Source organism: Rhipicephalus microplus, chromosome 1, assembly GCF_043290135.1.
Source record: "Rhipicephalus microplus isolate Deutch F79 chromosome 1, USDA_Rmic, whole genome shotgun sequence".
NCBI lineage: Eukaryota > Metazoa > Arthropoda > Arachnida > Ixodida > Ixodidae > Rhipicephalus > Rhipicephalus microplus.
In genome coordinates, this window is record NC_134700.1 from 283,253,482 (window position 1) to 283,325,570 (window position 72,089).

Consider the following 72,089-nt stretch of genomic DNA (forward strand, 5'->3'; position numbering starts at 1 on the left):
TGACCGGAATGAGTTCCCCTGTCGTACTCGGCTCGGCACATCTCCCCCCGGGATGCCCGCTGAACCCTTTGTGTCCTTTTTACAGGCACGTAAATGAAATCACGTGGCTCGGAACCGCAATTAGCAAAGTGATGCACGCGCCCCCGCAATCACCGCTCGGTACTTCAGTTGGCGCAATCTAGCTCTCTCTCTCTCTCTTTCACTGTTCTGCGAACGAATAAACAGAGAAGGAACCCCCCTTTTGTTTTCTAGAGAAATGAAAAAAAAAAGATGGCTGTGCTTCCCTCGTAATTGATAATAAAAGCAGCACTCCGAGAAAAAAGGGATTCGTCGCTGTAGAGAAGCGTGTCACGACGTGGTTTCCCGTAATAAAGGACGGCCGGCTAATAGGGCCAGTAAAAAAAAGAAGTTCCTACTACTCGCACAATCAAGTTTCCTGCACGAACTTCTAGAGCATGCGTGCGCGCCATCCTCGCCTAGTCGATGGACGACGAAGAAGAAAGCTTCGCGCCTTTTCATTCAGAACAGTGCTTCTTCTATAGAGCGATTTTTCACGAAATGCTGCAGGTATCAAAACTCAAGGCGAAAAATTTGTTAACACCAGCTTTCGGAAAACACGGGCTGGAGCTGTCTAAAATAGTACTACTCTCCTAATACAGGGGCTTCTGCATTAGGTCATTGCAACAGGGACATATAGGGAATGGTGTACAACTATATAAAAGAATCAAACCGGCTACCATACCAATGTCGCAAAACATACTGTTTACTTATTTTCGCCATTAGTCTTTTTAGTATATTTTAAATATATATATTTTTAATCATTCAGTTTTTTGTTTCATTTTTAAACAACTCATAATAGCCTGTTAGCAAAAAATAAGCTGTTCGTTCATCTAAACAAAAAAGTTCTTGAAGCATTACCCGCATTTTTCGTTTCAAAATCCCACAGCCGCGCGATTCATGGACAATCCTTTATGGTGGGTTCAGTCATTCTTCTCGAGTCCAACCAACCAACCATCTTCTGATAGCATGACGTTTGTGCAGCAGAGCACATTTCGGGACAATTGATAGCATGGTTTTTGCGTTAGTGAATGTCAAACCTTGTAGCGCTTACAAAACTTATCGCGAAATCAAGAGCTAGACTGATTACTTAATATTTGTCTAATCTTAGTGGTAATCGCTTCGTGGTTTCTGTGGTAGACCGTCATATGCTCCACTGCCATTTTTCGCAAGAAAGTTTGTTGCTTCAGTCAAACGTGCATTGAATTCAAGCTGTTCGTCCAGTCTAATTTCCGTGGTCTAACCATGACATATATTTATAGTCAACTGAATGAGTTGCTAGACGGGTCTTACCTTCCTCAGCGCCCCAGACGAGAACATAGGGAGCGCGCTCTTCTGGTAACAGAGGAGAGCACCCGAGTGCGAGCGTCTCTCGAAGTTTAGGGACCTGGTGTTTTGTTTTATGCCCACGCATTTTTCTGTTCGCAGAGACGAAAACTATACCGCTACCAAGGTAACAGCAGTATTGAGGTCATTCGAACCTACTATAGCATAAGGTAAACAGTCGCGAAACAACTTGAAGCTGACGCTTCAAGCGAAACCTTTGCTTTAGCTATGAATTTCTCGATCAAAAGTAATTTATGCTAAATTCCAGCAGTTAAAAGAGTAATGACATATTTGTGGAAGGCGAGTTTAGTCTACTACCTAAATATTTTGTATACAACAAGTGCGAAGCTCAGCAAATGCGATTAAGAATACTTACTTTGAAATTAGTGAATTTCTCATGGCGTACTCACCGGCATCGACACTCCATGGCTTGACGTCAGGTATACCAAACCTTCTGAAATAGCCGCTTGTGCGTCACTGAAATATTAGAAATGGGCAGTTTGGCGCCGCCAATAGAGCCACAGTGCAGAATTGACGGGGAAACCCCGTGATATTTTACCCGAGCACGTGATCAGACCAAGTAGTGACGCCAAGGCTCCGAAACTAGCTGTTAAAAACATACTGAAACTGCTGCGCCACTGAAACTAGTTTTTCAACATGTATTCACACTCAGCAGAACTTTTTTTTTCTAGGCCCTCGAGTACCAGGTTTTTCGTTTTACACAATTAAACTTCTAACTGAAAATCTTTGTGTCCGTACCCCTTCAAGAACAGTGTTACTGCGAATGATCAGGGCACCGTTAAAAGTTTCCAACAGATGACGAAGTGCCTGTTTGCAGTATCTGCGCAGCATTTTTGTGCCCAACATTAAACGCAAAATGACCCAATTTTCACCAAAGATATGATAGCTGTTTTCCCAAATGGGGGCGGTGACCACTGAGAACATGCCGGTGGAATTAGTCGAGAAGTTTTACGACGAAGTAAAAGCAGCGGGAAAGAGACGGGTAAAAAACAAAGCTAGGACGTCAAGAAGGTGATGGTGAAAACGCAGTCCCGACACGTCACAACCAATTAGCGCCAGAGCAACATGACGCTAATTAGTGACAAACACATTTCCTTTCTGGTGGTACACTTTGACCGAACAACGTAACTATGGTATACGTTCATGAGATTCCACCGAAATCGTTTGATACACCCTTAAGGGAGTGCTTTGCAAAAGACGAAAGCGTCGTGCATGTTATGCGTATGTGTGGCATGTCTTTGAAAGTAAAGAGATGCATAAAACATGCCCCGCCGCGGTGTTCTAGTGGCTAAGGTACTCGGCTGCTGACCCGCAGGGCGCGGGTTCGTATCCCGGCTGCGGCGGCTGCATTTCCGATGGAGGCGGAAATGTTGTAGGCCCGTGTGCTCAGATTTGGGTGCACGTTAAGGAACCCCAGGTGGTCTAAATTTCCGGAGCCCTCCACTACGGCGTCTCTCATAATCATATAGTTGTTTTGGGACGTTAAACCCCACATATCAATCAATCAATCAATCAATCAATCAATCAATCAATCAATCAATCAATCAATCAATCAATCAATTAATTAATCAATCAATCAATCAATCAATCAATCAATGCATAAAACACGTGAACATATGGCACTAGCAACGATATTCAATTACAGTTGTCGATAGACATTCATAAAAACACATTATGAGCAGCCACGTTACAATCCAAGCCAGCGCGAACGTTCGCGTGATGTCGTTGTCTCTGGCTGGGAACGTTCGCAATACGCGGCGTTTCAAGTGCGTCAGGCGGGCACAGAAGCGCCGCCGTGCTCACTCCGACGTAGAGGCGGGACGCAAGCAGTAGCAGAACTTTCGGAACGGCATGGTGGGCACGCAGTGCGAGGTGTTTCCGTACAGAGAGATGCGCAGAACTTCTCCCATGACGGTGACGGCATTGCCGAAAACGCGCGCCGTCGCCTCGAACACCGCCTGGCCAGGAGTCGTCACGAGGCTGACGGTGTACTCCCGGACGTCTCTTCTCCGACCGAAAGGAAATAACTGCTCGAACCACAGCGGCTTGTAGCTGACCTGCGTGCAGACATCTTCGGTGAGGTTGTTCATTGTATCATCTCGCACCTTCGTATAATATTAACGTCATGTTTAACTCGGTATTTCCGGCTATGCTACTAGCGGTAGGTTCTGGTGTTTTACTTAATTTACATGTAACTTGTCGCCATTAAGGCGATGGCTATTTCTTTCTTTTAACTTGCCGTCTAAATTGCATGATGAATTCACTCATGCAGAAGGTTGCATCGGCAGTACCTGTGCCAGATATTTATGCCTAGTACGAAGAAGCTGTCTGAGAAATGGTACGGAAGCGGTTTAGTTATATTCTATCGAGACATGAAAAAAAAATTCCTCTTTCATATGAATTGGTATAACACGAATGTATAACGTGTCAGTACAGAAGTATTTAAATGTATATTGTACATTCATACACATAAAAAAACTTGCACAGTGTCTATTGGTTTTCGGTAGCTATAGGACCATGTAACGTGGATGCACCCATGTTGACGCTTGGTGGCACACCTCCACCCCGACGACTTACGTCCATGATAATTTATTAAACAAACCTTCGTGTTAGCAGTTGTAGTTATTGGTGAGAGCGTAATTATAGAAGGTGGTGCGATGGCCAGAATAGCGTCGCTGACTGAACGCAGAACTTGGGCTATGGCTCCTGCAACTATTGAACACCACGGCCGGACTAGAGGAAAATGCTCCCAGCATCGTGCGTCCCCACTCCCGACAGCGATTTTTTTCTCGGAATGAGCGTAATGAGAAATGCGGAGGCGCGCGTCACAGAGCTACACTTCATTAGAGGTTTACAGTTAAGTGGACTTAATAAGGGGAATAAAATGCGCATGCACAGTGCGCTAAAAGCCCTGTACCGTGTACTGTGTATACGCACGCCATTTTGAGATTTAGCGTTACCGTATTTGCGTAGTCTACGTCATGTACGTAAAACATGGCGGTGGTTTCGGACGCCAGCTTCGAACTGAATTTAGCGTTGGTGGAAACGGATCTACTTGTTTCGTACCTAACGACTGTGAAAAATGGCTTCCTTATCTGTCGGGTAGCTTTGATGACCCGAGTATTACGGTTAACCTAGCCTAGTTTTTTTTTTGGATATATTCTAATTTCGAACGTCCCTTGGCTTAAGGAGAAGATCGGTGTAATCGAATCTGCAACATAAAAATTTGTGCTCTTGGTGCATCGTTCATATTTATTTACCTTTATTATACTGAAAAAAGTAGCAATATTGCTGCGTGTGTTGCGCGTCGTGGCGACCGCCGTCTCGGGTAGCGGGGCCGATCGCCGTCGCTCCGTCGAGCCAAGGACTAGGGGAGAGCTTTTAGCAAACTTAACGGATTTATTTACATCTTTACAGTGAGTTGTCGAGATGACAGAAGAGAAGAGAAGAACGTTGGGCGAGGCACTCCACGCCCTTTTTGTTGACCCCCTTTCCCTAGGTCCCTAGGTTGGGGATCACTATATAAACAATGCGGACCAATGGTGATGTGGCAGTTCCTCTCAATGAAGTACCGCCCATCATGTCTGTTCATAGACGCGCAACACAGGCTTGCACATACACACACACCCTTGCCACTAGTCGCAGCGCTGCCGTAGAACAGGGAGGGGGAGAGCGGAAGACGCACGGGCGGCTCGACTCCTTTGGTGTCGGCCTCGGGCTGCGTTCCCACGAGGAGATCTTAGCGCGGCCTTTTGAGAGGTGCCAGGTTCGTGGAATTCTCTGGGGAGAGCCCTTTGACCAGCGCCGTCGTCGTCTGCCGGTTAACGCGCTAACGATGCGTGGCTGGCCCAGGCGGGAGATAGAGCGGCGGCTCCAAAACCCTCTTTGGCGACATTCCACCCCGTTGGCGCCGCTGTCAATCGGTAGGCGCCGTCTCGTGGGGCCGGCCTCTGTTGCTTCCTCCGTCCAGCCGTGGCGAGACTGTCCTTTTGGCACTAATCCGGCGTGGCAAATGACCCGCTGGGTCAAGGCATAGCTTGATCGCTACAGCTCCTCCGCCGACGGGAAGATCTCGGACGTCGGGTAGTATCAGCTGCTCGACGGGAGAGATCACAGTAACCGCAGTCTCCCAACACCATTGAAACCACAAAGACCAACCGCTAGAACCAGCAAGCGCCGGCAATGAGTTTTCGGCAACCAGGCCGGTCTTTCAAATGTGCCACAATGCACCTACGCTTTTTTTTAAGTGGCAACCACACTAATACTCTTGCTCATAGCTAAAAATTTCGATTACTCCAAATACCCCTTAAAATCATTACGGAAAAACGCCCCTCAACTGAACACAAAAGAAAGCAAAAGCAAAAGAAAAGCTAAAAAGCTCTGCTTAATGTGTCAACATTGGCGTTTGCGGAACCCTTCTTATACTTCACAGTGAAGTTAAGCTCCTGAAGCGCAAGGCTCCAACGTAGTAGTCGTGGATTCTTTCCCGACATTTGCGATAGCCATGTCAGTGGGCAGTGGTCAGTGACGAAGACAAAAGAAGTTCCGTAGAGGTAGCAGGCTAATTTTTGGGTAGCCCACACAATGCAGGCACATTCTTTTTCCGAAGCACTGTAGGCCTCCTCACGAACAGAGTTTCCTGCTGGCGTACAACACAGGGTGCTCGTTCCCGTTCTCATCCTCCTGGCACAGTATTACTCCTAAGCCTCTGTTGCTGGCATAGCACTGCACAATAAAGGGACGATCATAGTTCGGTGCATGCAGTACGGGTGAGCTAACAAGAGCCGCTTTGAGCCCCTGGAAGGCGCCCTCCATTTCCGCACTCCAAACTACCTTTTCTGGAGCATTCTTGCGCAGTGCATCCGTTAACGGAGCGGCTACCTCCGAGTACTGAGGGATGTAGCGCTGATAATACCCTGTCAGCCCTAAAAAGGAGCGGATAGCCGTCTTGCTTTCTGGTTGCGGGAACTCGCTAACCGCCTCTACTTTCAACTCATCAGGTCGCCTCCTGCCCTGCCCTACCACGTGCCCTAGGTACCGTACTTCGGCGCGAGCTAGCTGGCACTTAGCAGGCTTCACTGTCAGTCCAGCGTGCGTCAAACGTCTAAGGACATCGCTAAGATGGTACAGGTGATCTTCCCATGTATTGGAATAAATAGCGATGTCGTCTAAGTAGGGAACAGCGTAGCCTTCAGCCCCCTGCAGAACTCGGTTCATTAGCCTTGAAAAGCAAAAAGAGGCGTTCTTAAGGCCAAAGCTCAGAACTAGGGGCCTAAATGTGCCCGTCGGCGCCACAAAGGCCGCATACTCACTAGCTCGTTTAGTCATTGGAACTTGCCAATAGCCTCTTACTAAGTCCAAAGTCGAGACGTATTTAGCGGGGCTCACTTTTTCCACCAGCTCCTCTACGTTGGGTGTAGGATAGGTTTCGTCCTTCGTGATCGCGTTAAGTTTGCGGTAATCCACGCAAGGCCGTGGGTCCTTTCCCGGAACCTCAACGAGAATCATAGGGGACGTGCAGGTGCTTTCGCAAGGTTCGATAAGCTTAAGCTCGAGCATTCGATCTACTTCTTTTTTCAAGATCTCCTGCTGTCGCGGGGCTAGCCTATACGGCCTCGACTTCACAGTGGTGTCAGAAGTTAGCTCAATGTCATGAGTGATAACCTCAGTTCGCCCTGGCCTTTCCGAGAAAACAGTGATGTGTTCTGACAACAAGTTGCGTAAGTCGACTTTCTGCATCTCAGTCAAGCCCTCGGCCGGTGCTACGGCTTTCATGACATCGGTAACCTCCATTGATCTTTCAACCCCCACCAAGCCTGGAATTTCAGGGGCTAGCTCCTCCGTGCTGTTAAGAGCCAAGTTCACTTTCTGCACTTCTCCCACATAACTCTTCATTAAATTGTGGTGGTAAATGACAACCTCTCGGCGTCTTCCTTTACGTTCCAGTGCGTAATTTGTGTCCGAGAGCTTCTTCACAACCCGAAAGGGCCCCTCTCATTGAATCTCCAGCTTATTTGCTCGCGAGGGGCACAAGACCATTACCTGATCGCCTTCCTGATAAGCTCTCAGTTTCGCGTTTCGATCGTAGTAGCTCTTGGCTCTATTTTGCGCCTCTCTCATGTTCGCCTCAGCAATGTCGCGAGCACACCACAGCCTTTCCAGTAATTCCAGAATGTACTCGACCACCGTAGGGTCGGTACTCTTCGACTCCCAGGTTTCGCGCAAAAGTCGCAGTGGAGACCTGAGCGTCCGTCTGTAAACCAGCTCCGCGGGGCTGAAACCCGTCGCTTCATGAGTGACCGATCTCAGCGCAAACAGCATTGCCGGAAGACAAGCCTCCCACTGACACTTCCTTTCAAAGATAAGGGCTCGCAGAACTCGTTTCATCACGGAATGACACCGCTCTACACTATTGGACTGCGGGTGGTACACGGAACTGTGGATTATTTTCATTCCACACTTTTCCAGGAATCCCGTAGTGAGAACGCTGGTGAATACTGAGGCCTGGTCGCACTGTATCTCCTGAGGAAAGCCCACTCTCGAAAAAATAGACAGTAGTGCGTTGACTACCTCTACGGAGCTTTGCTCCTTCATTGGGATCGCCTCAGGAAATTTGGTTGCTGGACAAATGGCGGTAAGCAAATACCGGTAGCCTGACTTTGTCACTGGGAGTGGTCCCACAACGTCTATTACCAGCCGGCGAAATGGCTCCGAAATGAGCGGAACAAGCTTAAGTGGTGCCTTTCCCTTCTCGTGCGGTTTTCCCACTCTCTGGCAGGTGTCACACGCTCTTACGTGCTTCTCAACTTCTTTGAAGCATCCTGGCCAATAAAACTCCGTTAGGAGCCTATCTTTGGTCTTCCGAGCTCCTAAATGCCCCGACCAACCAACTCCGTGACAGAGATCCACAATGTCAGACCGATACTTAGCCGGCACTACAATCTGGTCGAACGTGCGACCTTTTGCAGTCCGGTAGTGGCGGTACAAAATGCCATTTTTGACAGGAAAACTGACATTCTTCCTCGCCACCCCTTCCCTGACGATGTTCCGAATCTCCTTAAGGCTGGGATCGCTTTTTTGCTGCTCGATGAGCTCGTTTCTTGTCACTTTCCCCAGTACATTGCTTAGTGCTTTTGATACCGGCAACGCGAGCAGCCCCTCCTCCGATTCCCTTTCCGCTGTATCAGTGCTAGTCTGCTTCTCTGGCCCCTCTCTTTCTTTTTCAGTAGGCGACGGGATAGCAGGCTCAACTGCGCTGACTCTAGCTGGTGTTGCGGGACTTCCGGTAAAACTCGGTTCTTGCCGCTCTAGTTCGGCTGCTAACGCTCGTGCTCTAGCTCGTGTCAAGGCTTGTACTGTTCCCTCGTGAAAACTTTTCCCTTGTTTTCTCAGCAGACGGTCGGTCCGATTCGAGAACAAATAGGGGTACTGCGGGGGCAGCTTGTCTGACACCGCCGCTTCCGTCTCCACTTCTCCGAACGGCCCTGTCAGAATTACTCGAGCTACCGGAAGACAAATGCTTCCATCTTCCAAAACTGGTTTAATCCATGCGCACTTGCCGTTGTAGTCTGCTTGTGCCACATAGTCCGGGCGGGTGCACCAGATCCATGGTTGCCCCACTGTCTCGTAAGACGCGGCACGGCTTTCTGTTCACTGTTAGGTTAAAAAGGTACGGACTAAGAAGCTCCTCGCTAGTGGCTGAGTCAGAAGTGTACGAAAGGGCTGGCCTGGGCCTACGACAGCCTACGGCAATATGCCCTTCCTCCATACATTTGTAGCAAGTAGGTGGTTTCCGAGCCTCAAAAGGACTCTTTTTGGAAGAATCCCCCGAAACCTTTCCCTTTCCCTCCTGTTTGTTTTGTGATCCTTGACCACTTGCAGCGAAGTCTTGTCTTTTTCTGTGCAGTCGTACCTGCGCCAGCTCCCTGCTTCGCCGTCCAAGGTTTCCCTTTATCTCCCGCTTTTGTTGGAGGAACCTCGTCTCTTTCTCCCCGGCGTGACGCGTACTCGTCAGCAAAGTCGGCCGCTGCCTGTATTGTTTTTACGCCGGTTCTATCTTGGATCCAGAGCTTCATTGGCTCGGAAAGTTTTGGAAAAAACTGTTCGAGAGCCACTACTTCAAGAGCCATTTCGAAGTTCCCAAAAGCGTTGGCTCCTTTCATCCATTCTATTAAGTTGACCTTCAACTCGTAGGCAAACTCAGAATACGTGCTGCCTTGCTTCTTTGTCAGATTGCGAAACCGCTGGCGGAACGCGTCTGGCGAAAGTCGGAACCTCTTTAGAAGGCTATCCTTCACTTTGTCATAGTTGTCCGCATCCTCCACCGGAAGCCGCGCGATTACATCCGCTGCTTCACATGGCAGCAAACTTAACAAATTTCGAGCCCATGTGCTACGACCAAGCTTCGATTTTTCACAGGTTCTCTCAAAGTTCACAAGAAAGAGGCCCACATCTTGCCCTATTTTGAAGGGTTGCATTTGTTTAGATAAATCACAAAGATTTTGTCTGTCTTCTACCTCCACTCCTTGGACCCCTGCCATCTTCCTCATTTCCACTTCGAGTCGCAACTGTTCTATTTCCAGTTCTTTTTGCCTTAGCTGACGCTCCTGTTCCTCACGCCTTTCTTGGCGTTCCTGTTCCTGTCGTCTATCTTGACGCTCCTGTTCCTCACGCTTTTGAATCTCGCTCCACGTTTCTTTAATATCTTCACTGCTCAGATTCAAGCCATCGATAGCGCTAACCATTGCGTCTTTCTTCATCCCCGCATTTACTTCTGCTCCCAGCTCCTCCCCCAGAATCAGGAGCTGATTCTTCAACAAACGCTTCCAATTCATGACAGAGAACTAGTGTGGTGCAGCTCACTCTCTACCCAGAAGTTCCGTAAACAACTGCTTCTGTGGTAGCCTCTACCAGCGAAAAGATTGCACTTCTATCTTATCAGCCTGGCAACCAAAAAACCAAAGCCAGCACTCACCAGTCCACAGCTGCCAGTCTCCATGATCTCGGCGTGTTGTTCATTCTCCGTCCTCCAGGCTCACATCCCACCGCTTGCTATCCAGTTGTAGCGGTTCGGAAGGAAGGTCGCTGCTGATGGCATCCCACCGCTGCCAACCAGTTGTTGCGCGTCGTGGCGACCGCCGTCTCGGGTAGCGGGGCCGATCGCCGTCGCTCCGTCGAGCCAAGGACTAGGGGAGAGCTTTGAGCAAACTTAACGGATTTATTTACATCTTTACAGTGAGTTGTCGAGATGACAGAAGAGAAGAGAAGAATGTTGGGCGAGGCACTCCACGCCCTTTTTGTTGACCCCCGTTCCCTAGGTTCCTAGGTTGGGGATCACTATATAAAACAATGCGGACCAATGGTGATGTGGCAGTTCCTCTCAATGAAGTACCGCCCATCATGTCTGTTCATAGAGGCGCAACACAGGCTTGCACATACACACACACCCTTGCCACTAGTCGCAGCGCTGCCGTAGAACAGGGAGGGGGAGAGCGGAAGACGCACGGGCGGCTCGACTCCTTTGGTGTCGGCCTCGGGCTGCGTTCCCACGAGGAGATCTTAGCGCGGCCTTTTGAGAGGTGCCAGGTTCGTGGAATTCTCTGGGGAGAGCCCTTTGACCAGCGCCGTCGTCGTCTGCCGGTTAACGCGCTAACGATGCGTGGCTGGCCCAGGCGGGAGATAGAGCGGCGGCTCCAAAACCCTCTTTGGCGACATTCCACCCCGTTGGCGCCGCTGTCAATCAGTAGGCGCCGTTTCGTGGGGCCGGCCTCTGTTGCTTCCTCCGTCCAGCCGTGTCGAGACTGTCCTTTTGGCACTAATCCGGCGTGGCAAATGACCCGCTGGGTCAAGGCATAGCTTGATCGCTACAGTGCTAGGATACAAGCGAAAATTCTCAGTTTCTTTTTCTTTTTACTCTTTTTAACGTATTCACATTCCGTAAGGTGACGCTACTGTTCCAGCTTATGCGCTTAAACGCTATTCCGCTAAACTATAATGCGCTGACTACAAAAAATGTTGCGGAAAGTGCGTTACAGTTTAGCGGGATAGCGTAAAATGCAGCGAGGGATATTGATATACAGAATCGATGGATGCTCTAGGTAACCGAAGCTGAGCTCGGAGAAAATGCTAGTGTAATGATGAATGTAGTGGGTCATGCAAATCTCGGCACACACACTGTCAGTGCTAAGCACGAGACGCTCGGCCCGGACTGTCGCTGATTTTGCTAGCTAGGCCTACGCTCCTACCTGGTCTCGGATAACAGTTTTGACTGTCTCCGTTCTATATTATAATTGGTGGAGGTGCTGGGTCTCCTTGCAATCCTGGAATTGCGAAGCCGGACTCTACCTGCTGTCATGACCACTGCATCTGCCACAAGCCCTCCTCCTATGGCTTCCCAGGCCATCGTGTGCTCCGGCGCGGTCCGTCAGCGGGATCCTCCCATATTCAGCGGCACTGACGACCACGACGTCGACGACTAGCTGGCTACTTACGAACTCGTGAGTGTATTGAACAAATGGGACGAAGCCACGAGACGGGCTACTGTCGGCATTTATCTCAGTGGCATTGCCCACTTATGGCTTCGGAACCATGAGAACGACGTTCCCACCTGGACAGCATTCAAAGCAAAGTTCAGCGAAGTCTTTGGTCGTCCTTCTGTCCGCAAACTTCGTGCGGAGCAGCGCCTTCAGTCGAGATCTCAACTGCCTGGTGAGAACTTTACAAGTTACATAGAAGACGTCATTGACTTGTGCAAACACGTCGATGTGAACATGACAGAGGTGGACCGCATCAAGCATATTTTTAAGGGTATTGACGAGGACGCTTTCCAGATGCTCATTTCAAAAAGCCCTGCTACTGTCGCCCAAGTTACCGAGCTCTGCCAAAGCTATGATGAGCTCCGCCGGCAACGTCTCGTCACCCGCCGTGCTGTCCCACATCAGGAATCGATGTCCGGCTTAACTCCCTCGCAAGACCCCGTCCTCCTCTCGCAGATCAAAGATTTCGTGCGCGAAGAAGTTGCCCGCCAACTCTCGCTCATCTCTGGCCTACCGGAGCGCAGTGCACCGCTTAGCCCTACTCTACGGACTATTATACGAGATCAAGTGTCTGAGGTCCTTCCTCCGCAGCTGGTGCCACCAGTCAATGCACCATTGACGTACGCCGAAGCAGCAGCACGACCACGACCACAGACGTTCCAAGCGCCGCCTCCACAGCCTGCTCCTGTTTATGCCGCCCAGCCGCCACGACCTCCAGTTCGCCGAGTCCCTAATCCATGGCGCACTGCCGACAACCGACCGATCTGCTTTTCGTGTGGTCTACCTGGGCACGTCGCACGTCTGTGCCGCCGCCGCCCACTCCACTCACGTGAAAACCTACGTCCATATGAGAACGATTACACGTACACTCAATACACCCCAGACCCCGAATTGTACGCTCCTCGTCCAAGCCACCGACCAGCTCCTGATCGCCGATCTCCTTCTCCACGTCGACGCTCGCCCTCCCCGATGCGCCGACGCCCCCCTATAATCGACGCGGAAAACTAAATGACGCAGTTCCCGAGGCAAGAACTGCGTCCTCGTCGCAAAGCACAAGCCCTCTTCGTTCGCCGCCGAATGTAATTAATGCCGTTCTTGAAGGTGTACCCGTACTTGCCCTTATTGATACTGGTGCCGCAATTTCTGTCATCGCCGAAAAAGTTTGCCGTTCAATTCGAAAAGTGACAACGCCTTACTTGGGTTCATGTCTTCATACTGCCACTGCACAGCCTGTGCAGCCTGTGGCCGCGTGTACTGCCAGACTTGTAATTCAAGGAGTGCCCTACACAGTGCAGTTCGTAGTACTCCCGCACTGTTCTCATGACATCATTTTAGGTTGGGACTTTCTCTCCCATCACCAAGCCGTCATTGATTGCGCCCGTGCCGAAGTCGCCTTTTGTCCCCTTGGTGATGCGCTACCAGTGCACGATCGCCCTTCCGACGCGAAGTTGGTCATTAGTGACGACACCCAAATCCCTCCACGCGCTACTGTCTTCGCACCTGTGTCGTGTTCCACCGTCGTCGACGCTACCGCATTTTTCACGCCTTCCGCTGCTTTCGTTCATCGCCACCTATCACCGCTCCCAACCGCTCTCGTTACTCTTCAAGGTGGTGCGACCAACGTGCCTGTGGAGAATCCGTTTCCATTCACGATTACGCTACTTCGAGGCGAATGTATTGGTTCGATAGAATCATTCGAAACCATCGCTACACTTGACGTTCCTGATGAATCATCGGAAGTCAGCGCCCTCTCCTGTAGTTCCGTGAATGACCCTTCCACTACCGACATTCTCAACCGTGTCATCGACGAAGGCCTAAACCCACAACAGAGGTGTGAGCTTTTGAGCCTCCTTGACAAGTTTCGACCATCTTTTGACAGTCACAGCGCTACTTTAGGTCGCACATCTACCGTATGCCACCAGATCGACACAGGTAATCACCCACCACTACGGCAGCGACCATACCGTGTTTCGCCGACTGAACGCCGTATCATCGATGAACAAGTAGGTGACATGCTAAAGCGAGGCGTCGTTCAACTGTCAAACAGTCCTTGGGCCTCGCCGGTTGTTTTAGTTAAAAAGAAGGATGGCAAGATACGCTTTTGCGTAGATTATCGTCGCCTAAACAAAATAACACGAAAGGATGTTAATCCTTTGCCTCGAATTGATGACGCCCTCGACTCTTTACAAGGCGCAGAGTTCTTTTCTTCCCTTGATCTACGCTCTGGGTACTGGCAAGTGCCCATGAATCCGGATGATAGGCCAAAAACTGCATTTGTTACACCAGACGGCTTATACGAATTTAACGTGATGCCATTCGGGCTATGCAATGCGCCGGCAACATTTGAGCGCATGATGGACACTATCCTACGAGGCCTCAAATGGAACACGTGTTTGTGCTACTTAGACGATGTAGTGGTATTCTCGCCCGATTTTCCCACGCACCTTCGTCGCTTGGAACAGGTTCTACGCTGCCTCTCTGCAGCAGGCCTCCAACTAAACTTGAAGAAGTGTCACTTTGGAGCGCGCAAGCTGACCATTCTCGGACACGTCGTGTCGAAGAACGGCGTTCTTCCTGACCCCGCTAAGCTACGTGCTGTTCGCGAGTTCCCGAGGCCCGCGTCTCTCAAGCAGCTACGTAGTTTCATTGGGCTTTGCTCATACTTCCGCCGCTTCGTCCGAGATTTCGCCTCGATCATGGCGCCTCTGACAGACCTACTTCAGGGAGACCGCAATCTATCTGCGTGGTCTCCAGCTTGCGACAGTGCCTTCGCGAAGCTCCGTGAACTGCTTACAACACCACCCATACTGCGTCATTTCGATTCAAGCGCTCCCACAGAAATCCACACAGATGCTAGCGGTGTCGGTCTTGGCGCTGTACTCGCCCAGCGAAAGCCTGGTTACCAAGAATATGTTGTTGCGTACGCGAGCCGCACTCTTACAAGAACAGAAGCAAATTATTCGGTAACTGAGAAAGAATGCCTAGCGATTATCTGGGCCATTACAAAATTTCGGCCTTATCTGTACGGCCGCCCTTTCGATGTTGTTACCGACCACCACGCGCTCTGCTGGTGGTGGTGGTGGTAGAAAACGTTTATTTCAGAAAAAGTCTACTAGAGAGTGCCGACGTGGCCCATCGGCGTGCTAGAGTGGCAAGACCCTATTCCGGGACGCCAGTGGAGCTGGAAGCTGCCCGCGCGCGCTCCACCAAGGAGCGTTGTGCAGCCAAGGTAGAGCAGCCGAGCAGGTGCTCCTCCCAAGCCTCTCTAGTTGGGATAGGAAAAGGGGATGAGAAAGGGACGGGATTAACTGGGCACGATGCTACGACGTCATATGTGTCGGCGAGGACATGACAGGTCGAGCAGGTGCCATTGATTTCCGGCAAAAAGTGCCTGGCGACCGCCCGACTGATAAAGGTGTTCGTCTGCAGGCGGCGTAGCAGTCGTTCGTCCGCTTTCTCCAAACCGCGTGCGGGGTCCGGGTAGAGGCGGCGCGAAGCCCGGTAATAAGCCAAAATTTCGCGAAAGCGCGTGAGGTTGGTATTGCCAGATTCCGTCTCGGGACATGGAGGGGCAACGGCCCGGACAGGAGAAGCGCGGGCAGCGGCATTTGCCGCCTCGTTGCCGGGCAGGCCCGAGTGGCCTGGGGTCCAGACTATACGAATGGGATGAGGGTTAAAGCGCCAAGAGGCTGCCTGTAGTAGGCTAGCCGCCAGCGGGGCAATGGAACCCTGAAGGTACTGAGAACAGGCCGAGCGCGAGTCCGTCAGGATGGTGCGTGAAGCAGGGTGAGAGGCGGCCAAAGCTATGGCAACCTCTTCAGCGTGCGTTACTGTGTCTGCTCGAAAGGAGAGGCCATCTACGTGTTTGCCCTCTGTAATCACTGCAGCCGTGAAGTGACCCGAGGGGGAGGGACCCGAGACGTCCACGTAGAAAACACCAGGACGATCGGAGTGTCGCGTATGAAGGGCCGCGGCGCGTGCTAGTCTACGGCCAGGATGGAGGTCGGGGTTCATATTACGGGGTAGAGGTTCCACCCATAGCTTTTGACGCCAGAGCTCTGGTACCGGCTCCAGAGGGTCTTGGTCAGATATCGCGTTAAGGCCAAGTCTGTGTAGAAGACGGCGCCCTGAAGGCGTCTGCGACAGTCTATTGATTTGGTTAACGCGATGAGCTTCGCGCATCTCTGCAAAGGTGTTGTGTACCCCCAGAGCCGTGAATCGGCTGTTGGAAGTTGCAATAGGTAGGTCCAGAGCGCGTTTGTATACTGAACGAAGAAGGACGTCCAGCTGGTGCTCGTGTCGACGACGCAGGCGAAGGTAAGGCAAGGCGTAGAGGACGCGACTGGTCACAAACGCGTGGGCCAATCGGAGGGACTGAGACCCGCGGAGGCCGCCGCGCTTGGTGGACACTCGCCGTATCATGCAGCTCACCTGTTCGCTGGTGCGTCTGAGGCCTGCTATTGTGCCCTTTGGATCCAAAGACGATGTGAGGTGAAGGCCAAGAACCCGAATATTTTGCACTGACGGGACGGGCCCGGACGGAAGAAAAATTTGAGGCGGCGGTAGCGGAGAGACTGAAAGAAGAGCCGATTTAGCTGGAGAGCACTCCAGGCCGCATGAACCTGCGTAGGTGTCCACCAGAAGGGCAGCCTTTTGCAGGCATTCTTCGATTTGCGCTAAGGAGCCGGTGTTGGTCCAGATTGTGATATCGTCCGCATATAGTGCGTGTTGTATTCCCTCGACCTCGCTTAGAAGAGAGGGGAGGTTCATCATCGCCAGGTTAAAAAGCAGAGGAGACAGGACTGCCCCTTGAGGTGTACTCCGCGTGCCTAATAAGTAAGGGCCGTGTTCGGTAGAATTAAGGCGAATGAAGGCGGTGCGATGTGATAGAAAGGCGCGAATGTAGTTGAAAGTCTTCTGCCCGCAGTTTGTGGTAGACAGGTTAGTGAGTATAGTGCTGTGTTTGACGTTGTCGAACGCCCCGCGGAGATCGAGAGCGAGCACGGCTTTATCGTTATGGCGCATAGTAGTCGGCTCTATGATATCGTGTTGAAGCTGGAGCAGGACGTCCTGCGCCGACAGATGTGGGCGAAAGCCAAACATCGTGTCGGCAAAGGTCCTCCTGGCCTCCAAGTAGGTGGAAAGGCGTTCGCGAACCATGGTTTCCATGAGTTTGCCTGCGCAAGACGTAAGTGAGATGGGTCTCAGTGCCTCAATACTAATGGACTTTGCCGATTTGGGAATGAATGTCACGACCGATGTGGTCCATTCCGTTGGAAGCGGAGAACCGTCCCATATCGAATTTATAAGGTGGAGTAGCGAGAGGTGTGCTTGGTCGGGAAGATTTGCCAGGAGCGATACTGTGATTCCGTCGCGTCCAGGGGCCGTGCCCCGTCGCATTTTCGTGAGTGCAAATCGTAAATCAGAAAGTGTGTATGGGGCGTCGAGGTCGGTGTTCGGGGCGCCGGAATACGTATATGCTGGGCCTGCGGGATCAATTGTGCGGCAGATGTAGCGGTCACAAAGTTCTCGCGCGAGTTCATCCGTAGTGCCCTGAAAGGCATGCAGAACACGGTGGAGCTGGCGTTGCGTTTCTCCCCTGGTGGTGGAGGGATCGAGAAGGCTTCTAAAGAGTCGCCACGCACTCTTAGAGCTCATCTGCTTTGCAGACTTTGAACAGGTGTCTGCCCAGTTAGCATCGGAAAGTTGTGCGGAGTATGCGGCCGCCTCTGCAGTGAGCGCCTCAATGCGAGCGCGAAGTTTCCGATTAAGTTTGTTGCGTTTCCAGCGCCTTATGAGCCCGCGGCGAGCGTGCCAAAGATGTAGGAGGTGTGGATCGATTGCAGGAGTCAAATTAGAGGTTGCAAGGGTGCGAGTGTTCACTTGTTTCATATGAAGAGCGTATGATGCCCACGCTGCATATTCGGTCGAGGAGAGGCCGGCGGGGAATGGTTGCATTCTGAACCGAGTCCAATCGGTGAGACGGGCTTGGCCCCAGTGTTGGCGCATTTTCTGCCGCGGTGTGAACGAAATGCGGAGTAAAAAGTGATCGCTGCCTAGGGTTTCGCCTAAATTCTCCCATGTAGCATCGCGGATGTGACGGGTGAGGGAGAGGTCGGGGCATGTGTCTCGCGTGACCGAGTTGCCGGAACGTGTGGGTTGTGCCGGATCGGTAAGAAGCGTCAGGCTCAGCGAGGAAATGAGCTCCTTGAGCTCTCTGCCCCGGGCCTTCTCGTAGTGGTAACCCCAGTGAGGGCTGGGGGCATTAAAGTCCCCGACAATCACCAGTGGTTGTCGGGCCGCTATACGCAGCGCCCGGTGGAAGAGATGCGCAAACGAAGCCCTTGCAAGGCGAGGGGGACAGTACACGTTTAATATATGTATTGATGGTTGGCCCCTCCGCTGAGATAGCACTGATATCATGCAGTAGTCGTAAGGAAGATCCAGATCGAGGTCAATCTGTACTGCCGTGTAAGCTTTATGCACGAGGAGGCATGTGGTGGTGCCGCCTACATAGGAGCAGTATCCAGAAAGGGATGGAGCAGGGCCAGATTCTTGGAGCGCCAAGACGGCCGGCTGAGAGCCAAGTGAGCTGAGGAAAAGGGAAAGATGTGAACGCTTTCGCCTGTTCCCGAAGCCTCCAGGGTTCCACTGTATGATCTCGAATTTAGACGCAATGTTTGAACGGGACGTACGATTGGTAGCCATCGTGACTGTCCTAGGTTTTATATTTGGTCCTCCATGTCCCGCTCGGAATCCTCAGAGGCAGGGAGGGGCACGGAGGCCGGATTGTCCGACGGCGGGGTGGTGGTAGCCACCTTACGACGACGCCGTGGAGCTGTACCCTCACTGCTCAGCTGTACCATCAACGCGATGCCTTGGGTTGAAACTGGGTGATTGCCCAGGCTTGAATAGCCTGGGTAACCTCTACTACTATGCGTTGGACCGAGAAGCTGGTGAGGAGGTGATTAATCGAAGCTTCGACGCGCGTGAGGCGTTCCTCTACGCGCGGGGTGCGCTCTTCGCTAGGGAGAGTTTGGTTAGCGGGCAAGATAACCTGAGGTGCCCCAGGAGCCTCAAGAGCTTCTGGAGTAGATGTGGCACCGGCTCCGAGTGCTGGAGTACAAATGGTTGCTTGAACCGGCGGTTTAATGGGAGTGGGCTTAGCGCCAGGACTAAGCTTGGATGTAGCTGGCGTAGCCGCCTGGACAGAGGAGGCAATACCGGATGGCCTTGCAGTGCACTGTTGTTGGGGTTGAAGTCGCTTATTTAAGAGTTCGAGTTGTTTAGTTAAAAGAGAATTTTGCTTTTGAAGTGCCGCAACTTGCTGGCGAAGGGCCGCAAGTTCGGGAGAAGGAGGATCGACAGAAGGGGGTGAGAGAGGCTTAGAAGCAGCTTTCCCTGCCCAACTGCTCACCTGAGGTACCATCGCTGGTGCTTCGAGCGGTGGGAATGCCTGAGTGTCGGCGTGGAGTGGTGGAGCCGACTGATGCAGGTTGGTGCCGCTGTCTGGCTGTGACGAACATGAGGTGGTCCCTCGAGCAGATGTTGAGGGCTGCTTGCGTTTCCGATATTTTCGATATTTTGCCGTGCAGCCACTGGTCCCAGTCTCATGGGCGCCGTGGCAGAGGAGGCACTTGGGGTGGCAGTCGTGGGCATTGAGACCTGCAGGTGCGGGGGTTCCACATTTGGCACACTGCGTTGGAGCGGGGTGAGGACACTGAGGTGGTCGATGGCCAATGGTACCGCACTTGGTGCAAACCGGGACCGTTTTCTTGTAGGCGCGGATGTACGTCGCCACGCAGTGGTAGAAGAGGAAGCGGGGTAACTTCGTGCCCTCGAAAGTCACCACCGCCGCCGCGGAATCTCCGAGTTTGCGGACCGCAAGGATAGTACCTCGAGGCCAATACAGTTCAGACTTTATCTTTTCCGGGCTTTCAGCAGGGTTTACGTTGATGACGCCCCTGCATGTATCCCCTGGTGCCTTGGCGTGGCCTCGAACGGGCAGCTGCTGATCCCCCACTTGCAGCTGGAAGTCCCCGAGGAGTCGCTGTGCCATAGGCAAAATGGTGGTGCTACAGACCAAGATGTTCTGTTCCCAGATTGGCCACACTTGAATTTGCGTGGTAGTCCGGTCGCCGAGGTAGCTGCGGATGGCGTCGCCCGCGCGATCGGCCGGTACAAATGTGCGTAGCTCGCAGGGAACGCGAGGTTTAACTACTACGATGTAGTCGTCGCGAGAGAGGCGAGGAGTTTGACGCGGACGCCACTTGCGTTGCTTCGCTGGCTGCGAGGACGGAGCAGAGGTAGGCACACCACCGGAGGGATGGCGCGCCGGCGTTCCTTGCAAGGCTGGGGAATGGTGGCCCGCTGTGGCGTCTCGTTGTTGTTGAGACGCAGGCTTCGATTTCGCTTGCTTGCGTTGCCACAGTCTCACCATGTCGTCGAGGTATTCATCTTCTGATGGCATGGTGTTTTCGGAGGATGAAATCTCCATAGACAGCATTTGGCTTGAGGTAGGATCATAGCCCGTAACCACGTTAGCGGCCGCCATCGCCGGGCTGAGAGCCCTTAGCGAGGCGGCGTTGTAGCCGGGAGTGAAGGACGTCCCTCAAGTTGTCAAAACTGGACCCACCTGGACGAAGGTGTTGTCTAGGCGAAGCGGAGAACTTGGCGGTGACGATAAATCCAAGTTTCAGGGGTACCAAGGTGGATGTCCGCAGAAATAGCATAAAATCTACGGAGGCGATGTGGAGTGCGTCCGTCACCATCGAGCGCTTGCAGCGCCCCCGCTCTGCTGGTTATCCTCCCTCAAAGATCCCTCAGGACGCTTGGCACGATGGGCTTTACGGCTCCAAGAGTACGACATCCGCGTCATTTATCGCTCAGGCCAGAAGCACGCCGATGCCGACGCTCTTTCGCGTTCGCCTGTTTCTACTGATATTGCGAGTGTCTCCATCCAAGACAACTTCCTTCCACTATCAGGACCCATCAACATGGCGGCGGAGCAGCGCAAAGATTCGTGGATTGCGTCTCTGATGGATTACCTATCTGAAACACTCGCCCACCCGCCATCTCGAGCGCTACACCGACAAGCCTCTCACTTCGCCATCCGTGATGGAATACTTTATCGCCGCAACTACCACCCTGACGGTCGCAAATGGCTACTCGTCATACCCAGGCATCTCCGCGCCAGCATATGTGCTGCTTTCCATGCCGATCCGCAGTGTGCGCACGCCGGTTTGTTTAAAACCTACGCCAGGCTACGTTTTCGGTTTTATTGGCGCGGCATGTACACATTCGTTCAAAAGTACATTCGATCTTGCACAGAGTGCCAACGCCGCAAGCACAATCCTAGCCGTCCTACTGCACCAATGCAGCCGTTACCGTGCCCAGTGCGACCATTCGACCGGGTTGGAATAGACCTTTATGGTCCTCTACCATATACATCAGCTGGGAATCGCTGGATTATTGTAGCGATCGACCATCTCACGAGATATGCAGAAACGGCCGCTCTACCAGCCGCAACGGCACGTGACGTTGCGTCTTTCCTGCTGCAACGTTTTGTTCTGCGTCACGGCGCTCCACGTGAACTTTTGAGCGACCGAGGCCGCGTCTTTCTCGCGGATGTTATTCGAGAACTTCTTGCAGAATGCCATGTAATTCACCGCTGTACTACCGCATATCGCCCACAAACAAATGGCTTGGCCGAGCGTTTCAATCGTACTCTTGGCGACATGCTTTCTATGTATGTCGCCTCCGACCACACCAACTGGGATCTTATCCTTCCTTACGTAACGTACGCTTACAACACGGCACCTCAAGCGACGACAGGCTTTTCTCCATTCTTTTTACTTTATGGTCGAGAACCATCGTCTCCAATTGACACCATTCTCCCCTACCGACCCGACTCATCCGAAGGCACACCAGTTTCCGAAGCCGCCCGGTATGCGGAAGAATGTCGGCAATTAGCTCGCACCCTTACAACACAAGAACAAGGGCTACAGAAATTTCGTCACGACGATGGACGGTCCAACTACCAATTTTCGCCCAACTCTTGTTTGGCTGTGGGTGCCCCCCAGTGCTGCTCCTGGTACCTCTACAAAGTTTGTCAGCAGGTACCATGGACCTTATCGCGTCATAGAACAAACTTCCGCTGTTAACTACCTCATCGAACCCCTCACTGCCACTGTGGACCTGCGTCGCCGAGGCCGCGAAATCGTACATGTGAATCGCCTCAAACCATATCACGAACCACTTGTCCTCACGACACCTTAGAACACTCACTTGGCACCATCTTCAGCGAGGGGGAAATATGTAATGATGAATGTAGTGGGTCATGCAAATCTCGGCACACACACTGTCAGTGCTAAGCACGAGACGCTCGGCCCGGACTGTCGCTGATTTTGCTAGCTAGGCCTACGCTCCTACCTGGTCTCGGATAACAGTTTTGACTGTCTCCGTTCTATATTATACTAGGAAGTTAAAAAACTCGGAAGTTATCATATGCAACATAAATTTAAACCCTTGTCAAAGACGCTATTACATCAGAACTGCAAAAAAAATGGCGAAGTATCTGCATGTTACACCGCAAATGTCGTCGAAAGACGATAGTCTTGCGTCTGGAGATAGTGAACAAAACGTTAATCTGATGTTCTGCGCAAGAAAATCAGTGAATAGTATTCTGGAGGTGCTGCGTTAGAGTGCCTTGAGCGTGCAGCGGACGCGAACGAGCGCATCAAGTCACGTCGCATGTGAGACATCAGCGCTCTCAGGCAATTATCTGGGAAAACGAAGTGCGCGAAGCATAGGAATTATTTGCCTTTTCGTCGAAGCATTGCATGGTCAGCGCAACGTGGTAAACGCTATGGTCCTTAGAATTACTTACGTATGCCGTTTCTAGTAAGAGACACACATACAGAATACTGAGGTGTTGTTATGGTGTCTCAGATATGCGCAAAAATTGCTTTTTAAATGACAATCACACAAGTATCAACACTGTATTTTGAGCAATATTGGAGGGCGCTGCGGATGGGGTCACCCGTTTGGAGTATCGTTTGGCCACTTTGATACCATTTAGGGTACCGTTAAGGGTGGACAAACAGAGAAATGTACAGACAGACGGACCAAAATGTTTGCGTTGAAGGTCCCCAAGAAAGACTATCGTCTTTAAAATAAAGACTATCGTCTTTAAAAGTAAGAAAGCAGGGCAGGCACACTTACGCTATCCCTTGGGTCTTCGATTGTGTGAGCGTATGCGCTATCAACACGCTTGAGGCGTAGTCGAGCGCAAAGTGGTGCGTACGGTTTGAGTATCAGGTTGATATAGCGGACAACTGCCTCAGCCACCTGTAATGAATGGGTGAATTGACATAAAATCACATCGGATGCGTCAGTTAAGTTTGATCCTATGCACATGCACGTCACAGATATTTTCGGCGGCAACAAACCATCGTGCGTGTGTCGATATCATAGCTGCGTGCACACGACTCGCTCTCACTCAATCACTCACTCGCTCACACACTCGCTCACACATCACCCACACACTCGCTCACACATCACTCACACACTCACTCACACACTCACTCACACACTCGCTCACACACTCGCTCACTCACACACTCACTCACACACACACTCACTCACACACACACTCGCTCACACACTCGATCACTCGCTCACACACTCGCTCGCTCACACACTCAATCACAGACACTCGCTCACTCAATCACAGACACTCGCTCACTCAATCACAGACACTCGCTCACTCGCTCACACACTCACTTGCTCACTCACAGACACTCGCTCACGCACGCTCGCTCACGCACGCTCGCTCACGCACACTCGCTCACACACTCGCTCACAGACACTCACTCACGCACACTCACTCACGCTCACTCACTCACGCTCACTCACTCACTCACGCTCATTCACACACTCACTCATTCACACACTCACTCATTCACACACTCACTCATTCACACACTCACACACTCACTCACTCACACACTCACTCACTCACACACTCACTCACACACTCACTCACACACTCACTCACACACTCACTCACACACTCACTCACCTGAGGCACTGGCCGCATTGACGTCGAAATGGCTGTTCGGCTCAGACACGAGCACCATTGTTTCTCCATGCCGGTGTCGTCACACGTTCGGTTCAAGGGAACCGGAGTGAACAGCGATGCCATCCGAACGCCGTCGTACTTGCGCCGTGTTTCCCGCTGTGGGCGATGAAATCAGCGGAAGAGGAAGTACTTTATAGCCATACTGCGCAATCACATCGAGCCCACAGGCAATTGAAGACGTGCTAAGGATAGCGTAACATTCTTATTTAAATCATTGTCGCAGACTGTTCTTTGTGTGGTGCACCGATACTCGAGACGTTGACTAATAGTGGCGCGGCAGCTCAGTAGAAGGAAGCAGTAATTCAAGCAATGACGTTCACCTATTATTTTATTAAACCACTTCGTGTTTTCTGAACCGTGCTACATCCTAAAGCATAAAAGCTGCAGATTTAATTCAAACCTACGTCGCACTGCGTGTGCAATACCACTGTTATCGAGTGACTTACTGCAGCAGAGTGATTTTTTTACGAACAAATGTTCTTGTACATACCTGAGTGTTATTTGCCAACGAACATATTTCACCGGCCTGGTAACATGGTACGCTGTGGTTTAAGTACTGAAGTGTCCTTTTGGTGTCCCTTTGGCAGCAAGGAATTAATTTTCAGTCGAGCCAGCTTCTGGCGTTGAGCAAGTGTAAGCGACTCAAGCAACCGAAACCTTTGAGAAGCCCAATTAGTTCGAGAATATCAGAATTGAATTAGCCTTGCGGATATTCTCTGTGTCTTCTCATTGCTTACTTAACCCTGACTGAAGCGGATCACTTACGACTCTGGCATATTCTGACGTGACTGTAATGTTTGATTATGTCTGCCTTTGGTAACCTCGAACCAGAGTAATCTCCTTTTCCACACCTTTTATAACTAAAAGAAGACTTGTTGCTGAACTAGTTTGTGTTTGCGGATCATGAGAGTGTCATGCGAACACCCAAATAAGAAGCATACAACAGTTGCTACTAGAACGTTCAATGAAATGTCTGCCAGAAACAGGATATGTCACTTCCAACACGCAGGTGAACTGTAGCCTGCCGTATGTGACTTGTATATGCCTGCGCTTTAGGTGCCGTATACAGGATGTTTCAAGAAATGTGTCCAATATTCTCTAAAAATCACAAAAAAGAGGTATGTGCGTGCTATTTGCAGCGTTGCCTTTCCTGTGGCAGAAGGTATCTTTAGATGCGTAAAAACAACAATTACGGTGGTAACTATAGAAATTAACACAATTAACTTTTTAGCCAGTGGTGATTGCCGTTCGAGTCAAATGGGCAAATTCAAGCTCTTCCTACGAATAGTCACTTTGACATTTTGGAAAAGCAGCCTTTGGTAACGACGGCGGAGCAATGCAATGTGCCTAATTTAGCTGCAGGAACCAAAACTGACGCACCAAACAGCGCATCTACCATCCACTTCGACAACGCCCTCAGTGACGACATTGTTTCCCTCACCCTTATCAACCGGTAATTTAGATACTTCGCTTCGAGGCCGCTTATCGACGCTCGCTTATTCTTCTCCCCAAATGTGAGGGAAACAGTGTCGTCAATGGGGATGTTGTCGAAGTGAATGGCAGACGTGCTGTTAGGCGCGTCGGTTTCAGTTTTGCCAGCTAAACTGGGCAGATTGCATCGCTCCGCGGTGATTACTATAGTGGCCTCTTTTCCAAAATTTCAAATTGGCTATGGAACATTCGTGGGCACGGCTTGAATTCACTCATTTGACTCGACCGGCTATTACCACTGGTTGAAAAGGTGTTATTTTCCATATTTACTGTTATGTTATTGTTTGTACCCATCTGAAGATGCCTTCTGCAACAGTAAAAGGAACGCCGCAGGTAGCACGCAGATACCTCCCTTGTGTAATTTTTAAAGAATATTGGACCCATTTCTTGAAACACCCTGTATATTGTCTTGTTGCCCTTCCATTGAGGCTATTAGTAGCGCCTGCGTTGAATGCCTCCGCGTCTGTGTGTTTGGGTGTTCGCTCTGCACTATAACGATGACCTTTTGTAATGCGTATGTGTAGCGTGAATGCGTGTACCAGAAATGGCTGGGTGCTGGGTGCGTCCAGGAGCTTGAAATCTTCCAGCACTCCTCGCAGCGTCGCGTGAACGTCCAGAGGCGTGGTCAGGCGGTGAGCGTTCTCCTGCAGCCCTCGCAAGAGGTCCGGGTGGCGGAGGGTGAGACTGCGAGGCAGGTACCACAGGTAGCCAGGCAGGCGGCCCTCGAGCAGACCGGCGAACGTGCGTCGTATGCTGCCCCAGCGCATGCCGTGGTCACTCAGGAACACGACGATGGTATCTCTCAGGTGGTCGCCCTCGTACAGCGACTGCTCGCGCCAACATGAGCTCGAAGTGAGGCATTCGGAATAGCAAACAAAAATGTGATTGGCTCGTCTGATGTAGGAATAGGCATAACACACGACAGAAAAACGAGTCTTTACAGAAGCAGTTCAATGTTTATTACACATAGATATATAGTGGTTGTCGGTGTTCAGTGACTACAGCACCCTTAGATTTTGATGCATCCACATTGATACCCGGTGGCACATCTTCACCACGACAATCAACGAATCACGACCGTTACACACTTTTCGGAGAGACTGTACGCACCGGAGCATCGCGCAAATCGCACTTGAAGTACACCGCACGGAAACTGTGCAAGCGGAACCAAACGAGGTTTCACTCAATCATTTATGAACTAGCGGTCTGCTGCGGTGAAGGAGAGTGATTTGCGGCTCAGCGACCATCCTGTGGATGTGTGCTTGGCATGCAGCGTTGTGTTGGCGAGCAGCGTCCGGCTGATATGTCGCTTCGGTAAATGTATACGGTCATTTCGGTCCTGCATAGGTGTCTGTATGGCAACCAGTTGGGTCGCAACGTGCTCAACTTCACAAACGCCAGAAGAGTTCTCAGCTTGTGCCGTGAGTGCGCGAAGGCCTCCCACGTCCCCATGGCATGTTTATCGCTGCGCCGAAAACACTTGCGCGTCATTCATCGGTCCACGCCGTACTTCAGTGGTGCTTAAGGCAACAGTTCTCATAGTCGGTACCATCGCACTCGCATCAGTAAATGGCGGAGAACACTATTGTTGCATTTTGAAGTTGCACTATACTGCACACGCAAGCACGACGCGAAAAATTTAGCGCGCAACTTGCCCCAATACAATGCAAAAGGCAAAACACGTGCGTTGTCACCAAGCCACACCAGCGCGTAGAGCCACAGCCTCCTAGATTTCCATTGCCTGTCGGATTATCGGGGGTCACTTGGGAAGCAGCCGTCGTCGGAACTGCGGTGGGGACGTCACTTAAGTAAGGTTGTTTTCAAATAACTTTTACGTTTTCGGAGCTTATTTGCAACGAAAATAACGTAAGAAAGTTTTGAAAAGGCGTAAACGAAAATATAATTAACCGTGCGTAAGTGACGCTGCCATAGATGACGGGCGTTTTGCTCGCATTCAGCAGGCGACCCCTTCAATAGAAGGCGTAGCCTCCGAAGTTAGCAAACGCCAAAGTTGCTGGTTTCAAAGGCCAAGTACAATGACCTTTAACCCTACGTAGGTGGCGTCGCCATAGATGACGGGCGTTTCGCGCTCATCCGGCAGGCAAGAAAAACAAAGGAGGCTATGGTAGAGCACGTCGCAATCACAGACTGCGTTTGTGGCCTGTAAAACCAACCCCAGAAACCTTTTCGGAGCTGACTGCGGAAGCAGTGGTGCACTATGTTTCAACAAAAACCATGAATGCCACATAGGCGGCATCGGGAGGCTCTGATGCCACAGCCTAACGTCCGTACCAGCATCTAAGTGCCAATGGAGAATACCGCAGCATTCTCTATCGCCGTTAGTTGATGTGACAATGAAGTACTTCTCTACTATTGTGCGGCGGCACCACCCCGACAAACTAAGAACACTGGTACACAGCGAAGAAGTGCGACACATTTAATACGCGTCCGAAGAGCGCCTTGGAAACGCACCGATAGCTTAGTCGGCTAAGCACTCGCTTCCTATTATCAATATTCGAGAGGTCGTAGGCTTGATTGTCGGGCCGCGGAATTCCGCATAATTTATTTACATGCTGCTCAAGCTAAATTTCAACAACGTCCTATCCCTGACGGAAATAGATTAGTGAAGTCTTGGTTGGACCGTTGCATCAAACACTTTTGTGATAAAATGTACGCACTCAACGGCGTCAAAAGTATTCCATTTTTGACTGGTCGCTTCGGAGTGCTCTCGAAAGAAGGTGAGACGTTGCGTTTTTACCTTCTCTCCACCTATCTCTTTCTCTCTCTCTCTCTCTCACTCTCCCAGGAGAGCACTCTAGAGTGCTTCGAAACGACCAGCCAATGATGACATGAGGAATGTTGGTGGAACAACTAGAGCCAGCATTTCGTCAGAGAGACTGGTTTCCGTCTGCAGAGCCAGAGCAAGGGAAGTCCTCGTAAACGGCGCTCATTGCGTAAGCAACAAGTTGTGTATACGCAGAATGGTGGTTATGAAACGCTGTGGTTAGATTGGCTATTACTGCAAATGGGTTTGGGATTAGGCTTATGATAATTCATAGTCAACAAACAGTGCAAGAGAGGACAACGGACAGACAAACAGTTCACGTTTCACTCTCGAGTCTGTGGTCAATCTTCAACTGACATGTGTGCGTACGCCCCGACTATGGCTAACTGCCATTTTGTAGAAAGTGCAGCTATTTAGATCGCAGTGGTACGGAACAGTACATGTGCCGTGGGGGTTCACGGACGGAACGCATACATTAACCAGCAGCGACAATGTCAGCTAGCGTCTTCGTTTTTTGAGAAGAAATATTCGCCTTCTGAACAAAAGAATAGGTGCGTTTGACTAGCAGCACTTGCCTCAAAGAACTTGAGAAAGATCTCGTCGCCACCCCAGTGTGTAGAAGCATAGTCGTGCGTCAGAGCGTTGATCCAGGTGAAGGCGAAGTACGGCTCGTTCCTGAACGTGATGGCGAAGTCGCGCGTGTAGTTTAGCACCACTTGAGCTAGTTGATATGGGCCCACACAAGTGTAGCAGTTCAGGGGCTGCAAATGAAATTGTTACTACATATGTAAAAAAAAAAACGCCATGCTCGTGATAAGAGCATGCATAGAAAAGTTTTGAATGAATGCTACAACCTAAATACTGCAACGACTTAGGCAAACTTGCTTCCGCGGTTGTGCCGCGTCACCTTTAGCTCTATGCTACGATTGGGCGTCGAGCAGCTCTTTCCTAACTTGTCATTCGCTCAAACGCAGGAACACCGTCAGCTATACCACTTAATGAGCTTACTAAACGCATGACGAACCGACATGGTGAACGACGCACTCATTTCGCCACCGGAGTATTCACCTAGCCGCAGATTTCACATGTACCGTGAAAACAATATGAACAGGCCACGCACTCCCAAGAAAATAGGAGAACACATTTGTACTGCATTTTAGTGCTATCACTCATTCATAGTAGTGCATTGCTCAATAGTTCATAGTTACGCCCCGTAGGTGGCTCGGATAAAGTGACACCACAGCTCAAAGACAACTAAAGCTCTCGCATTGCGGATGGCATCACATTTCTTACTGTTTTTCACCGCTTATAACCACATTCTTATGGCGTGCGGTATGCTACAGGTGTGAATGCGTCTATCCATGCAGCCTTACTGCTTATAAATGAGAAGCAGCTCACCTTGTGATAACCCATCTCCTTTTCAAATTGAAGTAGAAAGGGCCGCATGTAGTAATCTGTAGGCTGTTGTCCGAAACCGGGCTTCAGGTAATTGAACGTCGATATTTCAGTGTTGTCTTCGGCGTACAAGGTGCGGTAGCCCGCGTTGGCGAATAACTGCGTACCGAAGAGTGTCGTGCACGACATGTTTTAGAGGTAAAGCTCGTTAGGGTGTGGGTTGTTCTCTCCTCCGTCAACAGTGCATAGCATGTAGCCAGCTCCAGTTTATGAATTGCTCACTAGATGGCGTTGTGTGTCTACTAGTAAAATTGTATATAAGGTCACTAGATGGCTATAGGGTATTCTTATAGTTGATGATTAAAGTGGGACAGACAGACAGACACTTCGCCCCACTCATCATCATTAACTCAGTGGATATGCTGTATTTTTTATCATCTTGCGCATCGGAGGCCTTGGACAGTCAGTTTACAAACGTAGCACAAAGAAGACGTGACACAAGTAACACGACACAAAACGGGCACTAACACAGGACACCTCACACAATCCGTCCTGTGTCTTCATCACTGTGTCCAGGTTTCGTTACACTACATTCGACTATGAACCTGTATCAGTTCGGCCAATACAACACGTTCCTATCCCTTTGGACGACCAGGCAAAACATAGTTTAAGATGAAACAATTAAAGTTTGCAGCCAAACAAACGCGATTGCGTTGGAAAACCCGCTTCGTCATTTTAAATAAATTACCTTTCAATGAATTCGAGCCGAATTGTTATTTATCGTCGTCCCAATTTATGAATAATTATCCAGTATTCTTCATAAATTAATGTCTTGGAAGTTTTGTAGGCTAAAGAATATATGAAGCTTGAGTGCCTAATCAGATGAGCATTCAAACCGGCACTGCATTTTAAGCACATTTGAAAGACATTGCATGGCGTACATCAGCTCTTTACAAAACTTAGAGTTATCCGTAAAGAAAAAGAGAATACGCGCAATGGTTTCACAGCGAAACTGCACGCATGCTAACAATCGAATGCAGCAAACATCAGCCTGAATGAAACCCCATTAGGCTGTGCTAAATAGGAAGAAACTTGCGACACGAATAAAAACAAGCTTTGGCGCCTAATTTGCATGAAAATATCGGCGGCATGCGTATAGAGTAAAATGGATTTACTCGTGTTGCGCTAAGGCAAAATTCACTCTAAACTGCGCACCAAGGCTCCTCACGCAAAAAGTCGCGCGTGACTCATCATAAAGGCAGGGTACAAACACAAGCGCAAACTGACACAGTTTTGATCATGGACCGAAACACTGAATAAACGTGAAACAGGGACACCAAGACCACATGTGCATACGTCAAGAATGCTCAATGAGAACAACACATGCGTAGCCAGAAAGCCCCTCTCTCCTCTGTACAGGCCAATAGAAGGATCAATAACACACGCAGCGACTTGCTTTAATACAGTAATAGCCTCAAGCCGCGCATTTATTTTTTTACTTCAACCAATAATCTTCATCTTACTCAGTCGTCTAACAACGTTGCGCTTGTCCCTGTACCCATAGAGTTTTCTAAAAATAACCGAATGGGGACTCTGGCGCTGCGATCATTCAGTGACCATGGAAATGATAGGTAGTACACGGATTTGCCTAGTCTTCGTACTTGCGGTCGGCGAATCGCACTTGTGGCTTCATTTATTGCTATGTTTCGGTTTCGTTTGGAAGAAAACAACGAACCCCCTTGAACTTTGTGACCCGATTTGGAACGGTGAGCCTAAAAGAATAAGGTGGTGAAGCGCAAACACTGAACATTTGCTGATTTTCGTTTCGTGAGAAAAATAACTTCAAGCTACGCGGACACACACGGAGCCAGAAGTATGAAGATTAGACAAATCCGTCGACTGCCAATCATTCCCATGCTGCGTTGCAGTTCCCATAGACACGAGTGTCAGAGTTCCCGCTAGTGTATATTTAGAAAACTCTATGCCTGTACTCTTCCTTCGTGAACAATTTTTTTTTTCGCGCAAAATTTCCTTCTTAAGCTTGGAACATCGTCTTTTTTCAACAGGCCTATAGGCTCCTTGTAAAATTTGTTGTACATCTCCGTATAGGTGGCCTTGTAACTAAACGCACCGTCCAGAGAAACGTGCAGTTGTCCCAGATCTTATAGTCGCTTTGCCTGCAGCTTTTGTTCACTTCGTGTATGTGCTGCCCGATGAGTAGGGGCACGATGTTCTCCAGCGTGTTCTCGCCAAGTGCGTTCATTCCGTTCAACCACACTGCTCCCATTCGCGATTCTAGGTACCTGCGAGAAAAGAACGTGCTTCTCTCAGTACTGAGACTAACGAAGACTAGGTATCAAGTGCAAAAATAAAATGAAACAAAATAACCTTTTGTACGCACGCATGCTCATCTGCACTGATACTATCAAAGCTCTCAAAGAGTTACAAAATGCGTGGGTGGTTTACAATTAGAGAATTGGCCATGATGAAAGAAAGCTGAACAAGGAAAAAAAAAATCTGTACTCAGATATCTGCATTCGCATTGATATTATAAAGCTCTGAAAGAGTTTTGGATAATATCTGTTTGAACAATCAGTCGTGACTGAAATAGCTGAAAAAGCAAAATATTAATAAAAATAAAATATTTTGAACTCAGATATGTTAATTCGCAGTGAAACTATCAAATCTGGGAAAGAGTCACTTAAAGTGTGGGTAATTTTCATTTGAACAACCAGCCATGCATGATGAAGAGAAGCTGAGGAAAAATAAAAAAAAACGACAAGTTGTACTAATTACAATACACGATAGAATAATGAGACGATGAGATCGTTAAAAGACAACAAAATCCGCAACTGCTTTCCTTAGCAGGATGAAGTCCTGCCTACTGTTTCCCCTCCCCCCAAATGTGGGGGACAGTTAAGAAAACGCACCCAAACACGTTACTACGGAAAGGCATTACTTCCACTTTTCGGAGAGAGTGGGCATTTCGAGGAATTGCAAGGTATAGAGACTGGCAGTACGTCTTGTTGTGCGCAGTTGTAAGATACAAATATTCAACCTCAAAAACGACCTTCACTCAAAGGTCGCAGGTTTGTTCCCTGCCCACGGCAAGTTATCTTTTAATTCACTTTTATTTCTTCAAATTTTCAATACAATTAACTTCTATAACATCCCCGTACTTTCCTTGGCATGATTGTTTTTTAAATGTCAATATTATTCTATCTAACAAAGAAAAACGCGAACTTAAGTAGACACTTCTTTTCTGCTTACTACAGCTTAGCGATAAACGTGCAGCACTACTGGGCTCGTGGACCCGGCTTCAGCTCGCGGCTACAGCGGCCGAGAATTTTCCACCATAGCTCTGCTGACTTACTAATGAGTCGATTCAACCAAGCTCACTAAGACCCAGATCGAGCTGCGAGTCAGATATCGCATATCTGACGGGCACACATATATGCACTGCCAACTAGCACACCTGTCGTATCTTAACACCATGAGACTGAATGAGTCCAGGTGAGTAATACTCTGGTAGGTTCGAATCCGAGAGAGTGCAGTCTAAAAAAAAAAAAAATTGTCGTGTCAGTTCAAGTGAGCCCGGTTGAGAAAAGCAATGGTAAGTGTTTGTCCGAGTGGGCAATACGGACGAAGATATTGCATGAGTGAGTATGAGTGAGCTCTACGTTATTTGCTGACCGCTACAGGTACCCTCAATCATTTGTCGTGAATTTGACACGTAACATCGAAGAATATCTTTTTCTTTAACTTCACTGAGTTTTCTCCTATGATCGAGGTGAGTACGGTTAGCATTGAGCCGAATAGTAAAAGCAGCCTGCTCACTTGACCGTTTTCGCATGCGAGCGTTTCATATTGTTGCGCGAGAGCGAGTCGGCTCCCACCAACAGCACACTATAGGCACGTCTCCCGCGCTTCGACGCCGTTTTCCCCAAGTCGCTGTCGTTGGCGCCATCTGTGGGCTGCCGGCCTAGGCTACGAGCGCAGCGCCTCTCGACCGCCGGCTTGCGAATCACGAAGGCGTGGTAGTTTTTGTACACGAGCACACCCTCAGCGTCGGAGCACTGCAAGCGGATGAACTCGAACTTGATGACGGTGTCATTGCTGATGGGCACGCAGATAGCTGAACGCCTGCAAAAAAAAAAAATGAAACAAGAAAAAAAACCTCGAAAACTAGGTAACGAACTAGGCCCGTTTTACTGCTCTTTACAATTATTTGTGGCGTGCGCAGTATGAGAAAAGAAAAAAAAAATGAAAGAAGATGGGTTCCCGTTCGCCTCGTGAGCCAGTGCGGTTACGAAGCTTTCTTTTGCGTCATGAAAGTCGTAGCGTTAGTTCCGCGAAGGCTCGTTATTAGCCGGGGAGTGTCCTTGGAAAATAGAAACACATAACCAGCCACTCTGCGAAATAAGCTTTGATGTCGTGGGAACGGAATTTCATCGAGCCGTTTAACAATCTTGCATCCTAATATAATTTTCGTTAGAGTTTTCGCATTCCTTCACACGCACACACCACATTATATATATATATATATATATATATATATATATATATATATATATATATATATATATATATATATATATATATATATATATATATATATATATATATATATATATATATATATAAAGATTCAACAGACGATAATGCCAAGGAAAGTATAGGTGAAGTTATTAGACCGAATCGTAGTGTAAATGTGAGGAGAAGAAATGGTTGCAAAGATAACTTACAGTGGGCAGGAATCGAGCCTGCGACCTTCGAATAACGCGTTCGACGCTTTACCAACTGAGCTACCAGGGCGTCTATCTTCCCCAGCCACTTTATTGGGCATATATGTCAACTTAAACGTGGGAGTGTCAGTCAGCGCCACCAGTAGCCATGGCAGTGGGTGTGGCACACTCTTTATGAGCCTGTTTTTGTGTCACGTAGCACGTGAACCTATTGCTTGCAGCTCGTATTAAGCTTTGCCATAGCTGCAATTAGCTTTTTTTTATTGTCAGTTGAGATTGAAGAAAACAAACTTCGCAGCGAATGCAGACGTGAAAAATGAAGCAATGACGTGCTTCCCACAATGACCTGCTCTGGTTGGCAACTGTCTGAAGGTAGAAGTGGGAAGGGAACAGCATTTAAAAGAGAATATCAGGTGTCATCGGTCGCCATTATCGCGAAAACCTCCATAATCAAAATCCCGCACATTAAACTTTGAGTGGACGTTCGACTGAATGAAGATGTTGGGTGAACTGCGTACTACCCGCGATGATTAGGGGGTGCCCTCCTCCCCCTTGCTCACTTTGTACGCACGCCTATGTGGCTCAGATGCATTCAAAGTGGTCACGATTAACTATGTAGATCGAGGGGGCCACACCCTACTTCTAAGCGTAAGGCGGCGGGTTCAAAACCCGTACCAACAAGGTAATTTACATTTAGAAATTGGTTGTAAAGCGATTCGTCTTACGCGACAAAGGGATGCACAGTCGGATAGACAGATAGACACTCCGTTCAGATTGAGAGCTACGAAACAAGATGCACTAATTCACAATTGAGTTTTGTAAGTAAGCCTCTGCATTTATGCATTCTGTTTTTGTTCATGTCGCAGGGCTCTGTAGCATCATCATCATTATCAGTCATCTATATTTCCTAGCCAACGTGCCACGCCTCTAGCGCAGCTCCTGCGGAGCTTTAAGTGCGAGATAGAAGTTGAGCAGCTCACACAACTGGACGCTGCAGCCACCACCACCCATTGGGACATGGAAAGGCCAATGACGATATGAAACGCCATCTTTTTTGACACAGTTCCACGTCATTACTTGAACGTATACTACGCTGCAATCGCAAGAGGCGTGCGCGTTTCGATAAGGTCACTCACATGGTAATGCTGTCGTTCTCGTAGCTGGGCGGCCGATACACGACTTTGTAGCAGCACTTTATTGGCGGCATCGCTCTTGTTCCGTTAGCCGTCATCACCATGGCCGACGTGTTGATGAAAATCCTGTTCATCTGTGATAAGAAGAAATACACAACGAATGCCAATACATGCCGAGATTCAAGTCGAATGTACAGTGTCAATTTTCATGAAAGGGAACACGGGAGCGCGTGGTCTTCGTGTTCCGGCGGCTTCTGGCAGCGCGTTGAAGCGGGAGCGAAAGCAACCACAGCTGCTCTTCACGTCATCTCATGGCGAGCAAAACAACCATTCGTTGCTGATATGCCAACAGCGAAAACATTTCAACGCCTTCCCCCTCCAATGCGACTACCTATAGTCGGGGAGGAGTCCTTCCTCGATGCCGGTAGTCACCTTGAAGGGGGAGGAGGTTCCAATCTTGGCGCTGATTCCATATCAGCAGCGAACCGTTTTTTTTGCTCGCCAAAGGATGACGCGAGAATAAGCTGCGGTTGCTTTCGCTCCCGCTTGAACGCACTGCCAGCACTGCCCTTTCATCAAAATTGACACTGTACACGGGGCTGTTTGCCGGGATATGCGGAAAGTTATGAAAGACTAAAGGCTCATTCACACTTGCGACTAGAAGAGGTCGTAAGGAAGCGACTCGTGACCAGAAATACACCAGGCCTGCGTGGAAGGCGCAGCACAGTCACAGCGAAAGCGTGAAGAGCAGCCTTTCAGAGGCTTTTAGGGGCGAAGCTCCTTAACGCGGCACCCGTTCGTCCCTCGTAGAAGTGCGAAACATGTCTTACGCTTTGACCTGCAAGGTGGTGCCGGTGTGAGATTTCTCCTGTGCGTTGTTGAACAATGAAAAATTCGCAGCGTGCGCGTTCACTAAAAGCCGAATTCTCTTGTCTCTCATTCCCCATTAGCAGCCATTGGCATGTACATTGAGTACTATCTGACAAGAAAGGGTTGCTACGTTATACTCGTTGGTCGTGACCTCCTTGGTTTTAGAAAGGTTTAGCGAGCGTTGGGCCGCAGTGTCATGAATACAGTCAACTAGTATATACCATGAACTCGAGGTGGTTAAAGGTGGGAAGTATACACGAAGCGCAAGCCGTAAGAAAGTGTGCGTGTGCGACCTCTCGTTTAGTCTTTGAAATGTCCGCTGGATGGCGGTGCTTCTATGCGCGGAATATACGATGAAAAGATGCGAGGTGGTGGTTCTTGGAGTGTTGACTAGATGGACGAACGGACACACAGACATATGCATGGACGGACGCCACGAATGGCTGCACGGACGGATGGACGCATGGACGGACGCAGGGACGGATGCATGGACGAACGCAGGGATGGACGCACGAACAGACGCACGCATGGATGGTCGGATGAACGCGCGGACGGTCACACAGACGGACGCATGGATGGACGGAAGCAAGAACAAATGGATTGACGGATGCTTCGCCCCCCTCTCAATCATTCACCCTGTGGATATGCTGCCATTTTTTTTTAAAACACTGTTTGGGTAAATGCTAGAAGCATACCTGCTTTGTACCCACTACGCCATAAATATTCATAATTTCTGAGCAGTCCGGCATTCGCCATGCTATCTTTCGCTATTTTTCGGAGAAGCCTGGTATCAGCTAAGCATTTGTAACAAATTTTATGTTGCGTTCAGTGGCTGACGACGATGAAAATAACGTCGGAAGTGGGTGTGTGCCACAGTTAATGCGTGATGAAAAACGAGCTTTTGTAATATGTTGGAGCGCTGGACGACCCACTCTTTACGCGATTCACATTGTGTGACGCCTGGTTGTTTCCTTGCTGTTCTAAAACGCTTTACTACTCATATTACCACGATTCCTTTCCCGACATCAAGCCTACCTAAAGAAAGTTTGCAATTGAATCGCGAGTACCGGCGTGGCTCTGCAGTAGAATCCTGGGCCAGCACGCAGTGGATTTGGGTTCCAATCTCACTCTGTCGCCACATAAATTCGGCGTTTGTTATTCAGTTTTTTTCTTTCTTATTTTGTGTGATAGTGGTTACGGACACCGGCGGCGGCGGCGAACAACTACGGCGCTGCGCGTGACCCGGGTTGTGATCTCACAACAGCTTTCGCTGTAAAAGCGAATCAAGCTGACCGATGTTCAGGCCTTGAATGAGCTGCGTCAGAGTGGGATCTGATGCACATAAGACTAATCACTGCCCTGGTAAGGGTTCAGAATACTCGGCTAACTACAGTCGCACTTCTAGCGTAACAGCCACGACCGCCTTTATCGTCTCAATTTTCGCTGCATTAGCGTAATTGATAAAACGTACAACCACATCGTTATTCAGACACACTTGTCTCATCTCAGCATCCTACGTCCCATGCATCTAAACTCGCAAAATATAATTTGAATGTAGCCATGAAAGTAGCTAGGGAGACTTGACGTTAAGTCGCCTGATGGTGTCGTGAAAATGCTAAATTTGCGCAAGCTTGCCACCAATGGCAACCCTGGCATGGCTATCGATTAACAGATAAACTTACTTCGGTGTAGCTGTAAGCTGGGTAATTTGTGCAGTTGATAGGACGCGTTGTTGAGACGTAGGGCAACACCGACGCATGCCATGGCCCGTAATCAGGGACCACACAACTCCTGCGTTTCGAAGAGTGCATGTATGACTGGCAGGTTAATAACAACAAGCAATACTTAGTTGACGATTCACTGCGCTCTACCTTAAACATTCTCGAATGTAAGCGACAGATGCTCATTTCGAACTTTAATTACACGAACTAGTTTGATAATCATATGCAGCACATACTAAAATGCCTGGCACTCAAGGAGCATTAGGTACTGCACAGAATAACGCAAACGTACCAAAAGACATTGATTTCAGCCTTCTTTGGAGCAAGCCTTGCTGTCCTAATAGTACATGCCAACAGAAGTTTAATATGACTGTTGCGGATCGAACATTTGGCGAGTTATCACATCTCGAGTGCTGTTGTAAACTGTATTTGCTGTGTAGGATATATGAGATGCGAGCGTAATAAATGCTACTGGTGCTACTGGTTGATTGGTGGTTGTTCCTCAGAGTCATGACGCAACCCAGAAGGGGGGATCGGCTATGAAATAGACGGTACCTCATTTTTGAGATCGAATTGTTTTATTAGCCGGGATTTTAGATTAAAAAAAACAAAAAAAACTCAGGAAGTTACTATAGTTTGAAATAAAGTGAATTTACGCCTCAGCTTAACATTCTATTCGTTTTGTTGCCTTCAGAAAATCGAATACGGCCTCGCAAACATTCCTATGGCTAAATTGCTTTTCAGTTGCTCCAAAGTAAAGGACAACCGGAAGAAATAAACTTAGAGCCGCCCTACGGAGAGTTTCTTCTAACAGTCTCTGCCTTCGATTTGTAAACAACCTACTTGTTAAGAGGAAATGATGCAGTGATTCACTCTGGTTGCAGTGGAGGCATAGCGGAGACTAACACAGATATCGAAAGAAATGGACTGAATAAGCAATTATTTGTGCGCTTGTTCGTTTATCTATCTAAATTTCCAAGCGTTGGGCTTCTTTTAATACATTATAATGCTACCCTGCTCCCCCCTCCCCGACATCTAAAAAAAAAGTGGCAGTTATGTCTTACAGAAAAGGGAGGTTATATCAGGTCCGTTCGATTTACCTGCACTGCCTGAACGTAGTGCAGCACTCGATTGTTCGTTTTTGTAGGGCTAGCTGGCGCTTTCACAACTAGGCAATTCGTTTCGAAAAGTGCAGGTGTCGTGCCCGGCCAGTTCAGACAAAATCCTGCACTCAGTTTCGTGGTAGTGCAGGTCGAGTACAAGCAGTGGCGCTGTTGCAGCCATCGTAGCAGACGAACTATGTGCATCCGTAAAAGGTGTTCTCGCATGGTTGAAACTGATACTGAATGAAGACGTGAACCGCGTTGTAGGAAATGGGAGTTTTATTGATTGATATGTGGGGTTTAACATCCGAAAATCACCATATGATTATGAGAGACGCCGTAGTGGAGGGCTCCGGAAATTTCGACCACCTGGAGTTCTTTAACGTGCGCCCAAATCTGAGCACACGGGCCTACAGCATTCCCGCCTCCATCAGAAATGCAGCCGCCGCAGCCGGGATTCGATCCCGCGACCTGCGGGTCAGCAGCTGAGTACCTTAGCCCCTAGAACACCGCAGCGGGGCAGGAAATGGGAGTTTATTGACTCTGTCGGCTTTTAAAGACGATTGTATTTCTTGGGGACCTTCAATGCAAGAACTTTGGTCTGTATGTCTAGCTGTAAATTTGTCTGTTTGTCTACCCTTACCGATATTGGGTACTCTGAACGACACCAACCGATACCCCAAACGGTCAACCCCATCCGCAGCGCCTACCAATGTCGCTCAAGATTCAACGTTCATACTTGCGCGATTGTCAATTAAAAATCAATTATTGCGCATATCTTAGGCACCATAACAACACGTGTATTCTGTAGGTGCGTCTTTTACTAGAAAAGGCATACATAAGTCATTCTATGGACCTAGTGTTTATCACGCTGCGCTGACCATGTAACGCTTGCACGAAAAGGCGATTGTTTCCAAGGCTTTGCTAAGACGACACAAGGGTGGCACCCACCCGTCGTCTTGCGTTCTACACCTTATCACCTCTGAGAAGGGCACGCACGCCCGTCTCTGAGCCACGCGCTTCGTTTTCTAAGAAAACTGCCAGATAGCGCTCATGTCTCACGTGTGGCGTGACTTAATGCGCTAGTTCGCCTCCGCTGTACGCTCGCGGCACTCTAGCAGCGCCTCCAGAATATTATTCACCGATTTTCTTGCGCAGAAAAATCAAATAAATGTTTTGACACTTTCTTTACACGCAAGACTATCGTCTTTCGACGACATTTGCACATTAACACGCAAATACGGGGGCAATTATTTGATATCCACACGTCGGCCGCCTCCGTATCCTATGGCGTTTTTAGGCCCCATGTCACCACTTGCTAGGATACCGTCTATGCAGCATTCCTGCATGCTCCTTTCTGTCTACAAGCGCCCACTTCCGCACTCACGCTGTTGAGAAAATCCAAGGTTCGCTCGACACTGTTACGTATACGGCCGACAGTGGTCGGTTAAGGAGTACGTATACTGCGCTGTTCACCCAAGTAGCACAAATCCACCAAGCACGTTAACTTTTTCAGCACTGACCATTGGTCGTCCTATTGTCAGGTTAAGAAAAATCAAGGTGCTGACTCACGACTTCTTCGCAGCCCCGCCGCGGTAGTCTAGTGGCCAAGATAGATCGGCTGCTGACCCGCAGGTCGCGGGATCGAATACCTGCTGCGGCAGCTGCATATCCGATGGAGGCAGAAATGTTGTAGGCCCGTGTGCTCAGACTTCAGTTCACGTTAAAGAACCCCAGGTGGTCGAAATTTCCGGAGCCCTCCACTACGGCGTCTCTCATAATCTTATGGTGGTTTTGGCACGTTAAACCGCACATATCAATCAACGACTTCTTCGCAGTACCTTGGCATTCTGTTGCGTTGCAACTTTGTCAATACGAGCGTAAAAACTGCGACGATGTATCATCGAGCTTTTATCAGTTATATAACATTTTGCGCAATGGCTACACTTGTTGCGATGGAATCCGTGGCTTTTTTGGACGAAATTTTGGACGAAAAGCTTGCACACCAACGCTTTCAAACCGACGCAAGCACGCAACGAACAAGTGAGAAACATGGCGCCGTCAGCACGCTACCGGCGGCGCACTACCTGCACTTCGGCGTTCGTTTCAAAGTGTCACCCTACGCGTGCCCCCGCTGAACTGGTGCTGCATGAGTTCAGCTCTGGCCACACTGCCATCTGAACTGCCAGGTACTGGTTCACGTAATGTAAGGCAAATCGAACGGACCTATTGGCGAAGCAAATATTTAGTTCAAGGACCTGTTAAGCTTGTATCTGCCATGGTGGTCTGGTGGTAATGGCACTAGGTTGCCGAGACGAAGGTCGCACCGGCCGCAGTTATATTGAGAGGATATGTTATACTCGGCGACATCTTTTCTTGCCACTGAAGGAAAAGCTACAGAGGCGGAGTCTCTGCACATGTATAGCACTACGCGAAGTAGTCCGTTTTAGCGCGCGTTTCGAACGCCTCGAAAAGTGACGGGGGCGCACCATCAGCGTTTCGTATAAACGCAGATGCCGCTTAGCGTTTGAGGTGCACCTGAAAAGGCAGGACTTTCTCGCGCGTTCGAAAACACGAAGTGCTGCCTCTACTTCGTTTGTCCCCGAAGGACAGCTTGCTTGTGCACAAAGAAACCCTCCGGCGCTCCACGCGTGCTCTCATTCCTCCGCGTGGATCTGACCTTCCCGGCGGCTTAACTCGCCGAGAGGAGGTTGCGCTCAGGAGGATTCGTGTGGGCGCCGCCTTGACTCCTGCAATCCGGGCTACATGGACATCTGGTGCACAGCCTCCCCCAACGACGTGCCCATTCTGCGTTGCCCCAGCCACAGAGGCAACGCTTGATCACCTATTGGGAACCTGCCCGGGCCTTCACCAGGCTCGCACTCGCCACCTACGCGGCCTTCACCACCACCCCGGCCGACCACCTGACTTGACGCGCTGGACGCACGGTCCACTGCATCGACAACTCCTGGCCTTCATACAGGAAACAAAACTTTTCCTTTTTATTTAACTGATGCCGTAGGGCATACTAGCGCCAATAAAAAAAAAAAAAAAAAAAAGAAAACACGAAGTGACAATGAATAAATTAAAGTAAAGTAAATATGACTATCCTAGTGGTTAGAGCTGCGTCCTGTCTCAAAAAGCGCCACATAGAAAATAAAAGGGGAATTTCTATATATGACGGTGAAAATACGGGCGCTGTCGTGTAAATACATTCATTGGCGGTAGGATGCGCACTATTTGGCTCTGTAGCCTTCGCTCCAATGCCAAGAAAAGTTGTCGCCGAGGCACCGTTCTGTCGAGTTTTCCAGTCTGACTACAGCGCCAGAGTAAATAGCCTAGCGGATAAAAAAAGAAACCTGAAACCTTGAGACGACCTCGGCGAAAATGGAACACGACGCGAGCGTTTCGCGCTTTGCACCTGTCGGCGGATTTTGCCCGGGATACATTGGGGACGCGCGTCTCTTTGCGTGCCCCTAACGGCGAATGTCAGAAACTTTGAGGCGGAGCAGTGGGAGCAACGCAGCTCCCTCTGGTGAGTGTTCGGTGCCGCCTAACGAGATTCACCCCCATATTCAGAAACGCTCCTCGACTCGAATTTGATCCTTCACTTGACTGAGTTGAGCACTGCGCCGCTGCTCGACAGAAATTGACGCTGCGCTTCTCAAGAATCATTGCAGAATATTGCCGATATGCAGTGACTTGGTCTGCCAAGAGACGGCGCTCCCATCAACTTTTTCAAGCCGAGGAGAGCTCTTGAGTGAAGGAGCGTTGGTGAATACGGGGGTCAGGCGGATGTTTGTCGGTCACCTATAGGTGGTCGAATTTTCCGGAGCCCTCCATATACCTACCATGGTTTCGAGACTTAAAACGTCGGAGATAGCGGACCTATGAAGAGCTATTGAAATGAAATGCTAAAAGCCAGCCTCAAAAAAAAATTGCCCGCAGCTTCCCTTGGGGGAACACTGAGGAGGATGCGGAGCATATAATTGGTTAACGGGGTGTTAAAGTGCGACTTACTTGGGTCGATGGCTAAATTGGTTAACGTGGTTGTGAAATGGGGTGTTAAATTGCGACTTACTTGGGTCGATGGCTAAATTGGTTAACGTGGTTGTAGGAGGGGGTGTTAAATGAGTGAACACGTACACACGTATGCGAAAGGGCGGCGCTGGTCGAAGGGACGTCGATCATTGTGTTTGTGGATTCGTTGGAATTCATTTCACCGCGACCTTGGACGTCGACGCGCCGTACAAACCAACCGACGAGCGGCAACTGAGCGAGCGAGCGCCGACCTTGAGTATATATACAGCTCGACGGCGCATGCACTGTCAGCTGTTGAATGTTCTCGAAGCGCGACGCCACATGCGCGTCCACTGGAGAATCAGGAGAATTGTAGATGTCGAACGCGGTGTGTAGAGGAGGAAGGGTGCACAGATGGTGGAGGAGTGAAGCGCACGCGGTGTGTAGAGGAGGAAGGGATGCACAGATGGTGGAAGAGTGGGCGACGGCGCGACGGCGCATGCGCGCGCGTCAGCTGTCGAATGTTCGAGAAGCGGTGCGGACGGCGCACTACAAGGCGCGAGTATAAGATGCTTCCGCATCTAAAAAAAAAAACGCACTTGTGAAGAGGTTACTAGTGGCAAGCTCACTTGGTGAAGATGGCGAAGCGCTTTTCACCATCGCTGGCTGGCATAATCTTGAGGCGTAGGTCGGGCCCCACGGTGAACGCCGCTACCACGCTTATGACCATAAGTGCGGTTAGCGTGGCCTTCTTGGAGCGCAGAGAAGTAAGAAATGTGCTGCTGCCATCACGCTCGCAGCCACCCGTCTGTGAGCTCGGTTTGCCTGAAATCAGAGGAACAGCTGCTATAGTGACGAGCAAGTTCACCAAGCCGTGTCATATATTGTTATGCGCTCGTCACATGAACGAAGGGAGCAGACTTTATGTTCAGATGACACTGTTTATTCGGCCGAACTTGCAGCCTGGAAACTGGAGGTCAGATTACAGCAATACACGGGCACGGATATCGGTGAACAGAGCGTCGAACGGCGATCAACTAACAAGCGGCAAAAACGCGTTGACAAACTTATGCGTGTGTCATTGAATGTCCCAGCCTTATCGCTGGGTGTCGCGCAAGCCCTAAAACAACCTCGAGTGTTCGCGCCGTGCGAGCAATCTTGACAGAACGATCTACAACGATCGCGAAGGTTCTCGAACAATGATGCGCAGTCTGCGATGAGCATTCCTGACCCAGGCTTTGTGAGTGAACTTAAAACTAAATCGAACAAAAGTGAAAATAATAAACGCGCGTGGCAATATGTCGCACTTACTCAATAGCAACGCTACCACAGTCGTAACGATGGGAGATGGCTTTTAATTGCGTCCAGGTAGAAAGAAATTGGTGCCTCAGTATTCGATTGTAGCGTGAAAGTCCACTTTAGGTGGCAAACATCGAGAGGAAAAGAGAAAAAAAAAACTGGCATTTCATCCGAGTAAATACGGTACTAAATGTATCAATATAGAACAAGAATACTTGTACTAGGGCTGCTTAAACACTCGTCGTTAGCGGGACACAAAATGACGCAGACTTACGAGGCAATGATTGAAGAGGCATGTTGCAAAGCTGCACTCGTGCTGAGCAGATACTTGAAGATCGGCTTTTGAGGAGAAACCGACAGGATCTCAAGAAGCGAAGACACCGTAGCACGCATTAGCAAACAGTTGTACGAAATAATGAGCCGTTCTAAGCTAAAATGTGAAGCCTGAACATAATCGTGATGCTCCTTGGAGTTTTCGCAAATATACCCACTCGGGAGGATCACCAAGCCTAGGTATGTAGCACGCGCTGCTTCTTATTCTTCCTCTTCTTTCGGCCGGTATACTTGTTTATGCAGGAAAAAAAAAAGTCAGTTTTGATTGAGCATCACATGCGAGAAAAATGCACTAACGTCGCAATGGGGAAGGCGTATCAATGGTGTATATTTTTTCATATTTTCACACAATGATGCTTTATGACCAGTGCAGCCGATTGCAATGGCGTCTGTGTTGGGGCAGGCCTCGTACCACTATTGTGTACGGTTGGCCTCTGTGATTAGCTCCGGCCAGCACCGGAGCGCCACCGTATAGCTCTCGTTGTGTGCCGCAGGCCCGAAAGAGGTTGCATTCAATCGCAGAGGCCATGGTGTATGCCATACATGAAACTAACGCAACATTCTCTTGCAGATCTCATGTATTGTTGAAGTCGACATCATGCCAAGCAGTCACCGAGTTTCCATGCGGCATTTTTTTTTTTTGCTCGAGACCGAAAGTTGAAGGCGGATTAATGTCTCCATGTATGCATATGCGTACTTGCGGAAATATTGAGGACTTGCCAGGCACGTTGACTACTTGGGCACCTAAAGGGCATGCCCTGTGATTGGACGTAACGTCGGTACTGACAAAACAACACAGGCATTATTTTTATTTAGACCAAAAGCACGCTATACGGTGCGATGACCTGCATACTATAAGTGGTGGTCATCGTCGTAAAGTAGGGAGATGGGCGAATTGTATTTGATGCATGATGTGCGAAATCAGCGCAGAAAGTACAGAGCACGAGAATAAAAGGACACAGTACGAACGCTGTTTAATCAGACAAAAAGAAAAGACGCCAGGTCTGTGCAGAAAGTGCAGCACAGTCACAGCGAAAGCTAGAAAAGCGACCTTTATGAGACTTTTCTAAACACTTATAGGGAAACCAGTGCAAGCACACCTTCTGGGTGCCCACTACGGCGTTAATAATTGAAATTTTAGGGTAGTAGGTAGGCATTCGGAATGCTATTTTTCGTCATTGTTCTGAGAAGCGTGATATCCGCTATGTTTTGCGAGGAAGTTTGTGCCAATCGTTCATACAGTGGCTGACGACGATGAGGAATTATGCCGGAACTGCGTATGCGCCACAGTCAACAGCTGTTCCAACCAAAGAGGATTAAAGAAAAATTGCTGGAGCGGAAGGGCCAGCAATGCCTTGCCAGAAGAATTGAAACCACCTTTTGCCACTGCCAAGATGGCGGAAACATGCTCTTTTCTGATAGTACCCACTTAAAGATCAAGTAACTTTGCTATGTTGCGTAAATGCTATGTTAACACACAGAAACTAAATAACACACAGAAACTAGTCTGGATGACTGAATCTTTAAATAACTTTGCCTCCAATTAGAGGCTCACGAAGGAAAACTAGTAACACTAAGACGCACTTGGAGCACTATGCGGTCCGAAAAAGTTCTCACATTAAACTCGTTGGGCCTGGGCCTGCGAGGGAAATGCTTCGTTTTAAATCGCTGAACGTTGATAACTTATCATGCCCCTAGTAAGATGGCCGCCACAGCCACCATCTTGCCAGAGGAACGGCTTCACTTTTGCGCAGTCATTTCCACTCCAGCCATTTTTTAAATCCTCCTTGGTTCCAACCTATTACAAGCTTTTGTAATGGGTTGGAACATCGGACAACCCACTCGTTACACTATTCACATTGTGTGACGACTGGTTGTTCTTTCACTGTTTTAAAACAATTTATAAGTCGTATTAATGAGATTGCTTTCCCGACACCAAGCCTGCCTAAAGCAAGTTTGCAACAAGTCCCAAGCACCAGCGTCGCTCAGTGGCAGAATACTGGGCTGGCACCCAGCGGACACGGGTTCAAGCTCCACTGTGTCATTGGTACTAGGTTTTTTTTTATTTTGTGAGATGTTACGGACGCCGGTGGCGGCAACTATGGCACTGCACGTGACTCGAGTTGTAATCTCATAACAGCTTCCGCTGTAAAATTAACACAACAAAAACCATCTAGTGCGTGCGCAGAAAAATTGGAGGGCGTCAAAGAAATCATTGAGCTTCTGTGGACAAATGGATGGTTCAGATACAGAATCAACACCCTCGTTACCGATTGATTGATACGGGGGGATTAACGTCCCAAAACCACCACATGATTTTCAGAGACGCCGTCGGGAGGGCTCCGGAAATTTCGACCACCTGGGGTTTTTTAACGTGCACCCAAATCTGAGTACACGGGCCTACAACATTTCCGCCTCCATCGTAAATGCAGCCGCCGCAGCCGAGATTCAATCCCGCGACCTGCGGGTCAGCAGCCGAGTACCTTAGCCTCTAGACCACCGCGGCGGGGCCCCTCGATTCGGATAAAAAACGCTTCAGCAAGTTTCCGCACCCTTTTATCTATTGGTTCAATGCAGATCACGTGGATGTCAACACTTTTCAGTAATACTGTTATTAAAGGTAATAGTGCGCATGAACTTGCTGAAGCGTTATTTATAAAAAGTGAGGGTATTGTTTTTTTTAAGAATGACGGTTTTTTAGGCGAATAATATGCACTGAATTCCATTCATATCTAACAACATCACACAAACGTTCAGGATAATACAAAAAATAAAGGTATTGCATGAAATAATATGTCTTAAATGTAAGGCACGCTGTTTGGATGAATCCTGATAAACTGAGTTCTTTAAAGCGTGCTTAAATCTAAGCTCACGGGTGTGTCTGCATAGATTACACCCCAATTCGAATTGCGCATGCATGTGACTCAGTTTCGTCACTTCCGCGTCATTACATTTTCTATTTTTACAGCGAAAGCTGTCATGAGATCCCAACTCGGGTCACGCGCAGTTGTCCGCCGCCACGGCCGTCGTTGTTCGTAACCACATCACGCGAAATTGAAAAAAAAAAGGCAGCATATCCACAGAATGAATGATGGAGAGTGGGGCGAAGCATTCGTCCGTCCATCCGTTCTTGTTTCGGTCCGTCCATGCATCCGTCTGTGTGACCGTCCATGCGTCCATCCGCCCGTCCGTGCTTGCGTCTGTTCTTGCATTCGTCCATGCATCCGCCCCGCATCCGTTCATGCGTTCATCCATGCATCTGTATGTGTGTCCGTTCGTCCATCTATTCAACACTCCAAGTACCACCATCTCGCATCTTTTCATCATAAATTCCCCATATAGAAGCACCGCCATTCAGCGGACATTCCAAGGACTAAACGAGATGTGTCACACGCACACTTTCTTATGGCTTGCGCTTCGGGTCTACTTCCCACCTTTAACCACCTCGAGTTCATGGTATATACTAGTTCACTGTATTCATGGCACTGCTGCCCAACGCCCGCTAAATTTTCTAAAACCAAGGAGGTTACGCCCAGCAAGTATAACATATAGCAACCCTTTCCTGTCGGATAGTGCTCAATATACATGCCAATGGCTGCTAACGAAAAATGAGAGACAGCAGAATTCGGCTTTTACTTTCTTACGGCTTGCGCTTTGTATGTACTTCCCATCTTTAACCACCTCGAGTTTATGGTTTATACTAGTTCATTGCATTCATGGCACTGCGGCTCAACGCTCGCTAAACCTTTCTAAAACTAAGGAGGTTACACCCAGCGAGTATAACGTAGCAACCCTTTCTTGCAAGATAGTGCTCAATGTACATGCCAATGGCTGCTAATGGGGATCGCAGCGTGCGCGTTCAGTAAAAGCCGAATCCTCCTGTCTCTCATTTCCCATTAGAAGCCATTGACTTGTACCTTGAGCACTATTTTTTATTGTTCAACAACGCACAGAAGAAATCTCTCACCGACACCACCTTGAAAGTCAAAATGTTATAGTTGTTACACACTACGACGTCTACGAGAGACGAACGAGTGTTGCTATAAGAAGCGTCGCCCCTAAAAAAAAAACTAGTAACAAAGACACAGTGAGGCTTGAAACCCGGGTCTGCTGGTTGCCAGCCCAGTATTCTACCAGTAAGCTAGGCTAGGGCTTGTGACGATGGCAAACTTACCTTAAGCAGGCTTGATGTCGGGAAAACAATCGCGTTAATACCACTTCTAAAGCGTTTTAAAACAGCGAAAGCACAACCAGTCGTCGCACAATGCGAATAGCGTAACGAGTGGGTAGTCCAATGCTCAAACCCATTACAAAAACTTGTTATTGTTCACCTATTGACTGTGGCGCGTACCCACTTCAGCCATAATTCTTCATCGTCGTCAGCCACTACATGAACGAGTGGCCCAAAGTTCCTCGCAAGTGTTGAGTGGATACCACGCTTCTCAGAAGAATGACTAATAGCATAGTACCCAGAAGTTTATTATTAATGCTCTAGTGGGTATCAAGCAAGTCTGCTTGCAGTAGTTACTCGATGGGTGTTTTGAAGAGGCTCTGAAAGGCCGCTCTGCTAGCTTTCGCTGCGACTGTGCTGCGCTTTCCTCACAGGCCTGATGTTTTTTTTTTTTCAGAAGACGGTTTATCGAAGTATTTATATCGAAGGTTTATTGAAGTATTTGATAGAAATTTTTCTCTGTAGCGGGACTGCAGTGAGAAGGACAATGGCCACGCAAGCACAACTAGCGTTTATCGCATATCCTGCGGACTACAGTGCCGCAGTCAGGTAAAGTCCACCTTACGATGGTGGCCCGCACACGAGTGATTCTGGCGAATGGTGGGTACAAAGACAATACGCAGAAGTCTCAAAAGCCACACTCGCCGAGTGCATGTGCAGCTGAGAAAGGTCAAATGTTTCTGCACTTCGCGATGGGCACACGTGCAAGCTGTTACACTCGTGCCATCATAACTGAACAAACCAGCCTTGGAGGACGGGTTGTCGCACGGGCACAAGTTAACAAGACGTCGCCAATCCAATCTAGGCACGCTTTAGTGAGCAGCCGCCAGTCGGCTAGGCTCATGGTCAATATCCAATCCTCAGAAGCAACCCATGCCCCTCTTCATTCACTCTACGGCTTTCACTTACCTGGCCTTCACTGGTTGATCATACACAAGGCCTTTCTAGGTGCTTGAGAATGCAGCGACTCTAACTCGCGATTTGCAAATGGCGCCAATCCAAAGTTGCATATCTTCGATTGTAATCGGAAGAAAAGGGACGAGATGAAAACTATGCTCGAAAGGCCCCACTCTTCTCCAGCATGGCGAGCCACAATCTTTATTTTTACGCTTGAGTTTATTGCGGCATTTTGAGGCACTTCATTCTGCTCCTTTCTTTGTGGCCGTCACTAGCATATTTCTCATGTTTCTCTCCCTGTTTGTATACTTCCACAGAAGTACGCAAATACGGCACAATCATGAAACTGCCGAAGTCATTTGATATACACGCTGACGAAAGGTGTTTCTGCAGAATGCTTACCTGTATCACAGCTACGGTATATATACGTGTGTGGTTTTTAAAAAAATGAGTAGACTCGTCAAACACAGTCATACGTAACACAGACTACAAAGTTAAAGTATAATTATCTACGAATACTATGAAACACACTTGGCGGATATTTAAACGCAACAGAAGATAGAGTGAAAGTTCGCGCGCTGCTGCAGACTCGGGGCAGTGAGCGTCCGCTGGCTTCAAACTACGTCACAGCGAAGCACAGCAGCGCCGTGCTCACTCCGATGGGGAAGCGGGCCGCAGGAAGTAGCAAAACTGGTGGAACGGCATAGTGGGCACGGAGTGCGACCTGTTTCCGTACAGAGAAATGCGCAGAACTTCTCCCATGACGGTGACAGTGCCGTTGAAAAGACGCGCCGTTGCCTCGAACAGTGCATCGCCCGGAGTCGTCATAAGGCTGACTGTATACTCCCGGACGTCGTTACTCCAATCGAGAGGAAGGAATCGCTCGTACCACGGCGGTTTGTAGCTGACCTGCGTGCAAAAGCTTTCTTCTCATCGCAATTATGTCAGGCCCCGGAAACTGTGTGCTATCGTTTCGGTTTGAGAAAACATGTGCGCTCGTAGCGGTTGCCGGGCAACCTATAACATTTGGTTGAACGAAGTGAGGTCAACGTGGATGCTCGAATTCGTTGTGTTTCCCCATTTTACAAATAAAAAAATTGAATTAACTGTGAAGAACTCATTGTTCGTTGATTTGTGTTCTTTGTTCCTTACCTTATGAATTTCGAATCGGGCGAAGCGCGTGAAGACTTGTGTTTAGCGCCTGCCTGCGCTCCTCCTTGTCACTTGCTGAGCGATATCGCATGTTGGATCGCGCTCGATTGTTTCGCTCGGTTAGCGTACCAAAAATGAATGTGGCAAAGACAAGGCATTTGGTGAAAGCTCGGAGTGAACGGAAGCCGTAGTACGCCAGGTGAATCAGGTCAACCGTGCATTAGACGAAGATGCGTGGCTCTCAGTGTTTTAATCACGAGCTTTACAGTTCCTTGAAGGTTTTCAAGGTTTCCTAGTGACAACTGGTGAGAACAAGTATTTGGGTTCCTTGTTTTAGCAGGGTGTTCATTTTGAATGCGTAGGTGGTTTCGGGATGTTAAACCCCGCATATCAACCATTTCGGGTGAGTAAGCCCAGTTATCTGCCAGTCTGACTTGACTGACATAAGCGCAGTGTCGCTAGACTAATTTGTGATGACGAGAACGTATACCCACTGCTCACAAAATGTTTCATCAAAGGCTTGAATGCGTATTGACCCGGATACAAAGCTTGTTCATCTTTCACTTTTGACATGTACTTGAAACAATCTGAAGCAATTATAGCCTCCTTCCTGTTCGTCGAACTGCATATATAGCAAGCTAGACATTTTGTGGGCCTTTGCTTCCGAAACTGTCAATAAAATATACCTAATGAGCTCACTGATGCTTCGAGAGATAGTTTAACAGGGAATGTCACTGGGGCCAACCTTTTGAAAAGTAGAGCTTTCTTCCTCAACGCAATGCCTTGACGAAAACAAGCAGCCGAAACAGATTCTCCAGTGGCATTCGCTGTTCAACGTTTTTCATTGCTTGGCACTTATATTTTCTCTTGGACAGACTTGTTTGGCACTCAAGATATGAGAGAAATCATGTTAGCTGTCATAAAAGACCTGATTCAGTCAACTACGACGTGACGTGCTCATGAATTTTCGAAATTTTTTGCATCGGTTCAGGTATTCTTGGACCAGTGTTTGCTCATTATGTGCATAGCCCCGCCGCGGTGGTCTAGTGGCTAAGGTACTCGGCTGCTGACCCGCAGGGCGCGGGTTTGAATCCCGGCTGCGGCGGCTGCATTTCCGATGGAGGCGGAAATGTTGTAGGCCCATGTGCTCAGATTTGAGTGCACGTTAAAGAACCCCAGGTGGTCTAAATTTCCGGAGCCTTCAACTACGGCGTCTCTCATAATCATATAGTGGTTTTGGGACGTTAAACCCCACATATCTATCATTATGTGCATATTTCAGTTGTGAAAAAAAGCTGTTTTTACATATCAACTATTCACACTACATGCACGTCTCTGGTATCAGTACGGCACGTGTGATTAAAGAAAAAGACGACTAATTTTGGTTGCATTGATCGAGTTTTGTCTTATTGAGAAATTGGTCAGTTTTTATTCGTCTACTTCACAACAAGCAAACAAGAATAAAAATGTGGTTAACTAAATGTTATGAAGGTCCCCGTTGCCCGAGTGACCAGAGGACGTGCAAGAAAGCGCGAACACATTTCAATTTCATGCGAAGTGAGAAAGGAGAGCTATCGCGGCAACCCCCTTCCCCTTTGTTTGCTAATGTCACCAGTGACGCAATGCATGAAATGTTTCCTTCATGAATTTCTTGTAAGATACCCGGCAGTCAACACTGGTGAAAGCCGCACTGCAGAAGCGTATCATCATGCGAAAGCGCGTCCGGTGGAAGTTATGAGAGTTTCCGCCTCCTGATAATATGGTCCCTTTTAATGGCTTTTCGGCATCGCCGTCATGTTCCGAATAAAGGTGAAATAGATTCGTACAACGCGTTGCTCGTACCCCAGATGGTCGAAATCACCGGATTCCTCCAACAAGGCGTCTCTATCATATCGTGGTTTCGTGACGTTAATTGATTGATATGGCGTCCCGAAACCACCATATGATTATGAGAGACGCTGTAGTGGAGGGCTCTGGAAATTTCGACCACCTGGGGTTCTTTAATGTGCACCCAAATCTGAGCACACGGGCCTACAACATTTCCGCCTCCATCGTGAATGGTTTCGTGACGTTAAACACAAAAATAATAAATGCACGCTTGTTGTACGAGAGAGTAACGCATGCGAGCACTGGCGATGAATGCGGCTGAAGCAGAAGTGAAACTAGCCAGCTTTATCTGCCGGGCAAAGGGCACATGCCATATAACATCGCCCCGCGTGTTCGGAATGGTCGTGATATTCAAGTAGAGAAGAAACGCCCCACCCACTTTTTGTCTACCAAAAGACCATAAATGTCCGAAGAAGGGGGGGGGGGGAGGGGAGCTATGTTACTCGAAAGCCGATGCGAACTTCGATCAAAATGACGTGGTCGAGCCCATTGTCTCGACATACATCAATAGGGGCTCTTATCTTATCTTTGTAAGGGCCGCCCTATCACCATTTACTTCGCGTTAAAGCGACGAAAAACACCAACACCTCTTGAGATCAAATCCTGAGAGAGTTAGCTGCTGGTATTTTCATTTCTTCAAAATTTCCCAAATCGATGGTATCGCCGTCATTGCTTAGCGCTTGCGTCGGCACTACTTCTTGGCGTGTTGGTGCAATCTCCCGTACCTCTAGCAATATATTACCTGTTTTTTTTAAATTTAGTTTACACTACACCATTGTGGCGTAAAGCTTTGGTCTTCATATTAATGTACGTGTCAAGCGATATGCCGACAGCCCCTTTACTGCAATCGAAGCCAGCCGCAGTGCACGTGCCATCCCTGCATGCGCACGAGCTCGTCTGAGGGGACAGTGAGTGTGAATGAAGAGGACAGCCAGGTTAGACTACACAGTGTTATAGGCTATAGCTCTAACGGTAGCGTGGCGCCTCGATGTAGCGTCAGAATTGTCGTTCGTGCTCATTCGCGCTATCGGTTATGCCGACGCCAATGCCAATGGCGGTGCCATTCGACACCGAAACAGATGCCTAGCAGTTGCGCTTTGAAAAAGAAGGCAGGTTCACTCACGCTGTCTTTAGGGTCGACAATTGTGTGAACGTATGCGCTCTCAATTCACTTGCGTTGCCAATAAAGTGAAGCCCGAGCTACTGTTCTGGACTTTGTGGAATCCCGCCATATCACCTAATTCTACAATGGCCGCATTCTGAGCCAATCAGGCAAGCCGAAGAAGCTCTTTTGGTGTATATGAAAGATGATAAATAGCTGAATTGGACAATGCCTGGAATATCACCGCTGAATCGAACCACCAGAACATGCATTGCTCGGTAACTTGTGGGGACGCTAAAACCCCCCGTAAAGTCGTTCGAGCCTCGTGGCGCGCGTGACTCGCCCATAGGCCGCAACTACCTAGCGGTAGGTGGCGTTGTGCTCGCGAGCGTTATTACCATCATCATCATGGTGAGCGCGGTCGCGCCGGCAGGGACGCCTGGCGGCAAGCCCGAGTGACGGCACATGAGAGATAAGCGGCTCTAATTGGTGCGTGGTGGTTGGCAGCGAGCGGTTGGCTTTTGCAGCAGGCCCACGGTAGACGGCACCGCGGGTCGTCTGCCTTAGGCTCACGACTTGTGTGTGTTCTTATGTTATGCTGCTTAGTGTGTGGTAATAATTGGCAATGTTTTTTTAGCGTGTGAATCATAATTTAGGTATAATAATTTGGCTGGCGACGTCATCGTTCTGTTCTTTTATGTTCTAACTGCTTTTCTGTGGAGAGGTTGAGGTGAATATTGCCTCGGCTACTTCATATCACGAAGTTCGTTCTTAAAATAGTTAAATAAATGTGCGTTGTTCGGTTCGTTTAGACCGCGTCAACTGTGTCCGTTCACTCCAAGAGCTGGTGGTCTCCATTTCGATACCCCGCAAACTGTGTTCCATATTTGGCGCCTCCAAATAATAAGCGAGTTTTTTCACAACCATGACAAAAGAGAAAAAGAAAGACATGTTTTTCTTTTGCAAGTACGAATAATAAAATAAAAATAATGCACCGAGTGGGAAATGCATGACTCTACGTATCATGTTTTTTCGACCCCTGGCGTTCTTCAACGTGCACTTATATCCAAGTACATGAGCCTTTTGCACTATCGCCTTCAACGAAAATGCGAATCCTGCGGCCTTGATCAAAGCCGCGACTTCAGAAGAAAAGCTCTATAAATACTCAACAATCAAAGGGGCTCACTGCAGGTGTTGTACCACGATCAAGGAGAGGCTGATTAGAACCGAGATCACTGATGTAGAGAAAGCAACATGCGTTCCCAGGAATCGGGAACATCTGACTGTAGTGCCATCTCTCGGCGGCAGGAACGGCAGCCTGCCATAACTGAATGGAAAATAGGTGACAAAAATATCTCTGGAAGAAAGCTAGCTATGAAAAACGATTCCAGGTTATATGTAGCAGAGACCCACTAGTACAGTTTGGTTAAAATTGCAGTGTCGCACTATAAATCGTGCGGCTTCCTAGGACAGTGGAACACCACCCGTAGAAACACATAGGATCCCACTGTTAAATATTTAGCACGATGGGAAGCAACGTGGTTCTTAGTGCGACACTAACTTTGCCAGACTGTTCAAATAAGTCTCTGATGTATAGAACTGGGAGTCGTTTTTGATAACTAGCTTTTTTTCGTCAGATATAACTTTTTTTGCCTATTTCCCATTCAGTTACGGCAGGCCACCAATCATTTTGGCTGACGAGAAACGGCGCTGCGTGCAGATGTCCCCAAGTCGTGGTCACGGGACAACACAAGCGTGCATGTGTTGTCCAGTATGGGTAATGACAAAGATCCTGCTCACCTGACCGTGTTAGCATGCGAGCGCTTCATGTTGTTGCGCGAGAGCGAGTCGGCGCCCAGCAGCAGCACGCTGTAAGCGAGTTTACCGCGCTTCAGCGCCGTTTTCACGAATCGGCCACCGCTGGCTCCTTCTGTACGCCGCTGGCCTAAGCTCCGAGCACAGCGCTCCTCGACTGCAGGCTTGCGGATCACGAAGGCGTGGTAGTTTTTGTACAGAGGCTCTCCGTCAGCGTCCGAGCACACCAACTGGATGAACTCGAACTTGATGACGGTGTTGTTGCCGACGGGCACGCAGGTATCCGAAAGCCTATACGATACAAACATCCAAATACGTCGACTTCAAAACGAAGCTTCGATGGCGTATTTTGTTGCTCCTACAGTTTCTTATGTACTGCCAGCAGTGCACGAAAGCGGGGTGTTCGACTTCGGCTCTCACTACTGTACAAGTGAGCTGTTGAATTCGTTAAAATGATTGTTTGCAAACTAGGAAGAATTGTCACGTGCAGTGGCACAGAGCTACAAAACATGCTCGCACAGAGTTGATTTCTTTTCGAATGCGTAAATATTTTCATGCAGAATAAACAGAACAGGAAAGCTCTCCGTCTATACATTCCTCCGAATGTGACACACATCATTGTAAAGAAATATGACTACGAACAATAATTACGCTAAGGTTGCTGGGTTCTTAATAGAGGCCTCACTCTCAGGTAGCGAGTGTCGTAACCCATGCCCAACAACAACAACAACAACAATGACAACAACAGAAATAATAATAATAATAATAATAATAATAATAATAATAATAATAATAATAATAATAATAATAATAATAATAATAATATCAATAAAAAATTTTCATCAGTACCCTATTACTTGCACAGACAGTAGAGAAAAAGAAATGTAAAGAGTGAACACCTTCTATAAATGTTTCATAAAAATATTTCATGACGGTGTAATAAAGGTCCTCTAGGGCAAAAATTAAGCCGGCATCTATCATTGTACCATGCATAATGTAGAAATGCAACACCATTGAGCATCGTAGATATCGAAATCAATTCCGACTTTCCGAATATTTGAAGCCATACACGGATTTCACGGACCACGGGATGTGCTTTCGTGAGGCCATTCAAGAAGTAGACGAATGCTAGAAATAATGTGAATGAGATCATGCCGATGTCGCCCAAAAACATCGATAAAAGGTTAATTTTTACTTTAGCTCTACGCTTACGTGACACATGGCCAACTTTAAAAGAATGATCTGCTTGGATTTCCCCCTTTTTCGTCGCCAGTATGACGCACGTATATATATGGCCGAGATATATTGACCTTGTGCAAGCGTTGGCGCGTAGCCTACTCGGTAGGCCACTCGCTTTCTGAGCATGAAATTGGTGGCTAGAAACTCGGCTCTGCCAAGAAAATTTATTTTCGTTTATAATTTTCTCGTCAACAGTGATTGACCTAACGGTGTAGATGAACGGAAGAATGAGGAGGTAGTTCAAATAAACAAAAAAGAATACTCAAAACTGCGCTAACACAGCCCTCACATTATATTTAGTTTTTCTTCACACTTCTCTTTTTTTTGCAGGACTCCATACTGTTTCATTGTTCAAATACTAACACAGCTAGAGAATTCAAGTACTGTTACTTCTGAAGGCACGGAAGGTGAGTCGAAAATTCTGTAGGCCCGTGTGTTCAGATTTGGGTGCACGTTAAAGAATGCCAGGAGGTCGAAATTTCCAGAGCCCTCCACTACGGCGTCTCTCATCATTATATAGTGGTTTTAAGACGTCAATCCCCCCATATCAATCAAAAAGTGAGTGTGCCATAATCGTTTCTACCACAGCTCTGTACATCATCGTAAACTGGCTTGTAGCATAGATCGGAATCAAACAAGGACCAAAAAAAGAAGTACAGGAAGAATACAAGAACTATGCGTCAACATCTGAACGTATTCTACACGGCATGTGCCGTGTAGGATGCTTTAAGAATGCATGCTTTAAGAAAAGCGCTCACGTGGTGTCGTTGTCGGCGTCGGGTGCCCGATACAAGGTGTGATAGCAACACATTATTGGTGGCCTCACCGTTGTCCCGTTAATTGTTTCCTTCATGGTCGATGTGTCGATGAAAATCCTGTTCCTCTGTGATAACAAGTAATAGACAAGGAACGTCTCTGAATCCAGAAAATCAGTAGAGGGTATGCGGTACTGCTGGCCGAGTTACCCAAAATGATATAAAAGACACACGAAACATTCACATTTGCTCACTCACATTAGCATAGGTCACGCGGCTGTCCACGACAGGCGACCAAAAATAGGATCAAATTGATGGATGTTCACACTTGCGAGTTGCAACTGCCACCTATACCCGTCGCTATAGTGAATTCGCGTCTGCCTACACTGCCATTACTGCCATTCATCCGAGAAATGCTGCTGCTGATAGCCTATTTCCTGCGGCAGTGATTGTTTCATAGCTAGCGACTGCTGTCACATGATTAAAAAAATCTCGTACTGATTAAGCCAAAGTAGTGACCTTCAGAAATAGACCATCCATGTGCAATCAGTCATTTTGCGACTAGCTTGGTCACGTGACCGGTTCTATTCGCAGGTGTGCATGAGACTCAACGTAGCGCTTCTGCTCTATTGCTTCTTAGACACAGAATTAAGCCTCTCTCTCAATGCTTAACGTGAACCCTCCCACTGTAGCAGTCGACGCAATGAGGCCAATGAAAGGGCTTACAATATTGGTAGACATGCTAACCTCTCAGAAGAGAAAGTTGAAAAGCCGGATGATTCCGTCTAATAAGCAATATCAGACGGTGTACTATGTGACCGCAGGCCACTAATTGCCCCAAGTATGCAATGGTAGGCTAGCTCATCCATATTCACCGACACTGACAGCCAAGACGTGAAGGAAATTTATAGGTCGTGACTGTGATTGCGCGCTCATTCGCTAAACGTCTTGCGAAAAAACAAGGTTCAGTGATGTTTTATACTCGGTCAAAGTATTTTATTCTTTTACTGTACAGACACGAATCTTATGTCTCAAGCGTAAACGATGCCATAGCTAAACCACACTTGTTTTTCTTAGAAAAATAAATAAATAAAAATAAATAAATAAATGAGTAAATAAATAAAGAATAAAAAATAAACAGAATAGGCACACGGACAATAATAAAACAGATACACCGTTAAGAAATATGATCAAAGAAATCTCCCGGCACAGGTACTACTTGCACAGTTCGTAGCATACTCTTGCATTTGCAGCGAGCTAAGGCTACTAAAGCAAGCATATATTTTAAAAACTTCGTTGCACCTCCACTAGGTGGCATCGTCACGTGGGAGACGACGAACCTCGTATCACGATGATCATACGCAGTTGAGGGATTGCCTCAGGAACACCCGCTATAACTTTTCTGCAAAAGGCGCATACCAAATGTGCTAATATATTCGCTAATAACAACGACTTCCCAGAGAATTAAAAGGAGGACACCGACAGTGAAAAGGAATAAGAAAGAAAATCACAGCATATCCACGCTGTGAATGATGATGAGTGGGGCGAAGCGCTGGAGGGTTTCATCGCTAAACCGTGCACCATCCGCGATTATCGCCCACTACATCACGTGACAAATACTGTATATATTTATACAAGAAATTTTATTATTCGTAAGTGGTATACATACGTCTCTTCCGTTCCTCCTTCAATATAACGGCTTTATGGTTGGTGATGTGGTGGATCGGTGATGAGGCATAGTGGGATGTTTGCAAGGATGAAGTAGTGGGCGGTTGGCAAAAGTAGAACTATAGGCGGTCACGTACAAACAAGGGATGGTCACGATGGGACAATCTATGGTTCTTTAACGCGCACCTGGATACAAGTACACGACCATCTTGCATTTAATACTGGCTACTTCTCAACAGTACTTGCTTTATGGTCGGTGAATTGGTGGATCGGTGGTGGGTCGTTGTGGGAACTATAGGTGGTCACGTACATACATACATACATACATACATACATACATACATACATACATACATACATACATACATGCATGCATGTCATACATACATACATACATACATACATACATACATACATACATACATACATACATACATACATACATACATACATACATACATACATACATACATACATACATACATACATACATACATACATACATACATACATACATACATACATACATACATACATAGGACGGAGAGACCCACGCCTTTAGGAGCTTCGCCCCTAAAACGTTTCGGCTGTCCTGACAGGAGCCTTGTTCAGATTGTGGACAAGGCTCCCGTCATGGGAGCTGACATATCTTTTTATGCCTTTTCACGGTTGGTGTCCTGGTTTTACTCATAGAATGTAGCTTGCAGACGAGACGGGCTTCCGTGAAAACTTTGACTATGGCTAGCGCGTAGCAGATAGACTTACTTCCGTGTGGCTGTAAGCTGGGTACTTAGAACAGCTGATGGGAGGCGTTGTTGAGACGTGAGGCAACACCGACGGATGCCAAGGGCTGTAGTCAGGAACCACGCAGCTTCTGTGTTTGGAGATGGCGCGTATGTTCCTTACTGGTTAATCGCGAAAAAGCTTCAACTCCAATGAACAATTCGTTTTACGTAAAACAGACTCGCGTGAAGTTATTGTCAAAAAAACTCCCAAGCATTTTCCCGAGGGTGAACATGGTTATGTGCGAATGCACGGGGTGATGCTATGAGGGGTATTTATTAATTCGCACTATTATATTTATTAATCACACTATGGTGCCTTTATGGTGTAATGGTTCCTGGGAATTGCAATTTGATCACACGGGGGAGTTTACGTTAACTCACTGGCGAATGCCAACGGATTTTAACTTTACTCCCCCTCATAGCATCACCCCGTGCATTCGCACTTAACCATGTTCACCCTCGGGGAAATGCTTGGGAGTTTTATTACTGATGATCTTGATTAAAGTGTAATCAATGAATTTAAGTGTTGTTTGTCATGAAGCATTTCTACACAGATACATTATATACGAAGTATTATTTATTTACACTTCACAATTTTCGTACGATGCATTAAATGCACACATCGCGAGCGCGTCACACACACACACACAAACTACACTACAGATCAGCACCTATTGGTGTTATCGTTGTAGCTCACGGTTAGTACCTGCGCTTTGTGATCCGAGAAATGTGCGGTGAGCGGATCCGGCAAGACGGAGCGGACCGTACAGTTCCTACTGAACGCCAAGTCTATGAAGCCACCGTTGATCGTGGTCGGAAACTCGAGAGACAGACACGTCATCGAGTAATTGTTCAGCATGTGGTCAACCAGCCATTGTCCTTTCTAACGTCCACGTTAAAGTCACCCACCACCACAATCGGAACCGAGGGACGCGCGCGCACAGACTCACTCTCCATCGCCGCATCCATCTGCTCCAAGACGTCATCTCTCGAGAGGTTCGGGGCCCGGTAGACGGTCACAACCAGGACGGCATCGCCGGAGTAGGCACTGGTGTAGACGGAGGCGTACGGTGAGTCGTCTCTGAGCGGCGAAGTACACACGTCATGCGAGAGGACGTTGGCGTAGACGTGTCCAACCAAGCACACGCCACAGTACTCGCCCCGGCTTCCACTCCGGGCGAAGGAGCACGGGTCGTCAGTGGGACACGTTCGCGGCGATGCATCAGGAGCGAGGTCGGCACGCTGTAAGACCAGGAGTTGGGTCCGGTCCTACTGTCGCCTGAGTTCTTCACTGAAGGGCCGGTAGCGCTTTAGGAAGACGTCCACTCCACCAGCCCTTCTCTCGGCGAGGGCCCGGGTCACGCGATCGTAGACACTCAGGGAGACATCGGCAGCGCAGTCACCGGAGGAGCGGTTCCAGGTCTCCGTGAGGCAGAGGAGATCAACTCTGGAGAGTACGGGGTCTTTGGCAACGTCCAGTGTATGCGCCGAGAGAGAGCGGACGTTTAGGAGCGCGAGCGTGAACTCCCTACAGCCACCCTCGCACACCCTGCGGAAATGCTGGTCCCTCAGAGCGGAGAGGTAGAGCTGCGTGACGGTGACGAGACGGTGATTCTCGAGCCTCCGAAACTCATCGAGCATGGGTTTGTCGGGGTTGTCTTGCTTGTGGTAGGAGGTGTGGTCTCCCTCAGCGTTGGTGAGGTATAGTCCGTTGAGGTTGGTACACCGAGAGAGCGCAACGTAGACGAGCTTCTGCGGGTGCGTCTTGGAGTAGTCGTACACGACCGAGGCGAAGGTTCCCCCCTGAAATTTGTGGACGGTGATGGCGCTGGCCTGGACAAGGGGGAACTGCGTCCGTTTACAAGCTATTCCAGCCTTTCGATCTACCGTGACGGTGGCCGACTGCATCTCGATGGGTATCCAGTTCTCGCTGGTCACGTCGTAGCCGTTGGAACGGGCCTCGTAAACGGCCCGAGCGGCGCGCGCACGCGTGAGCTTTCCGGTACAGGGCACATCGAACTCGAGCCATAGTCGCCTCACACGCGTCTCTTCATCCTCGTCTCCTTCTCCTTCTTCATCCACTCCATCTCCATCATCGGGCAACGGGCCGGTGAGCTCACACAGGCGCAAGACTCCAACCGCAACGTTGACCAGACCATCCACGAGATCGATGTTATGAGTCATCATGTAGGGCTTGCCAACCACGGCCATGACTTCCCCGGGAAGATTTTCAAACTCGCTGGGAACCATGCCGGCAACCCTGCGCTTGGCATTCTCGAGCAGATGCGGTGTCTTGCAGCCGAGGTACCAATCACGCGCGCGAAGCACCACGAAGTCGTCCTGCGAACGGGCCACGGTCTCGCTGAAACGCGTGACATCGGCGTTAGAGTAGAAGATGCGCACGGCCGAGGGCGCGCGCTCGGCGGCTTCCTCGACCGTGACGAACCTGGATTCAAGAAGCTTTACTTCTCCGGGCTCGAGCGCGTGGCCGTCCCCGATCTTGGTGAGGACCGCGGAGAAGGTGACGTCGGACTGGCGCACGACTCTCACGAGCGGGAGGTATTCGAGATGATGTCAGGTGACAGTGTTGAATCCGAGGAGACCATCAGCACTGCGGGGCCACTTGAAGATCTCGCTGGCACGCACGGGCGGCAACTGCCACAGGTCCCCGCAGAAGATGACATCCAGTCCACCGAAGGGTTCAGTGAGTCACTGCGTGATCTGGCGCAGACGGCAATCAACCAGTTTGAGTTGGTCGGCGGACATCATACTCACTTCGTCTATGATGACGCACTTGACTCTGCGGAAGGCACACCGGAAGGTGTTCAGGTCACTAGGTCGGAGTCCACCACCCCCATGACTCCGAGGTGGGTGTCCTGTCGGTTTCCACGGGCAGCCCGCACGAGTTTGAAGGCACTGTGGACGGTGGTTCCACCCACAGCAACGGCGGCCTTTCCCGTACTGGCGCAGATCACGTACGCGTTGTAGACGGAAGGGACGGATGAGGAGGAGCCGTCTTCCCAGCCAACGGCACCGCAGCAGTCCGCACAGCGGTTATATACGTCCATGCGAGCTTGAGCACGAAGGTCTTGCCACAGCCCGCGGGTCTCGTGAAGAAGACCCGCAGCGGAGGCTGCCCCGGCGTGGTCTGACGGTGCAGAATCTCGCGCAGAAACTCGTACTGCTCGGGGTTGGTGCTGCGCATCATCGAGACGTACTCTTCTCGTTCCGTGATTCCGCGCCGTTTGCGTACCGCAGCACACGGCGTACTGACCTCCTTAAGCAGTCGGAGCAGGCGCTCGTTAGGCAGCACGTCCGCGTACACACTAGCATCCACATCTCGTCATTCGGGGATTTGTACCCGCGCGCACCCGTCATCTTCATTACATTCTGCTTCTTCTTGCATTGTTCTTTCTTCATCCTCCTCTCTCTCTCGCCTGAGCCGCAGCATCTCGGCGTAGTGGACCTCCACCATTTCTTGGACCAGTGCATCGTTATCCGCCGGGTTGTATTCTTTTCGTTTTACCTCGATCAACTGCTTGTTGTTCTCGTAGATGGAGACATACCTATTACCATCCAACACATTAACCGTTTCGCTTTGGAACGGGACGTATAGAAGGACATTTTATCGCATATACGACTCCACATCGTTACCGGGGTTGTATCCGCGGTAGCGTATCACAGCCGGCCATACCCTGAGCACGTAACGGCAATCACCCTTCGCCGGCCGGTACTTGCTGGCGAAGTCAGCGAGGCATACGTCGTTGAGGGTAGGCGGCCTGGCCTCGTACTTTTGCACGAGGTTCGCTTTCCAGACGTTGGTGGAGCCCGGAGGGAGCGCCTCCAACTCGGCACGCGTTTTGCTTACGCGCACCCGTTCTTCGGGGTAGCACGTGGGGACGTACACCACCTCCCGGCTCTTGTGCGACATGTCCTGTTTGAGCAGAAACCAGGCCACTTCCTGTGCCGACATTTCAATTCCTTTAAGGATGTCCACACGAAGCTTGCGGATCACGGCTTCGATGTCGTCGTTGGGATTCGTTTTGAGGATCTCGGCAACGGTGCGTTTGAGGTTGGACATTCCGCGGTCGGACTTATTGACATAGTTCACCACGTAGGAAGCGCACGCGTATTGATCGAGTATTATCTGCATATCCATATTCGAATCCAAGACCCGGCCTATCCACGCGTTGAATGCATTCACAAACTTCTCCGCCGGGTCCTTCGATGGAGGACGCAGGGTCGCGAAAGGCCGGCGCGCAGGACATCCATATACTCCTTCTCGGAGTGCAGGCCGAAAGCGCGCAGGAACGAGGTGAAATCCTCAAAGTCGCCGGACTCGAGGCTCTCGTGCATTTCATCATACTTCTTCTTGAGGGCCTTGAGGCGCTGGCGTTCCCGCTCACTCTCCACATCGTCTCCCTCCGGCGCAGTTGGAAACGGCACCACGATCCTCGTTTCATCACTGGGCATGAAGAGCGCCCCGAACCGGCACTTGGTGCGGCCGCGCTTGTAGCACGTGTGGGTGTGCTGATGCGTCTGCGTGCGCGGCCGCCTGAGGAGCGTAGTGTCGAGCGTGAGGAGTTGGGCCACCATCTCGAGGGTCTTGGGCATGGCACCATCCTCACCGGTGAGCTCCTCGTCGGGCGCCTCTTCGAGCCACAGGATCACGTGCACGTGCGCACTTCTCTGCTGGAACTCCACCCGCTTGAAGTAATCCCGGATCACGTACGGGCGGAACGGCGAGCAGTTTCGGTCGGCGAGCACGTTCATGATGACGTCGAAGATCCTGCTGATGTATATCGCGCAGGCAACGGGGTCTTCGTTCACGAGCTACACGCGCTCCCAGGCCATCATCTCGGACACGGGCCGAGGCGTGCCATCGGGCCCAACCCGCAGCCGCTCCAGGGTCTCGAGCAGGCACTCCCTCCTCCAGGAACTTCTTACCGCCACTCTCGAGCTGCTCGTGTGTGATGGAACCAGTGGTCTCGTTGGTGCGAAACATCATGTTGCTTTCCGCAACGTTGTACCGCATCACCTTCGCGGTCATGTACAAGACGTACTCCGGCGTTGCTCCACGCCGGTAGGTGCGCCGTATCTCGCTGCTGGCCATGGCGAATGGCGTGGAACGCGGACCGATGATCTTGCGAGGCACGCCCATGTATATCATGCGGAAGGCGAGCTCTTCCGCATACGCATTCATGAAGAGCGCCAGTGGGACGCGGTTTTCACCCGGAGCGAGGTGCAGGCCATGCGACTGATCAATCAGCTTGTCAGTGGCAGCGGCATCGTACAGTTCACCGCTTCGCTCCCCATCATCTCTCATCAAGAGAGCGCGCGATCGTTGCTCACCCTCCTCATTAAAGAAGATCGTCTTTGACATGGCATTGAGGGCAATGGCTAGTTGCACGGGGTCGTCCAAATCTATGTTCTCGGGGACAGTCTCGATGTCATCCGCGTCGTCTCCCCCCTGGGCGGGTTCACCTTCACAAACGGCCGCATCATCGTCATCGAAGACACCCAGCCGACTCCAGTCGATGCGCACGCCGCTAGCGACATACAACGGCGCATGCTCCAGATGCTTCAACCAGGCCAAGATGTTACCGCGCTTCACCAGTCCGCGCCTGTACGTAGCCGGACTCACCAGCCTCCGCTTCATGTGCACGTCTATCGCAACATCCTCGGGAACCAGCCGCGGAAGACACTCCACCACGCTGGGGACGTCGATGGGCACGTTCACGATCTGTCCCTTAATGCCGTACTGACCGTTGCCCCGCGTGAGCCGCCTGGTGCTCATGAAGGGGAGTCGAGGCGAGATGAGGCGCTCTTCCACCGGGTTCAGATCGGGGAGGTCCGCGGGACGAGGCGGGTACGCGTAGCCGTGGCTCTTGCTCAACGGCGGAACCCGCCCGGCCAGCAGGGACTCTCGGCAAGACGCACACACCCGGAACGCACCGAAGGGAGCCAGCCGCGGGTCTTGCGCATCCATGTCGTCGCATTGGTGTTCGCCCGACCGTCTTCCGAACTCGTTCCAAAGAACCCGCAACGCGTTCAACCTGTTGGTCTCGTTCCTCACGCCGGAAATGCAGCTCAGGTTGTTATCGAACGACAGCCGGTCACACATGGCGCAGCTGTGACCGAAGCTGCGATCCACAAAGTCGCGTTTGAAACGCGCGTCTGGAAGAGCAAAGTACAGGGCTCGCACCCTCTCCCACGCGGCACGTTCACTGGCTCGAACGGCTTCGGGAACGTCCACTCGCCATTGACGATTGCGAGCGGCGTCTTGACGCCGGCCTTCATCGCCCTTCTCCGCCTGACGCTTGCGTTGTCGTTCCGCTTCTTGGGGCGCGTTCGCGGCTCGATGCTGACGCCTCATCTCGGCCTCGCGAGCGCGCAGTTCACCATCCGCTGCACGCTTCGCCCGCTTGTCCTCGGCCTCGCGAGCGCGAAGTTTGGCATCCTCTGCACGCTTCGCCCGCTTGTTCTCGGCCTCGCGAGCGCGCAGTTCGGCATCCGCTGCACGCTTCGCCCGCTTGCACTCGGCCTCGCGAGCACGCAGTTCGGCATCCGCTGCACGCTTCGCCCGCTTACGTTCGGTCTCACGTGCCCTTCGCCGCGCCGCCTTGTCTTCCAACGTCGGCGAAACCACCGCGGTACCGTCACCTCCAACGACGGGTGCTGTGCTGGCATTCCGTTGTACTGCATTCGTTGTTGATGGTAGCGTTGCCTTCGGGACATCCATCGCACGACCCGCTCTCGACGGGAGACTGAGAGAGAAGGCGGGCGCGCGAGAGAGAGGGGTGCGCGCGCAGCTGCAGCGAGCGAGGAAGGTGGAGGAGCGAGCGAAGGGGGAGGGGGACGCGCGCAGTGGCGTTAAAGATATAAGGCGCGTTACTGACACCGATATCAGCGTCGCGTCCGTGGCTTATTCGGTAGAGCGTTGCGCTGCGGCCCGCCAAGTCCTCTTTCTTTTAAAGATAGAGAGAAGACTGCGGACGCCGCCGACGGCGGTGGATGGTTTGGGGTCGCTTATAAAGTGTATTCACACTTAAAATATGCTTGTTTCGTGCATCGATCGCTCTGAAAGGGGGAGGGGGTGCAGGGCCCATGGTTACGGGCCTGGTTGCATAGTGCGAGCTTCTTGAAGTGCTACACCGATACGGACATAGAAGGAGAAAGTGGTTTGAACACTTTTTTGTCCGCTTTCAGAGTTTCACTTCTAGAGTAGGGCGTCCTTCCTCCTACTATACTCTATATCTGGCAAGGAAAACTAATATGATGTTACTGTTTTTTGAGGTGTAAGAAATTAAAAAAAAAAGAATGCTCTTGATGTTGGCCACGGGGAGTGTCATGTGAAACCTGTGGGGTTAAGCAGCACGACTAAATGAGCCGTTGAAGAAGAGACCAGATGCCACCACCCGAAAAAGCACGCTAGTATTAGTGCTAAGCTTACCTGGTGTAGATGACGAAGTGCTGGCTTGCATGACCTTGAGGCGTTGTTCTGGTCCGAACGTGAACACCGCTGCCAGGCTGAGGATCGTGAGTGCAGCCAGTGAGGCCTTCTTGGAGCGCAGGGAGACGGGAAATGCACTGCAGCCATCCTACTGGGACTTTCCCGCCAGTGCTCTCGTTTTGACTGCAATCATAGAAACAGCAGCTGGGAAAGAAGTTGTTAACCACGCAATGTCCTGATAGTGAATTTTTTCGGTAGGAAACAAGAATACTTGCACTAGGGCTACTTAAACACAATGCTCCCTGTTAACGGGACGTAAAACGACGGACTTACGAAGCGGCCATCTGTACATGTTGCGAAGTCCTAGTGGCAAAGGGAAAATCTTTCAAGTTTCACCTTTGAGGAGAAACCACCGGATAGCAAGACGCGACGGCAGCGTAACACGGCTTAGTAGCACCGCTGTACGTGAGTGCGAGATGTTCGAAACCAAAATGCGGCCAAGCTATCGCGCAAGACACGTGGCACGCGCTTCTTCTTCTTCTTCTTTTGAACGATGCGCTGCTTTACAATGTAGAGGTAGAACCAGACTCAATTTAGCGTCAATTTTGGTGGGAGATGAAAAATATTTATTGAAAGAAGCGTGAGCGATCTTTCTCGTAGGGTGTGGCATCTAGTTCCGGACACCATTGGCTCACGACTTAGCATTAGTATGAGGACGGTGTACCGGAGGCGCAGAGTTACACACAATATCACTGGGATCCCAAATGCAGCTTTGGAAGACTTGAAGACCGAAGCGAATACAAGGCCTTGAGCACGTCGCTTTTTACAACGGAGTGGTGAATGGCGCACCTGCTTGATTTTGCGGTGGCTGTGCGCGTAACGTTTAGTTCGGATCAGGTAGGGACAGATGCCGGAGCTTTGTGGATACACCTGTTCTTTGTTAAACCGAGTCGACAGCGGAATGCCTCTGAAATCAGAATAAAGATGCTCCACGTACGCAGATTACACACTGCCGTGTTTACTGAGAAGGGGAGGAGGAAGAGGAAGGAAGGCTAGGAGGGTCAACTAGATGCAAGTGTGGTTTGCTATCCTATGCTGGGGAAATGGGATAAAGAAATGTGAAAGAAGGGAGATAGAAAGAACACACGAAAAGAATCAACGACGATTACTATACTAGCTAATGCGAATTCTGAGAGCAGCTTCATGTGTGGGCTAGGCGAACAGTCTTTTAATGATTAATTTTTCTGTGAAATATCGACCAGGATCGGCATTGGATAGATTCGAAAAGTAGCCATAACTCATGCTAAATGTTGCCAAAGTAGCCAAGCCTTTGAATCTTATAGCGAAATTCACAGCCGAATGGCAGTAAAGCGGTATTGTGGCAAGCTCTCGCTATTTTTAGCAATGAATAATCTCATTTTGGTTCAGCAATAGAATAGAAATAAGACGTCTTTCTCTACTCTTGCTTGGTATTCCGAACAAAAGCAAAATGCACATACACAAAAAAGGCTAAGTATGAGTTCTGCGAGCTTGTATATAGTTTATGTACACTAGATGGAGTAATCTTGCAGGGCCGTCTGCTTAGACTTAGGCGCACGTGAAAGAACACTGGGTCGTTGAAATTTCCAGAACCCTCGACTACATTGTCCTTGATAATCATAAAGTTGTTTTGCGACATAAAACATCAACAATTGCTGTTATCAACTATAAAGTTGTTATTAATCTAAAGAAACAAACGGGAGAAGAGGTGTCAGTACACTTGCAAGGGCGGCGCTATTCAATTGGTCACGCTGCTGGTGGACGTGTACTCACGTGTAGCGACAACGAGCAATGAAGAGGTATAGTTAGAATAAGAGTTGTTGTATATGCTACTAGAAGTTTTGTAAGCATAATCAAGAAGACCATATGAGAGGCGGCCGATCGTGTAAGGCCCCTAAGCATACAAAATATTTTTAAGCACGGAGGAAGGAAAAGGAAACCTTTTTTCCTTCCTCCGTGTTTTTAAGCGTACTGTTCACTGAGCGCCATCTACACAACGAAGAGAAAAGTAAGAAAGATGCTCTGGATCGACCGAGCGCCGCGTTGCTTGCGCACGCTGAACGAATAACTCATTGCGATGGTAAGCGGAAACGACGCTAGATGCCAGCACCTTGTCAAGTGGCGCTTGCTCCCAGAATAAGGATCGCACTCTCCGATTTTCTCATTTGAAAGACGAAATAAATGTTTTATTCTCTGCCTCATGCACTGTGAGGCACTGTGAGGCAATATTCGGTCCATTTCAACTCGTTGCTGAATTCGGGGAGACGGCTTAAGTGCTTGACAGCAAGGGAAAATCAGTCGTAACGATAGCACTATATCTAGTTCGTGAAGGATTGAAAAAAAAAAAAAAAGTAACGACATGTGTGCTTCCCAATATGTTATAAAGTAACCATAGCTCAGCAAAACCCGTGAAGCTTACTCAGACTCACAACAGGAATATATTTTGCGCTTTGGACCCACTCAGACTACCAAAAATTTCCCTCCACCAAACTCACGGTGACTCACACTAACAAAACATTTCTTCAACCGAACTCAGGCGGACTCACACTCGCCAAAATATCACTCACCCAGACTCATTCAGACTCGTGGCTTGACCTGAGTCTGAGTGAGTTCGAGCGGGTTGACTCATCGGTCCATTAGCCTAAAATTGGTTTTCTCAACCAAGGTGTCAGTGGTCTTTAAAGGTCTCACGTAATCGCGGTGCTTTTCTTGGTGGCGTTTCATAAAGTACTACCTTCGAATACGATGTATGGGCACTCGCATATCAGCAAACGCGAAATTTTCCGCCTCCTTCTTTTTTCGTGCAGCTTCCGACTGGAATGGCCTCTCCACTGATCTCGCCACCATAATGTGCCACTCAACATTTACACAAAATGTCACTCGTTTCTTTTCAATTTGAATACATTACATTGTTCCTTTTTGTGCCACTGGTTCTCACTTAGTCTTCTTTTTTTTGGCAAGGTGTTATGCCTGTTAATATGTATACTGATCCTGCACATGTATTATTTTATTTCTGTATAGGTTAGCCCTGTTCATACTTGTACCCTTCCTGCATATGTATTACATTTGCTGTATGTTTCCCACCCCTTATGTAATACCCCCTCTAGGGGGTCTTTAAGGTAATAAAGTGAAGCGAAGTGAAGTGAAGCTAGGTTATTCTTCTTCGAAGAGATAACTACATAAGACATATTTAAAACGACTTTTCTGGAAGAGTTGGCGATGCGGGGGACATCAAGGCACCGCCCCCCCCCCCCCCTACGTAAATCACGCCTCTTATCAATATATATTGAAATGGTGTGCGAACGACACTGCCTTGGGATGCGTGTGAATAAATATGAGTATAAACGTTAATCTAGGTAAGGCTGATAGTGATGCTGAAGACGAGTAAATAGGACCAAAAGTTGGCTGAAGAAAGAGGAGCTCAGTCTGACTCACTCGAGAAATATACCTAGCACTTTGGACTCACTCAGACACAGAATCGCCAAAATTTTCCTGGGTGAACTCACTCGGACTGACAATCACCAAAACATTACTCACCCGGGCTCACTCCGCTTCAGTCTCACGGTTTCGTCGGTGTCTGAGATGAGTCCGAGTAAGTCGACAAATGAGCGATTCGCCGACCTATGGTGATAACTGCCTTTGTTATTTTATATAATACGGATATAACAGGAGCGACGAAGCAAATGTCTTTAGGCACATCTGGTAGTTGACGCTTTTTAAAAGACACTGTTTCAACACGAAAGGGACTAAGTAAGTGAAAGAGCTATTTTCAGAGTGGCATATAGGTGTTTTGCTCAGACATTTATCGATTGTAAATAACTAAATATGGAAGTATCAAAATAAATAAATAGCTAACTAAATTATTAATATTACAACATGGCGTCGACCATATTACTCTCTAACTTAGGTTTAGTAATGCCACTCGCTCCACGGCGTTCGAGTGCCCTGGTGTGTTTCCTAACGCATCATCCGGTTTAATGATTGATTGATTTGTGCGGTTCAACGTCCCAAAACCACCATATGATTATGAGAGACGCCGTAGTCGAGGGCTCCGGAAATTTCGACCACCTGGGGTTCTTTAACGTGCACC

At 49.2% G+C, this 72,089-nt stretch overlaps 1 protein-coding gene across 1 annotated transcript; it reads right to left on the minus strand.

Moving 5' to 3' along the window:
• Positions 1 to 3,128: 3,128 nt before the first annotated feature.
• Positions 3,129 to 35,508, minus strand: LOC119165371 (uncharacterized). The gene is made up of 9 exons (XM_075868818.1): positions 35,480 to 35,508; positions 33,590 to 33,895; positions 31,884 to 32,055; positions 29,756 to 29,911; positions 28,933 to 29,118; positions 26,112 to 26,399; positions 24,022 to 24,177; positions 23,163 to 23,288; positions 3,129 to 3,461 (listed from the first exon to the last, which is right to left on the minus strand). Exons 1-9 carry the CDS (start codon positions 35,506 to 35,508, stop codon positions 3,204 to 3,206), a joined length of 1,677 nt encoding a protein of 558 aa, XP_075724933.1. The 3' UTR covers positions 3,129 to 3,203.
• Between the last annotated feature and the right edge of the window lie 36,581 nt (positions 35,509 to 72,089).

What these genes read in the sequence shown, in the direction of transcription:
- LOC119165371 (XM_075868818.1), bottom strand. Translation starts at nt 35,508, where the DNA reads ATGGGTGGTGGTGGCTGCAGCGTCCAGTT. An exon ending in GGTGGCTGCAGCGTCCAGTT is followed by an intron (nt 33,896 to 35,479) that starts GTGTGAGCTGCT and finishes TTTTTTTTGCAG; the next exon opens with GCGTTCAGCTATCTGCGTGC. An exon ending in TCGAAGACCCAAGGGATAGC is followed by an intron (nt 3,462 to 23,162) that starts GTAAGTGTGCCT and finishes GTCTGCACGCAG; the next exon opens with GTCAGCTACAAGCCGCTGTG.